The 58,527-nt window shown below is 52.2% G+C and overlaps 1 protein-coding gene across 2 annotated transcripts; it reads left to right on the top strand.

Moving 5' to 3' along the window:
• Positions 1-253: 253 nt before the first annotated feature.
• Positions 254-13,662, top strand: LRRC32 (leucine rich repeat containing 32). Of its 2 annotated transcripts, none has more exons than XM_046017420.1 (3): positions 254-695; positions 5,415-5,505; positions 9,656-13,662. In XM_046017420.1, the coding sequence occupies exons 2-3, from the start codon at positions 5,419-5,421 to the stop codon at positions 11,558-11,560; spliced, it is 1,992 nt and encodes a 663-aa protein (XP_045873376.1). In that variant the 5' UTR covers positions 254-695; positions 5,415-5,418; the 3' UTR covers positions 11,561-13,662. The 2 variants fall into 2 exon arrangements, with proteins under 2 accessions (XP_045873376.1, XP_045873377.1); XM_046017421.1 differs by lacking the exon at positions 254-695 and adding an exon at positions 758-1,178.
• Positions 13,663-58,527: the final 44,865 nt, after the last annotated feature.

Here is a 58,527-nt window from a genome sequence, read left to right as displayed (position 1 = left end):
CAGAGAGGGGAAGTGACCTGCCTGGACTCGTCATAGGGGATGGCCGTAGTGTGGGGAACCCCCTCTGTGGCCGCCCCAGGGCCAAAGAAGGGTCATTTCCTTCCGCGTTCAGCCCCTGCCGTCAGCTCTCCTGTTTGCTCACCCTAAGTGCGGCGGCGCCGGCCACGGGAAAACGGGTCCAGGCCGGATTTCCTCTGCGGACCTGCGGTTCCTAGAGTCCCCCGCCCCCCCACGACTCCCGCCCCTCCGGACCCCGCGGGGCCACGAGCTGCACGTGCGGCGGTCCGGGCGGCCTCGCCCGCCCAGTGCTTCCTTAGCGAACCCCCGCTCCCCGGCCCTTTCATCCCGCCCCCTGCCACCCCGCCCCTTCCCAGTCGGGGTTCCAGCGGAAAGATGCTTCACTCCCTCGCGCGTTCCGGAGAAACAGAGTCACGCGGGGGCGCGCCGGCCGGGCGCTAGGACCCCGCAGCTTGGCCGAGGGGGGGCGTGGTGGGGCGGGTCGGCGGGAGAGGTATTTAAATTGGAGCCCGAGCCGCCCCCTCGCGGGTCGGGTTCCCGTGGGGCAGTGGAGCAGCCGTGGGCCTCCGCGGGCCGTGACCCCGGGGTCTGGCGCGGGGTGGGGCTGTGGGGGGGTCAGGTTTGCGCAAGATGTGCCGGGGCTGCGCGGGAGAGGAGCGGCGGCCGCGCTGAGCCAGGTAGGAGCCGCCCCGCGGGTGAGGCTGCCAGCCCCTCGGGGAACAGGCTGTCCCGTGCCCCTGGAGAGCGCGGGGTGCGACTGGTCCATCCCGATGTCCCCCGCTCTGCACCCCAGTCGCACCCTTCCGCCACCGCCCCCACTCCACGCGCGGAGCCAAGACTGACCGTCCTTTGGCCCCGAGGCTCTTGTCTTCAGCTGATCTTTCCCGCGAAGGGAGAGGCCGGCGTTCTTATTTGACAGATGGGGAAAAAGCGGCCGAAAGGCCCGCACGCTTTAGCCGGGGAACTCACAGCTAGTCAAGGGCAGAGCAGGATTTGAATCCAAGTCTCCTACCGCCCTCGGACTCAAACGGATCCGCGCTTCCTATCCCACCGCACCCAAAACGCACCAAATAGCTTGCCCATCTCTGGTAGGGATTGGCGGGGAGGGGGGGCACCCACGTCTCCCTGAAGGGTTCTGAAGCTGGCCTTCTTCGTGAGTGGTAAGATGTGAGGGACCCCCACCCCCACCCGAGCTGCCTGAAATTCCGCCATCACAGCTACATTCCTTTGGGTTAAGGTCTAATTCCCCCGTGGGATGCACATGTCTCCAGAATGGGGCAGGCCCGTAGTGATTCACTGCTTGGTATGAACATCCACAGCAACTCTCCCAGGACCCTACTCTGCTGGAGATTGGGGCTGGGAGGAGGGAGAGGAGCACCCCAGACCCCTGCCCTGCGAGCTTGTCTGTGTGTGATAGGGTGTAGGTGGGCATCGCTGGAGGTGATTAGAGGGCGAGATCCTGGCCTGGTGTAGTGGAAACATTTGCTTTGGAGGCAGACAGACCAGATTCTGAATCCATCTGCTATTTACTGCCTGTGTGATTTTGTGTTAAATCACCTCTCTGAGCCTTGTAATGCCCTCTGGGGAAAGTAAGAGTAGTTCTACAGAGAGCAGGTAGCTCAGCATTTGGGTTATGTGGACCTGGGTTAACCCCACCCTCCCCAAATGCTTGTGAACTATGGGCTAAGTCACTTTCTGAGCCTCAGTTTTCTCATCTGTAAAATGGAAATTATGGTAACCACCTTATTGGGTTGTGACTTCAATGAGATTATACAGATCAAGTGCTTAGAACAATGTTTAATGCCCTGAAATAGTAGGGATAGGCTTATTATAATAATATAATAGGCATTGCCCTCCCTCAATCTATTTCTCTCTCTTTCTCTCTCTCTCTCTCTCACACACACACACACACTGTGTGTGTCTGGCATTTGTCCTCCCAGTCAGAGTCCTAAAATGTCTCTTGCTTTCTCTTGCCTAGGCTACTAGTCTGTAGGCCTGGGGCCTACCTCCTCAGCCTGGGCCGTTCGGTCCTCCGAGTCATTGCCCCAGCTGGGAAAGACAGTGTGCCTAGGACACCTTCACAGTCATCCTCAGCTCGATCATCACAGTGGTTGGGGGAAGCCAGTGGCAGAACAGCCACCAGGTGACTTGCTGTACAAATGGGACACTGAGGCACCAAAAGGTTAAGGGACTTGCCCAGGGAGCACGGAAGTGATGGTGTCTGAATGTAAGCCTGGGTCTATGTGACCACAGTCCTCCCTCTTGAGAGTGAGTGGCCCTCACGTGCTACACAGCGAGTCGGGGGCACAACCAAAGGGGGCCTGCTCACGAGGTGCCAGAGACTTCTGCTGGATGCACAGGTGCCACCTTGGGGGTAGAGTGAAATCTGGCAGGTGGAGGAAGAAGGGGGATAGTGAGGGCTCCTTTGAGTGGCCCTGACTTCAGGTTCAGAACCAATCCAGGTCCTTCCTTGTCCTGACCTCACAGCCCCCTCAAGTAGGGCTTCTATCCCTTGCTTTGCCATTTGTTCAATAGATGTTTGGTGAGCACCATTTAATAGACCCCTGTTCTCATAGAATCAGAAATAAATTAATAGGAGGGGTGCTTGGGTGGCTCAGTTGGTCAAGTCTCTGCCTGCAGCTCAGGTCATGATCCAGGGCTCCCAGGATCAAATCCCATATTGGGGGGGGGGGGCTGCTCAGTGGGGAGTCTGCCTGTTCTTCTCCCTCTGCCCGTTCCCCTGCTCTCTCTCTCTCTCTCTTTCAAATAAATAAATAAATAAATAAAATCTTAAAAAGAAAGAAAGAAAGTTAGAAAGATAGAAAGAAAGCAAGCTATCAGCAGGAAATGATCAATGCAAGGAAACCAAATGTGTGGGAATCTGGGGAATAGCATTCCAGGCCCTGAGGCAGGAATGCACTTGCTGTGTTTGAGGAATGGTGAGAAAAAAACGAGAATTTGGTAAGGGCAGGGCACATGGTAGATGTGATCAGACAGGAGAGTGGGTAAAGCCGGGATTTCAGGGGAGGTTCTCAAGCAGTGAGATTCATGCTCTGATATATGATTTAAAGACAGCACTCTGGCTCTGTGTGTGGGACCACCTGCAGGGGGTCAGGGTGGAAGCGGGGTGCTGCTGCTTTCAGGGCCAAGGGTCGGGGTCGTGCCTCAGTGTGGCATGGCGATGAAGGAGGGAGGTAGCAGACCCAGGGTCTGTTTTTCAGGCAGAACAGACAGAACTTGCCGAAGGGGGGAAGGAGTATGGCAGGGAGATGAAGGGAGAGTCAAGAAGGTCTCCCCCTGCTGCCCCCTGCCCCCTCCCCCCACCTTGTGTCAGTCTCAGTGCCTCCCTGGCACTGGGTGGGAGGGGAGTAGGGATCAGAGGAAGGAACGGAGTGCTCAGTGCTGTGTTCACTGGAAGCTCAAGGTCTGTGGGAAGCTGGAGGATGAGTTCTCCATCATCAGACTTGGGGAATCAGAGAAGGCCTCCTGGAGGAAGGGGTATCTAAGCGGAGACCCAGAGGATGAGGAGGCATTCAGCACAAGGCAGGGGAGGAAGTGAAGGTTTGGGGCAATGAAGAGGTGCTCACAGAACTGAAGGAAGTGGGAGGCTGCCAGAAGCCAGAGCGGGAGAGGCAACAGTGAACCGGCGATGAAGCTGGGGGGAGAGCTGGCCGGCCGACACACTCCCCAAGGGCCTCAAAGGTCCCACTGAGAGGTTTCCATTCAATTCTGAGTACACTAGCTTTCAAATGGGTGGTGATGTTCTGCTTTTTAAACAGCAGAACCAAATTTCCTGTGAACGCAGGTGAGAGGAGAGCAGCTGTGGGGGGCAGGGGACCCATGGCCTCCAGCTGAAGCCAGGGAATAAGGTTGAAAAAACACCACTGTGGCTCAAGCATGTTTGGGCAAAAAAGGGCCTCTGACTAACCATCTTAATTTAAAATTCATCGCAAGGACACTAGTGGATTCCGACAATCAAAGACTCAGTCCTTCAGAGTCACAACTCATTTTCACTTACTGAGCACCTGCGGGTGACCTTCTAGAGTAGAGGTTGAGGGCACAGGTTGCGTGGGCCTGCCACTAGTGAGCTGTATGACCTTGGTGTGTTACTTAATCTGAGCCTCAGTTTCCCCACCTGCAAAATGGGGGTGATAGTCATAGACCCCAGTCCTTGAATTACTGTGAGGATTAAGTGAGTTAATGATTAAAGTATCAAGAAGATTGTCTGGTGCATATTAAGGGCTCTGTGAGGGCATTTTCATGCAATGCAGCTCATTTGATCTTTACCAAAACTTAGCAAAGTTGACATTAACCTCAGAAGGGGAAACTGAGGCTCAGAGAGGTGAAGTGACTTGTACGAGGTCCCATAGAAAGTACGTGGAGGGAGAGAGAGTTATGGGAGACTGAGTCCAGTGCTCTTGGAGGGTTTTGTGTGTCCTTCCTCGTGAACACTCAGTATGCATTCTGATCCCTTCTGTGCATTTATTTGTGACCCTAGTTCCCAGCACAGAGCCAGACTTGAGGAGGCATTCAGTAAGGTGTGAAAGAGAGAAAGAGAGAAAAAAGGAAGAAAGAGAAAGAAACGACTTGATGTGGCCTCGTAGCCCTTAGCCCAGGTCCTCAGTAAGTGAGCCCCTAGCAGCACTGGGCTTTGACTCTGCTCAGGGCCTCTGTGGTCCCCCTCAACGCCACCTCAGCTGGGCTATACAGAGAGAGGACACCAGCAGGCCCGCCCCAGTGGCCCCTGCTCTGGTGGTAACTTCAGTGAAAGTAAAGGGCCTGGAACCTGCTCCTGGGGAAGTCCGCACCAACAGTGCTGGGGGCAGGGCAGGCCTCCTGGCGGGGCTTCCTGTCAGGGCTCCAGGCCCAGCCTTCAAACAATGGCAGGGACTCCAGAATCAGAAAATCAAAAGAAAAAGGGCAAAATAAAGGTCCAGGGGTGGGGGATTGAGGAATTCCGCTTGGGGCCTATGAAACTAGGATGGGGGACCTGCTTAGGGTCTAGGTAAAAATACAGCCAGAGGCCTAGCTCTCCTCCTTACCCCACCCCAGCTCTGAGCTTGGCCCCCAGAGTAGCCCATAAAGTCCCTCTGTCTCCTGCTCACAGCCTCCATGCAGTTTTCCATCATGGAGGGTCTTTTGAAACCCAGATCTGACCAAGTCACCCACTGCCTCAAAACTCTTGCTGCCTGGGGTGACAGCCCCAGCCCCTTGGCCTGGCACGAGAGGGCCCTTGCGGTGGGCGGCAGGCCCCAGCACCCACGTCTTTGGTGCAGCTCTGGCTGTGACCTGGGGTTCCCTAAAGTCAGCCCCGACAGGACAGGAGCGATGGGGGCTGGCAGTGGAAAGGAGCCAGGGGTCTTACAGTGTTTCCCTTTCCTCCCCACCCTCTGCAGAGCCATGAGCCACCAGATCCTGCTGCTCCTGGCCGTGCTGACCCGGGGCCTGGCCGCCTCCCAACAGCGAGACAAGATGCCCTGTGAGATGGTAAGAAGCCCTGCCCAGGCAGGGTAAACCCTTGAGGGGTCCTCCTGCCCCAGCCCCAAGAGCCAGAAGGCAGAAGAGTTAGAAGAGGAAAGGGAAGGCATTTAAACCTTGCATTTCATGAGTACCTACTAGGATGTTTAAAGACCTGAGGTACTCTTCATCCCGTTATGTAAGTACCATTGTTACCGTTTTATAGAGTTGGAAACTGCAGTTTAGAGAGGTAAAATGACTCGCCCAAGGTCATTCGACTAGGACCAGTGGGGCCGAGATTGGACTCTATTCCCTCCAGCTGCCCCTGCAGGGCAGTGGACCCTCAGCGTGATGCAGAAAATGTGTAGGGAACTTGGGGTGGGTGAGCTGGGTCCCTTCTGGGCCCAGTCCCCTTTGCTAATAGGTCCTTGACTTGTGCCCCTCTGCTGCTTCTCTGATGGGATTCCTCTCACTCATGGCTGCCTCCTCCAGGGAGCCCTCTTTCCCCAGCCCCTCCCAGGCTGATCTGGTTCTGGGTGCCCTTTTCTGGACTCTTAGACTGAGCACATGGGCGAGTTGGTGAATGGGTCCAAGCCTGTTTCACTTGCCAGACCAAGAACTTCTTCAGGGCAGGGACAAGGTTGGATTCACTTTTGTTCCTTTTTCTTGCCCTTGGCCAGGGAGACTAGCCCTGAAGTCACTGGGATACAGGGAAGAGGGACCACCGAGGTCCTCTTACAAGGCTGGGCAGTCACTGAGGTCAAGGCGGGAGTCAGGCTGGGGAAACGACAGGCCCTCCAGCAGCCCCACTTGGAGCCGGCTAGGACTAGACACTCCTGACACAGGCAGGCCAGCTACCTCTGGGAGTGTTGGCAGGCAGGAGCCCTCAGCCCTGCCCTGGGGTTGGCCAGGTGCTGCTTTTGCCACCTCCCTTCTTGCTCCTCAGAGCCCTTCTGAGATTCCCAGATCCGAGAATAACCGGCAGAGGAGGACTCAGACATCCCCAGAAGAGATGTGACCCGCCAGGCTCATGCAGACATTAAGTACCAGAGCTAGGGCTCAAACCCAGCTCTCCCGAGCTTATGCTGGCCTCTGCTGGCTACTTTTTTATACCCTGTTTCCCTTCTATGCAAAGATGGCCAAATGGAGTTGGGTGGCAAGTCCTCTTCCTTCCTTTAAAAAAAAAAAAAAAGGGGGCAGTGGCATCCTGGCATCCCAGAGGGAATGGGTCGCAGGTCGTCAAGGGGAGCTCTGAACTTGGCTATGTCTGTCATGCTGGAGACTCAGAGCTCAAGGAGTGGGGGGCGTCTTTAGAAACAGAGATCTGAGAGCAGCCCTGGGCTTTAAGCTTCCTTCTGGATCGGCAGCCTGGTGCCACCCTGCTGACCGGCGGCCACCCCTGGGCACCGTAGGCACCATGGTAGAAAGCTGGGAGTGGCCAGCTTTGTGTCCTGGCTTGGCTCTCAGGTGCTGGTGTCCCGGGAGCCTTTGATATCCAGGGGTGAAATGGGGTGTGGGGTCATGTGGATGCCAGTACAGTGCCCACCACACAGCAGAGGCTCAGTGAATGCTGGCTGGTACTACTTACCTTGCTGAAAGAGTCAGCCTGGGTCCCTGGCTGGCACCAGTAGAAAAAGGAACTTGTGCTGAGCCTCTAAGCTCACCCCAGGGCTCAGCAGGGTGACAAATGCACGCCAGGATTAAATGAGGAGGGTCTGTGCGCGCAGCCGTGGAGCCTGCCATGGAGCTCGTTCTCTGTGACAGTGGCAGTCGCGCTGTTCCTTTTGCCGTTTCTTCCTTTAGTCAGGATGGTCCAGGGAGCAGAGGAGAGGGTTGAGGAGGCCGTGCCCAGTGGCCTGAGCTGGCGGAGGGGTTGTGAGGAAGGAAATGGCAAGAGCCAGGCAGGGCCGGCAAGGTGGCTGGGCTAGGCTTGTGGAAAAAGGAACAAAAGTGCTCGGCGGCAGCGGTATCCATGCTGGAAAAGCTGCTTGGCTGGAGGTGGTAGGACCAACTCACGGGACTGCTAGAGCAGGAAGGGTCACACCTGGGCCTGATGAGGGCGGTTCTGCACACCCCCCCCCCCCCCCCCCCCCGCTCCAACACACACACACTCCCCTTGGAGCTCTGGAGAGGAAGCTGAGAGCTGGGCCAGGCAGGGAGCACCCTCAGGCTGGTGTTCCTGCCCCAGGGGGCTCTACCACTCACTGTGACCTTGCACAGGTCACTGCCATCTTCAGGTTCTGTCTGCCCATTGGGGAAGTAGGGGAGCTGGAGTCTTTTTACTCCAATGGTCTTTAACTCCAGTTAGAAGACATGGATCATCTGTTTTCTTTCCTTCCCGAAAGGTGATTGATTCAATCCCTCAGTCTTTACTAAGCCGGCGATGTCCATGACTCATTCATTAAAAAAAATGCATGGAGCACCTTTTGTGGGTCAGGTCCAAGGCATCCACACCAATCAAACCAATCCCTGTTAGCTCTGAGCTCCCCACCTGGCAGATCCCACACTGACTGTCAAAATCAGGGGCCAAATTATGAGAAAGGGAGCACTGGGTCAGTGAGAGCCCAGAGGAGGTCCCACCTGCCTAGCTCAGCACACCAAACACCAAGTTTCCCTGCAGACCTGGACAGGGAGGGGCGGGGATGACCAGCACAGGGAACAGCAGGGAGGAGGCCCAGAGGTAGGGGTGCGAGGGCACAAAGGGCAGCAGTCAGGTGTGCTCACTGTGTATGGGCTGGGTTTGAGTGGGTTGGGAGAAGAGAGGACAGGTCAGCAAGAGCTAAGGACAGCCTTGAACCCTGCTGAGTGTCCTGGATTTTGCCCAGGAGGGATGGAAGCAAAGAGTAGCCCGTAGTAGAGGTTTTCTTTTAGCAGTTGCCAGACGTTAGGCAGGTGGAGGGGTCAGAAGGGGTCAATGGGTACAGAGACCCCAGGACCGGAGTGGGCCTGAGCTGGGTGATTGTGGAAGTCAGACCCTTTCTTGGGAAAGGCTGGATTCCTGGGTTCTTCAAAAAGGAGAGAGGGAGACTATATTTGCATAGAAAAAAACAGATCAGGCTCCAGAAGGCACATGTGCTAGAAGGACAAAGTTGGCCTTTGGTTGTGAAGAGATATGGGTTCAAACCCCAGCTCTGCTCCTCCTCAACTGGGTGACCCTGGAGCCCCCCAATCCAATCTGAGCTTGGGTTTCTGAACAGAGGGGTGATCATATTTCATGGGCTTGCTCTTGTGAGGCTCCAGTGTGACCATGGGCCTGAACGTGCTAAATAAATGTAAAACACAGAGTGCATGCTGGGGGAGGGTGCTACTTTCTGCACAAAAAACCGAGTGGTAATGTGACTCGGTGAGGCTCACACAGCAAAACCATAGTCTTGTCACTGAAGAATGTGTGTGAGACCCTGGCCATCTTTCCCCTGCTCCCCACCCCTGCTCCCATCTCCAGGGGCCAATCTGGACAAGGCCATGGAGGGCCAGACCACTGATGGAGGTGGGGCAGGTGACAGCAGCAGAAAGGAGGGCTCGTCTGGGGGATATGCAGTGAGAAAGGCAGACACTGGGACCTAGAGCTCTGCCTCGTGGAATGAGGGCTGGAATGAGGTCTGAGGGTAGGAGGCCAAAATAAAAACTGGTAAGAGGAGTGTAAATTGCATTTTGGAAACCCTTCTCCCCAGATGGCTTCTGGTGTAACAGCCACTGGGCAAATTTAACTATCTGGGCCCATAAAAGGAACCCAGGTTGTGAACCAGGAGGCCCCGGGTTCCAGCTCGGCGCTGCTGTTCACTGGCTTGGGATCCCTCTGGGATATATATGGCTCAGTTTCCTGTGAAATGGGGTCAAGGCAGTATAGGGTGTTTTGTGAGTTCATTTGTCCTCATATCTGTCTGTCCTTTCTGTGCCTACGTATCCATCAAACTTCCTTAAGCCCCTCTCTGATGCCCAGCCCAGTGCCGAGTGCCAGAGATGGGGACAGGGAGCAAGACAGGGGTTGTCCAGACGTGGGAGGGTTGAGCTGGGACAGGGGGAGAATGCGCATCTTGGGAGCCACAGGAGAAGGCTTGCTAAGCCTGGCTGGAGTTGGGGAGGGGCTTGAGGCATCCTTCCTAGAAGGTGAGCCTGGTTCCACCCCCTGCTGTACCCACTCACACCCACTGCTCTCCCTGCCCTCCCCAACACACCCCAGGTGGACAAGGAGGTATCGTGCCAGGCTCTTGGCCTGCTCCAGGTCCCGTCGACGCTCCCGCGGGACATAGAGGCCCTCGACCTATCTGGAAACCACCTGTGGAGCATCCTGGCCACACCCCTGGGCTTCTATACGGCACTTCGCCAGCTGGACCTGAGCACCAATGAGATCAGCTTCATCCAGACGGGGGTCTTCCAGGCCCTGCCCCACCTGGAGCACCTCAACCTGGCCCATAACCGCTTGGCGGCGGGCACCGTGCTGAGCACCCCTGGCCTAGGTCCCCTGCCTCATGTGACCTCCCTGGACCTGTCCGGGAACAGCCTGTACAGTGGCCTGGTGGAGCAACTGCTGGGGGAGGCGCCTGCCCTGCGTGCCCTCTCGCTGGCGCAGAACAGCCTCACGCGCCTGGGCCGCCGCACCTTCGGGGGCACGCCCGCGCTGGAGCGGCTGGACCTCCACAGCAACGTGCTCTTGGACATCGAGGACGGAGCTTTTGAGGCCCTGCCCCACCTGGCCTACCTGAATCTCTCCAGGAACTCCCTCACCTGCATCTCCGACTTCAGCCTCCAGCAGCTGCGTGTGCTCGACCTGAGCTGCAACAGCATCGAGGCCTTTCAGACAGCCCCGGACCCGCAGGCCGAGTATCAGCTGGCCTGGCTCGACCTGCGGGAGAACAAACTGCTCCTCTTCCCAGACCTGGCCTCGCTCCCCAGACTCCTCTACCTGAACGTGTCCAACAACCTCATCCGGCTCCCGGCGGGGCTGGCCCAGGGCGGCGAGGGCATCCACGCACCTTCTGAGGGGTGGTCGGCCCTGCCCTTCTCCAACCCCAGCCGGAATGCCAGCAGCCATGCCCTCTCCCAGCTCCTGAATCTGGATTTGAGCTACAATGAGATTGAGCTGGTCCCCGAGGGCTTTCTTGAGCCCCTGACCTCCCTTCGCTTCCTGAATCTCAGCCGGAACTGCCTGCGAGCCTTTGTGGGGCTGCGCGCCGGCTTCCTGCCTTGCCTCGTGCACCTGGACGTAAGCCACAACGCGCTGGCGACGCTGGCACTGGGCACCAGAGCCCTGGGGTCCCTGCGGACGCTGCTTCTCCAGGACAACGCCCTGCAGGACCTGCCCCCGTACACTTTCGCCGGCCTGGCCAGTTTGCAGAGGCTGAACCTTCAGGGAAACCGGGTCAGGCCTTGTGGGGGGCCGGCGGGGTCTGGGCCCCTGGGCTGTGTGGCCTTCTCTGGCCTGTCCTCCCTCCGCATCCTGAACCTGGTGGGCAATGGGATGGAACGGCTGCGGGCGGGTGCCTTCCTCCACACGCCACTTACCGAGCTGGACCTGTCGGGGAATCCGGGGCTGGACGTGGTCTCAGGGGCCCTGGCAGGCCTGGAGGCCTCCTTGGAGGTCCTGGCCCTACAAGGCAATGGGCTGGCCGTCCTCCAAGTGGACCTGCCTTTCTTCAGCTGCCTTAAGCGTCTCAACCTGGCTGAGAATCGCCTGAGCCACCTGCCAGCCTGGACACAGGCCGTGTCCTTGGAGGTGCTGGACCTGAGGAACAACAGCTTCAGCCTCCTGCCGGGCAGTGCCATGGGAGGCCTGGAGTCCAGCCTGCGGCGCCTCTACCTGCAGGGCAACCCACTAAGCTGTTGTGGCAATGGCTGGCTGGCTGCCCAGCTGCACCGGGGCCGTGTGGACGTGGACGTGACCCAGGACCTGACCTGCCGCTTCGGCTCCCAGGAGGAGGTGAACCTGAGCCACGTGCGCCCCGAGGACTGTGAGAAGGGGGGACTCAAGAACGTCAACCTCATCATCATCCTCACCTTTGCGCTGGTCTCGGCCATCCTCCTCACCACCCTGGCCACCTGTTGCTGTGTCCGCCGGCAGAAGTTCAACCAACAGTACAAAGCCTAGAGAAGCCAGGGGGCTGCAGAGTGGCGCAGTGGAGAGACCTTCTGGATCAGCTGGGGAGCCAGAGCCCGAGACAGGGGTGGGGACTGACCCAAGGTCACATGGTGAGCCAGGGTCAGGGAATGGTGGTCTCTCCATCCCAGCCCAGGGCTCCTCCCCTCATGTCCCGCAGTCATGGTGGGCGACCCACATCCCAGGCCACACCTGGGGTCCGGCCATGGGGGCCAGAAGTTGGGCACTTTCAGGAGCGACAGAGAATAAGGCTGACCTGTCTGATCAGGAGAACTCTGACAGGCATCTGTTCCATGCCGCCTCCAGCTCCGGGTCCTGGGGACGACGGTGAAGGAGACACACCCCTGCCCTCGAGGGCTCCGAGTCCTGGCGGGGAGCTGGTTGCGAAGCCACGTGGTGACCACACAGGGTGGGAGGCCAGGGCTCCGGGGCGCTGCAGCCCCCCAGCTGGCTGGGGAGTGGAGGGTCTCACCCCTGCCAGGGCCAGAGCGCAGGAGGGGCGTGACCAGGAAGACTCATCTGAAATGCATCCGAGCAGACCATTGGTCACATCTTCCCATAATGACTTTCAGCTTCTCTGGAGCACGAAGAGCTCGTGCCTGGAAGGGAACCGGAGGCCCACGAGTAGGTCTTGGATCTGCCTCTGTGGCTGCAGCAGCTCCCATGAAGCCTGGAGTTCCCGCCCCAGTGCTGGACCATTGCATTTCCGGCTCCCACAGGCTCTTTCCCTGCCCGGCACTCCCAGGGTGCGGATACTCACCCGTCCTGCTCTAGCCCCCCACTTCCCTCCACAGGCACCCTGTTTGTCCCCAGCACCCCCACCCTGGCTGGTGAACCAGGAGTTAGAACCTTAGGTCTCCGGTTCTGTTTTACACCCGGCTTGCTGGAGGCGGGGACGTGTCTGTGTCTTTATGAGGTTGCTCTGAGGTTGCTATTTAACCCATTTTACGAAAACTCCCAAACTCTCCCTTCAGGGTCCCCCAGACAAGAAACGCCAGACCTGAGATTCAGGCTCAGCTCCTCCTGTCTCCCCTGCCTGACCTTTGCCACTGTGGGGGCAGTTGGCTGTGAGGTAGACAGGAAATGGCTCCATGTGGAGGGAGCAGGGCCTGGGAGCATCCTTTGGGGCACATGTCCACCCACTCCTCTCCCTCCTCTCTCCCCGGAAGGCAGACCCAGGCTGCCTCCTCTGCCTCAGTTTCCCTTCTTCCCTCCTTTGCAGGCTGGTGTGTGCTCACCTTTTTCTCTTGCTCTTGTGTTCCCTGTTCATTGAGCAACAGCCTGGAGTTTGAGACCATGGAGGCCAACCTCCCCCATTGCACAGACAGGGAAACTGAGGCTGAGGAAGAGACTGGAACTTAGAGATTCACAAGCCAGTGGCAAAGCCCATGACCAAAGTGGATTCAGAGCTCATTGCAGGTGTGAAGGGGACTTAGGGGCTGGACCTGAGTGATGTCCTTCTTGCTCAGCTAACCTATCACAAGATAATTCTGGCTCCAAACACTTTTGGGTCCTCATCACGCAGGGAATTTTTCCCCCCAGAAGAGTGGGTAGAAACACCCATCTAGGTATAACCCCTTTTTCCTCATGCCCTTGGAATCATGGCCTGTCCAGGAAGCCCGGGGTCAGCCCAAGTCCCTCTGTTGTTGTCTTCACTATCTTACCCATGCTTGGCCCATGGTCTGGCTCATGGTGGTGCTTGGTAAAGTGCGAGACAATGAAAACACCCTTCTCTCTGCCCCATTTTATAGATGAGAAAACTGAGGCCCAGAGAGGGTCAAGGACTCAGGGAGTCAGTGGCAGAGCCGAGGCTAGAAGCTGGAGCTGGTGTCCTGGCCTCAGCCTAGGGCCCTGGTGGCGTGTGGGGCAGCCAGGTGGACCCAGTCCTGGTTGGGATCACAACCACAGGTGCTCACTGCACAGAAACACTCTTCCTCAGGCCTGGAGGGCAAGGTGTGGGCCCCTTCAGGCCTGATCTCTGAAAACACTACACAATGCTGCTCTCACCTCCGGGAGCCAGGCCACAACGCTGGCCTGGGGACCAGCTCTTTGTATAACCCACATGAATGTATTAAAATATAATTTTGGAGAAACAGTGTGACCTGCCAGCCTCCTCCTTGCTGTGGACCATGGGCGTCACTGCACCCACTTGAACTCCCTCTGCTTCCATCATAGTCTTTGAGTCCTCATGGCAAACACCACTGAGGGGAGACTGAGGCTCTGGGTCCTCACCACCCTGGACCTTGGGGCCTCAGCCCTCATTCCCTGGTCACACTTCTGACCCTCACCTTCAACAAGCCCAAACCCCCCTCCCCCAGCCCTTCCTTCTTGCACAGCTCCTGCTCTTACTTCTCTCTCTGCTTAGCCCCTTGCCTCATGGCAGCGGCCGTGCTGTCTGTCCTGCCCATCCTCTGGGGCCTCCCTCTGCAGCCTCTCTTCTTTCTTCACGTCTCCCTTTCACACCGTGGCTGTGCTGAAGTCTTGCCTATCTGAAAAATAGTAAAAAGACTCTTAAACCACATTCCCTTTCCTTTTCCTTCATGGGCAAACTTCCTAATGAAGCAGCCCTCTCTTCCTCCCCTCCATTCTCAACTCACCCCGGGTGCCTTTGCCCTCCCCGCTCCCCCATCCCCACACTGCCCAGCCTGAGGTCACCAAGGATATTCTTCAGGGAACTGTATGCCTTCCAGACTGTACCTCCTTAACCTCTCAGCTGCAGGGTCCCTCACCCCATCCTCCCCATCCCCCATGCCCTCCCCTTGGCACACTCTCTTTGGCATTGAGGCCCCCCACACCGGTTCCCACCTTGCTCTCACACCACTCCTTTTCGGACTCTGCTATGCACTCATCTTCCTGGAGGCGTCTGAGTGGCGCTCACCAGGACTTGGTCCCAGGCCCTATTCCCTCAAGAATGTTATCACCATCATCGTCATAGCCACTCCATTGCTCTGATGATGCCCATAGCTCTGTCTCCAGCCCCAGCCAGCCCTGAGCGTCCAACTCTGATACCCTGAGACCCAGAGGCCTCCCCAGCTGGAGAGCTAAAGTCAGTGAGTGAGTGGTCAGGCTGCCATTCAAGACTGACCTTGAAGAAGAGCATTCCTGGTTCCTGGCAGGGAACTGGAGGGTGAGGGTGTGGGCTCTGAGTTCTGGGCGAAGGGACAAGAGCCACCTCACCCGTGGTGGGGGTGCGGAGAAGGTGAGGGACTCTGAAATGGGGTCAAGAGGGCAGGGAGTTCTCCCACCCTCCACTTTGCAGACTCCTGTGCCTGTCCTCATGTGGCCCTGTCTCCTCTTCCCAGCCGCCTGACTCCTAGTCCCTACTCCCTTTGTCGGTGCCAAACTTCTCTTCCCTACTTCCTCTCCCACAAATTCCAGCTCAGTGATGCTCCACCTCTTCTCTCTCCAAACATCCTGGCGATTTCTCCAAGGCAACTTCTCTGGGCTTTGACCTCTCACCTCCCAGTTCCTACTCCAAAGGAGTGAGAAGGCATGTGACTCAGTGGCCTGGCATACAGTAGGTGCTCAGTGAAGCCTCAGGGAGGACAACAGCATAGGCTGAGCTCAGCCCAGGGCTCTGCGGACCTCCAAACCAGGCGGAGCCTACCAGGCCCCTGGCCCCTTTTCCCGGCAAACGGGGAAGTTTGCTTACCTGGCCAAAACCCCCAGCAAAGCAGAAATTCCTGTTTTCAGCCAAACATGGACACAGCTGCCAAGTAGGTCACCAGAGCCTCCAGCAAGCTCCAGGGAGGGGGAAGCCCTCGTCTACCCACATCTCAGCCTGAAGTGCCAGGCCACCCAGCCCAGTCAACTCAGTAAGCTGCTATGGTGCTCCGGGAGGCTCCAGGGCCTGGAGGGCAGGAGGGTAGACGGACAGCATCCATGGCTCACTAACTGCCTCGACTTCTCAGTCCCCTGGAGTGTCACCACTCCCCAGACCCTGGAGCCACAGTCTGCTTTCTGTGCCCCTGTCCCTCCGGCAGCTCACAAGGACCCTGCGATCCATCTCTCTCTGGTCATATCCAACCCTATGCTCTGAGCTGACAATTGTTGACCACTTCCGGGTCAGCCCTGCACTGAGCCCTTGATATATATTATTATATGTAATTCTTAGCATCTTTGAAGAGATTTCTATTATTATCAACCTCATCTTAAACAGAGACTCAAGTTCCCACAGTGGTAAAGCACCAGAGCTGGGACTAGAACCCAGGTACGTCTGGCTCCAGAGCCAGCAAGCTTAACCTTGGGGCCCCCCACTTCCCACACCAGGCTCTCTCCCACCTCCTCCACCTGAAATGTCTCACCTGCTCCAACGCACCTGCCATACTCCTGTTTCAACCCCGGCCGATACCACCTCTTCTGGGGAGTCTGCCCTGATTTCCCTCCACAGCCCCACACTGCTGTGGGCCACAGCGGTGGGGATCCCTGCCTCACCTGCCAACAGACCAAGAGCTCCTGGAGGGGGTTCCACCCGAGTCCTTTCTGTGTCCCCAGGGCCCGTGAGTCAACACAGAAGGTGGGTTCAGAAAAGATTTCCCTCCGAATGCAGAAGTCCAGCCCTGCAGGACTTGAACCCTTGTGGGGATTAAGCTCAGCCCTCAGAAAGAGAAGGGGGCGATGGGTTCTCAGACAGATGCAGGGGACACAGAGTGGAATGCAGGACACAGGATGGGGGCTGCCTGGTGCACCAGGGTCCAGTGAAGAGGCGAAGGAAACACCTTCTCTCAACGTCCTCTACTTCCCTCCACTTTCTTCTTGCCTCTGGGACCCTGTCTTGTCTTCTCCTTCCTTTCCTCCTTCCCCCGCTCTTCACTTCTCCTTTCCCTCCCTTTGTCGTCTCTCCCCCACCCCCCACCACCCCAGAAGCAGTTGGGGCTGTGGTGGCTGAGAGTGAGGAGAGGCAGAGGGGAGGGAGGCGAGCTGTTTATAGGAACTGGAGCAGCTCCATCCATCAGCTCTGTTTGCAGCGGGAGACCAAGCATAATAAATACCTTGGCTCCTCCCCAGCTGTGCTTTTCCTGAACTTGGCCATTCGAACTCCAAATCTCTCTGGCCTGCTGGTTCTCAGGACCCAGCTCCCACCCTACACCGCCCTCCTCCCACCTCCCACCAAGCTACGCTGGAAAGAGCCCCCTGCCTCTGGGACCAGGAACGCAGGGCTAAGTCTAGGCTCTGCCTTGGGTGGAAAGGCAAACCCATCCACTTGTCTGTGCCTCCATTTCCCCATCCCTAAAATGGGGTCATAATCACAGCCCACCAAATGCACAGCGCTGCTCACGTTTTAGGCCCGAGTAGCTTGAGCACCGGCTCTGTGCAGGACCCTGCAGGGTTCCTGGGAACAGTCAGATAGGGCCTCTGCCTATGGGGCATCACAAGCAGGAAGTGGTCAGCGCCATGAGGGAGGTCCAGATTTTGTGCTCTGGAAGATTGTTTGCAGCAGGGAGCGGCCCTTCCAGCTGGACGAGTGAGAGGAGATTTCGAGGACATCTGGGCTGGCCAGACGGGAAGGGTAAGATTTCAACACCTGGAAGTGAGGAGAGGCTCTTCCAGGCAGAGTGAATGGGAGAAAGGAAACCCGCACTGGACGGGGCAGAGAGAAGTCTCCCAACTTTGTCCTCTCTGGTCCTTCAGCACCGTCCACCCCAACCTTCCAGCCTTCTGGAATCTTCTTTCCTTCCCTGGAGAGCTTCCGACTCATCCACGTCATGCATGTGTTCCTGGAATTCTGCAGTCATGACCCAAATGCACCCCCCCACGCACACACCAAAAGCCACGCTAGAAAGTGGATGAGCCAGATGAGGGGAAAAGTCACTGGCCAATAGCACATGTTTCTGGAATGAATAAGGGAATAAATGCATAAAGGAATGAATGGAATAGTGAGTCAATGAGGAGAGTAAGTGAGTAAGTGAATTACTTACTTGCAGCTGACATTTCTTAAGCCCCTGCTTCACACCACGCTAGGTGCTGTGCATACAAGACCCTGCCCCTCACCGTGCTTGTTGTCTGTTGGAGGAAATGGATGTTCACAGTGGGGCGTGCGTGCACCCACGCACCCACGCACCCACGGATGAACACAGAATGGCACCTGGGATGAGTCCTATCAGGGAAACAACAGGGAGGTGTAATTGAGATGGGCAACCTGAGATTTCCCCTCTGAGGACACCAGCCGTTAACTGAGCCTGAAGAAGGACTTAAGATGAGAGAGTGGATTAATAATAGTCCTTCTCTCTTGCCTTCACCCCCGTGGATTTGTCAAAATGCCCGGGAGAGTAAGAGTCACAAGCTAGACCCCGAGGCCAAATTTCATGTGCTGAAAGCAGCCCCCTGCGCTGGGACCCTCTCTGTCTTCTCTTCCTCTCAATGCTTTGACTGCCTTATTCTAGAATTATGGAGAAAAATATGGAAGGCCACATCTATAGATCGGTGGGAGGGATCGCCAAGGGAGTGGTCTCAGGAGTCAAGCATTGTAGAGGTAGAGGGGTAGGCTGCGGGGTGAGAGGGATGGGGGGATGGGGGGTAGGGGGGTGGGGCGGAGCTGGCTGAAGGCAGGTAGAATGGGCTTGGCTCCCTCCTCCATTCCTGTACCACGCATATTAGCTGGCACCAACCCTTCTCTTTCATCCTAGGTAACTTAAACATTCTCATATCTTTGTGTGTTTCATACACTTTCTATGTGTTTTCTCCTTAATTATCATTGATAGACACATTTAAATTATATGCAAACACACCCATACATATATCCTTGTTTTATAAAAATAGGATCATTGTAAACACATTTTCCTGCATCTTGCTTTTTTTAATTCAACAATACTTCAAGGAAATCCCTCCTTCCCAAACCAGCGGATATAGATAGCTCTCATTCATTTTTGACAGTACCTAATATTCCATAATGTGAATATTCCATAATTTATGCAGCTGTTTACCACTTGATAGACATTCACTTTTTTATCTTTTCTTGACACTATAAACATACTGCAAAAACATCGTCGTTCACATGCCCATATCTCTGGGAGTCGTACTTCTGTCAGATAAGCTCTTGCAAGTGAAGTTCTAGATCAAGGGATAGATATATATATGATACAGTTGATTTTTAATAAAGCTTATTTTTTAAAAAGATAGTAATGTTTCATCTTTCCATAAACAATTTATGAGAGTATCTTTTCTGCGTTTCCCAGCCAGAAATGCACGTACTGGCTGGAGAGTGGTCTAGAAAGCAGTCTCCCATAGTTACTTTAAACCTGATTTCCCTATTGCTGGAGCCGAGTGGCTTTTCCTTTGTTTGTTTGCCGTTTGGAAGGATTCTTCCATGAATCACCCATTTTTATCCTTTGCCTGTTTTTCTGTTCTCTTTTCCTTGTCAATGTGTAAACCTCATTGTACACTGTAGTTACCCAACTTTATCTAGCACTTTTCTAACAAATTTTTCCCAAATTTCTCCTCTGTCTATTGACTCTGCTTATGTATCTTTGCCCCTCAACGGTTTGGGGCCTCACTTTTCCTTTAGAGCTCTTGATTTAATTGTTTCACTCAGATGGCTTGTACAGTCTCCTAGTTTTTCCTCCTTCTTTTATTTTTCATATCTAAATTTTTAGGTCATCTGAAATGTATTTTTGATTATGGAGTGGGGTGGTTGGCCCAATTTTATTTGTTTCCAGATGAACAGCAATTGTGTCAGCATCAATTAATTATTTGATAATAATTAAAAGTTCACTCAATCAAATATCAAATTCTGATACTTGTTTGCTGTGTATTTCTGGATTTCCTCCTCTGTATATTTCACTGATCTATGTCTTATCCCAATACGCCAGTGGTTGATTTTAGAGTTTGTTCTACCATGTATAAGGTAAGTCCTCTTGCATTGCTACTATTTTCCATAAATTTGGGGCTATTTTCAGACATTTCTTCCAGATAGACATTTCATACTGTTTGGAATTGATCTGGGGAGTCCGGACATTTCTGTGCTATCCAAGCCTTCCATCCAACACTATGAAATGTCTTTCCTTTTGTCCAGAACTTGTTTTCAATCCTTCGATAAGATGATGTAGCTTTCTCATGTCGGCCTGTGTCTTTCTTGTTAAACCGATTCCTAACTATTTTCTACTTCTTGTCAATATTGTAAGTGGGGTATTTTTTCTATTTCCATTTTTATATGCTTATTTTCAAAACAGAGAAAATCGACTGGTTTTGTATATTTATCTTGCACCCAATAACCTTATCAATTTTTCTTCATTCAAATAAAGGCTTTTGTTTGTTTCTTTTGGTTTTGCATGTATTTTTGCTTTCTGTTTCTCTGCTACAGACTCTTGGGCTTTCTTGGTATACAATCACTTAGTGACCTCATTGCTCCCACAGCTCCCTTGACACCCTCCCCGCAGCAGCATCTGCCTCAGCCAGGCCTCTCCTGCCTGGTCTGCAGCCAGGTTGGAGGGACCTCCCCCCCACCCCACTGCCCACCATAGAGCTCCTTCTTCCACATCCTCTCTTCCTAAGACTCAGGGTTCTCATCCTCTGTCTCCCTGATTTGCAGGAGCAGAGTGGAGGTGAGGGGAGCTCAGAATCCCCTGTGCTTTGTTCCACCCAAAATGGCATTCTATCCTCCTCCAAGAGCAAACGTTGAAAACTGGTGACCTACTGACCAGATTTAGCCTTTTGGCATGCTTTATTTGGCCCACACAGTGGTTTATTAGAATCTGGTTTAATTGCCAACATTTAAAAATTGGAAGAATTGTTTTATATGAGAACATTAAATCTGGCTTTCTGATTTTTCTTAAAATCCTGGGAAATCTGAGAACCCAGACTCCAGCCAACAAGGCAATGAGTGGCCCAAGCTGTGGGATGGTATCTCCTGCCTAGACTATGAACTTCTCAAATGCAGGGTGTCGTCTTGTCCTCGTTGTACTCCGGCACCGGACACAACACCTGGCTCCAGGCAGGGGCCGTGAACGTTCGATTTCTTTCATTCTCTTTCACACACACATTTCAAGAACAGTGAAGGTAGAGTCTCTTACAGTAAGAGTTCCAACGTTTACGGTGCCGTGGACCTCTTGGCAGCCTGTTGAAGCCTACGGACCCCTTCTCAGAATAAGGTTTTTTAATTTGTAAAACAAAAAATACACATGATCACAAAGGAAATAAATTCTGTTGGATGCAGTCATCAAAATGTTAAGAAAATACTCGTGACCGAGTAATAGATGCTTTTATTAACATTTTTAATAATGAAATCTAGTGCTAGATCTGATAACTACTAAAATTTCAAAGCACTGGTGAGCATGAACAATATTCTGAGAGATTTGCAACAACTGGAACAAGGCATGAAAACCTCTGTGATTTTTGCTGACGAAGGGCCTGCTAACACAACAGGTACTGCTAAGATCACAAGAGTTTGTACAAGGTCTATACTTATGATGGGAAGAGCTATTATGTTCGATTCAGGGCTAATGATGAAAATAAAAATGTATTTTTTTTTCTCATCCAAGTTCACAGACCTCAAGAATTCTACCCGTGGGTCCCCTGGATCTCAGTTCAAGGACCCTGCTTTGGGGAGAAGGTGTTAATGGCTGTTCCAATGGAGCCACAATAACAAAGAAACACAATCCCATAGAAACCACCCTGATCTTGGGTGTTCTTGTTCAGGGCGGGGTTGGGGTGTCAATTAGATCACTCTTTCTGGAGGGCTCTTAGGCAATATGTTCCAAGAATCTTAAAAATGCGCATCTGCTTTAACCTAGCGATTCTGTTTCTAGGAGTTTATCCTAAGGAAATAAAGATGGAGCCAAAGGAAAATTGAGTGTGAGGAAGTTTATCAGAGCCAAGTACACATCTAGCTTTTGTGGGGCCTGAGTTTTCTACAGTTGGGAGGGACCCTGCAGCTGAAGTTTCATCAACTTCACATAAATTGACCCACTAAATTGACTACTAAAACATGAGTAGTAATAATCTAAAATTAGAAATAACTGAACACAGCCAACAATTGGAGTTTGATATAGTAAGTTACAGTATATCTATACAAGCGAATACTGATCAGTCATTTAAAATAATATGAGGGGGTGCCTGGGTGGCTCAGTCTGGTAGGCGTCCGACTCTTGATTTTGGCTCAGGTAGTGGTCTCAGGGTTGTGAGACTGAGCCCCTCATTGGGCTCTGTGCTCACTGGGGAGTCTGCTTGAGATTCTCTGTCTCTCCCACTCCCTCTGCCTTTCCCTCCATCCTACTCTCTCTCTCAAATAAATAAATGAATCTTTTTTTTTAAAAAAGCCTCTAAAATGATATGAATGTAGAGGTGTATTTACTGACATGGAAGGATGCTCAAAACATAGTATGAAGTAAAAAAAAAAGGCTATAAAATATGTGTAAGATCCCACTTTGTTAAAATAACATAAGAGTTATTCATAATCGGATGTTAAATGGGACTTGTCCCATCTCAGAATCGCTGCTGTCCCCTAGAGCCTCAAACATAGCCCCAGACACAAGCTACCAGGACAAGAGCAGAGATGGTGATGTCCTCGCCCCCCTCGCGCGGCAGCAGGCACCGACCTGGGAGAGGAAGATGGTTGCTGAGGCTTTGCATGGCAACCGCGGCTCCCCGGGGGCTTAGAGGACACAGAGGCTGAGCCCATATCTTGCATGGAATAGTTTGAAGATGAGATGAGGGTGGCAGCTGCCCTGGTGGTAGTCTGAGGTGGGGATGGGGGTTGTTGTGCGAGCAGCTTGTGCTTCCAGAGCCTGCCAGCAAAAGAGAGGACTATTTCCTGTGGAATCTACTGGACACAGCGCTCGATGGTGGAGCGTGAGCCATCCTAAGAGATCTCTGCCTGAGATGTCTGTCCTGCTTCTGCAGAAGGACTCATCAGCAGGCATGGAGAGAACAGGCTCTGGGGGTCAGCCAGATGCACGTCCCTTGAAAACAGGGACTAGGGGGAAGAGACTACAAAGGAGGTTCCGCACAGCCTGAAGAAGCGTTGGTCTCATGAGAGCAAGGGCCAGAATGGGGGCATCTGCACCCAGAGGGGTCTAACGTCACTTTACAAAACCCCATTCTGAGTGGATGGAGTACTTTCCTTTACCCTCCCCCGGTCCCCACTCCACTCTGAGCCTTGGTTCAAAGATGCAGAGCAGAAAGAGAGGCAAAAGATCCTTGCATTCCTTACCGCAGCTTTCTGAGCTCTGGCTGAGAGCAGTAGGAGAGGAGAGGAGCTCTGAGAAACTCAGGCTGGTTCCTTTGCTTGCTTGTGTCATTGAGGTATAATTTACAGATGGAAAACCCATCCTTTGTGTAGAGTTCTCGGAGTTTAGATGAACACGTACAGTCGTGTAAACACCACCACAGCCAAGATATCAAACACGGCCATTGCCCTTGTGATCCTCTCTAGGCAACCTCCTTCTTCATCTCCAGCCACTAGTGATCACTGATTTGTTTTCTGCTATAGTTTTGCCTTTCCCAGAAAGTCATATACATGAAATCGCACCGCATGTAGCCTTTCGTGTCTGGGCTCTTTCACTTTGTACAATGCACTTGAGGTTCGTCCATCTTGTTGAAAAGATCCGAGTTCCCTCTTAGTACTGGACAGGCTCCATTAAATGGAGGTACTGTGGGGTGTGTAAGCAACCATTGACCTCTTGAAGGACATCTGACTTGTTTCCAGTTTGGGGCTGGAATTATGAAGAAACCTGCTCCAAACATTCACGTATAGGTTTTGGTTCAGACATACATTTTTATTTCTGTTGGGTAAAACCTGGGAGTGAGACAGCTGGGTCCTAAGACAGGTGTATGTTTCACTTTCAAAGCCAATGCCAAACTGTTTTCCAAAGTGATTGTTTAATGTTTGATTCCCATCAGCATCGTGTAAGACCTCTAGGGGCTCTCCATCCTCACCAACACTTGGTACTGTCGTTTGTTAATCTACTCAATAAGAGGTGCTGGGAGAATGAAGTTTCTTCTGTGTGTGCGTGTGTGTTTAAGGCAGACAATTTTTTAGAGCCGTCCTTTATCAGATAGGTCTTATGCAAATGCTTTCTCCCAGAGACTGAAGTTTCAGTTAAATTGGAATGGAGGTTTTTTTTTTTTTAACTTTCAGTTTTGAAATAATTGAAACTTACAAAAGAATTGCAAGAATAGCACAAAGAATGCCCATAGAGCTTTCACCCCGATTCCCCAGCTGTTTGCAATTGTTGACACTTTGCTTTGTCATGTTCTTTACATATCCTCATTTTTCCTGAACCATCTGAGAGTACATTGCATACATCACTACTCGAAATCTTTCAACATGGCTTTTTCCTAAGGAAGACACTCTCTTACGTAACTACAGGACATTGATGGATTCAGGAAATGTAACCTGGCTATGACACTATCATCTAATCCTTGGGCCAGATCTAAATTCCACGAATTGCCCCAGTCATGTCCTTCTAACCATTTCCCCTCTGACCTCGGACCTAACCCAGGATCCTGCCTTCATTTGATGGTTGTGTCTCTTTTGTCTCTTTGTCTCATTTAGTCCTCATTTTCCACTGTCTTTTACGACATTGGCTCTTTTGATAAGTCTGGGCTGATTAGTTTGTAGCCTGGTTTTCAATTCGGTTCTCCCTGGTGTTTCCTCTGTCAGGTCCTGCCTTCTTGGCAGCAAAGCCACAAGAGCGATGTTGATCTTTCTCGGGTCACCACATCAGGGGAGCCCTCATGCTCCACCAAGTGAGGCTTTTAATATGCATTAGGGAAGAAAAGACTGCAAGGAAGATATTCGCCAAAAAATAAGAGAGGATTTCTATTTTCTTTTCTGACTTCCACGTTTATTGGACTCACACCCAGCAAACTGAATCTAGCCCCGCCGCCCCAAACCATGCCCTCTCACCCTTTACACCTTGGCCTTTGGAGCTCTAAGGAAAAGGAGGTCACAGTCAAGGGATAAAGAAAATTACACAGTGTCATCTTTGCCTTTTGAATTCCTAATATCCCAGGTCCTTCCACTGAAGGGATTACCCAGGGTCATTTTTACTGAATGTAATTTTCAACCTCATACTCCTAAGATCCAATGTCACTGTATTTTCAGATTTGTGGATTTTTTTTTTTTTTTTTAATATACTGAACTTCCCTTACTCAGGAGCAATGAGAAAAAAATGATATTTCAAAGAAGGTGAAAAATGACTTGCTTCCATGAATTGACATTTTCAGTGGGGGCCAGAAACCTCAGCAGCCTGGGCCGGGGGTGGCTCATTCCTTTGCTCCCTCACCAAGACTGCCAGCTGTCAGAGAGGGGACCGGGGGTGGGGTGACTTATATGTCACTGCCGACATCATGGAAATTCTCAGTGTGGCATATTCAGAAGAAGGAGGAGCTTGGAGCAGGCACCTCAAAGCGGAAATATCTCCAAATCAGTCATTAGGCCCCCATTACATCCTTCTTAGTGTCTCTCATCTTCTCTCCACCTGAAGGTTCAGGCCCTGGGCCACTGCATTGTGTCCCCCTGACCCCTGGCTCCAGGCTTCAGTCTGCTTGCTCTGTCCCATTGGCCCTTTTCCACTGCTCTCCCCTCTGGAATGTCTTCCCCTGACAGCTCTGTCTGTCCAAGGGGACCGTGCTTCAAGGGCAAGCATCAAAGCTACCTCTTTCAAGCAGTCTCCAGAAAAACTTCACTGGAGGGTTTCTGCGGGCTAGGGTCTGTCCTGGGCCCCGAGCATACAGCAATGAGAGTGACAGAGGCCCTGCCTCCCACGGGTTCATGGTGCACCAGGGAGTTGAAGAAAGAAAACCCAGAAACACAGACACAAAAGTGTTCGAAGGGAAAAGTTGGAATATAGTATTTGTAGCAGAAAAATAAGTTGCCCTTTGAGGGGGCATATGAGTTTCTCCCCAGACTCATCTACCCGAACGTGTCCAACAACCTCCTCTAGCTCTTGGCAGGGCCAGGCCAGCGCGGCGAGGGCATCCACGCACCTTCCACGGGCTGGTCGGCCTGGCCCTTCTCGAACCCCAGCCAGAATGCCAGCGGCCACCCCCTCTTCCAGCTCCTGAGTCTGGATTGGAGGGAACAAGATGGGGGCCAGGGAAAAGCAAGGGGGCCATTGTCGTACCCAGTGTAGATGATGGGACCCAGATGAGGGAAAGAGGAGAATAGGGTCGAGAGTAGTTGAAAAGGTCAAACTTCTGCACTTGGCTAGAACTTGGAGGGAACATAGGACAGGAGTCAGGAGGAAGGGGACGTGTTGTGTGTGGGTTCTTGTGGGTTATGACAGTCTCTGGGGCATATGTGTGTGTGTGGCTCCCAGGACAAGGGTTGGGCTTGAAGTAGGTGTGGCGGTGTCTACCTAGGGACATCAGTGGTACCTGTCACTCCTGGGCCTTTTCCTGCTGTTGAACCAAGAGGGGATGCCTCGATGACTCTTAATGGTCTTGCTACTCCCCTGTCTCTGGTACCTTCCTCATCACCAACCTGAGGATGGACCAACTGGGTCCAGACCTCTACTCTCCCAAAATCTTCCCGCCAGGACACTGTTCTTTCTCGGCCTAGAGCCAGGGATATCCAGCCTGTCCTAGGAGGTGGGGGACACAGAGGGACTCAGTCCCAGCCCTTGGGAGCCTCCCTCTCATTGTTTCCCCAGCAGCACCACCCCAGAAACAATTCAGGAGCCCCAGGGGAAAGCTGACTTTGCCAAATCATGCCCTGTCTCAGGCGAGTGTGGTTGGGGTGGTGGGGGGCACCCTAATGGAAACAAGGGGCAAGGCGGGAAGGCAGGAAAAGGGTCCAGCTCTGTCCTGGCTAGGATTCCAGCAGGTGGCATCCCAGCAGGAAGTGGGGTCCTCTAAGGGAGGGGCCAAGGAGGTATGAATGCACGATGGGCAGGGTGAAGGGAACCATGGTGCGGGGGGGGGGGGGGGGGGGGGTGGGGAGCGGAGAGCAGCAGCAGGAAGCCATTCCCCTCCACAGCCTATGGGGTCAAGAGGTGGCAACGGTGTGTGGAGCCCTAGTGCTTGGCACTGGGGGTGGGAGGAGCTGCCACAGCTGTGGCTAGGCAGAGAGGAACAGGGATCTGGCAGGCTCCGACCTCCCTTTCCTCTCTAGTTGCTCTCCTCCCACAGCCTCCTGGTGGCCGAACCTAAAGGAAAGGCAGAGCAGCTGCAGAAGTCAGCCCCCTAGACACAGAGCAGGGCAGGGGACGGACGGGACACGTGGAGAATGACCCGCACCTTATGGGACCTGGGTGAAAGTGCCCGCTGCTTGGCTTTCCAGATGCTTGGCTTTCCAGATACCTTGTTACTTTCTGCATCAGCAGAGCGGGTATGACTGCAGGTGGCTGGGTGCTGGTCACATACAAGCCCTCCGTATGTCCCTCTGTCATCTGGTCCCCCCACATTGTATTCAGCAGCAAGCCTCCTGCCAGGGGCGCCCCCACAGCATCTCCAGTCCTGTGAATCCTCAAATTAGATTGGAAGCTCTCCGAAGCATCTGGGCGTGCAAGGCTTGGAGTCTAAAGACCGGGGTCAAGGTCCTGTCTCCATCCCCTGCCTTAGTCGTTCCCTTTACATATCTGCTTCTTGCTTTTCTCATCCATTAACACAAGTCATTCTAAACACTTCATCTTTATTATTTTTACCCACGCCCCTTATGACCCCTTCCCCATGTGCCCTGAGAGATTATTCCAGGAAAGAGCTGCATTTGCTAATTCACACAAGCAGGTAAATGACAGACAACCAGCTCTGAGCTCTTGCACAGGACAGGGAGGACAAGCAGATGAGTCAGTCCGCGAGTTTAAAGCCCATGCTCTTCATGACCCCGGGAGCTGTCTCCGGTGCCAGAGCCACGCATTCTGGCTCACTGGTGCCTAGTCCGACGTCCTACTCCTCATGGGTAGAGGATAAATATTTGTAGATCGTTCAACTCTTGCCCTCACGTATCTGTGTCCGGGGTAACCAGCTGAAGCCTGGCAAACAGAAGGTGTTCATGTGTGTGCGATCGGTACCTGAAGGGATTACTGAATTCAAGTGAGGCCCCTTCCAAGTGCAGAGTTCCTGGCCGGGGAGGCCAGCCCCAGGCCCCAGGGGCCAGGATCTCCTCTCTCTGTAGGCAAGAAGTCAAGGCGTTGGCAACAGCTGCAGCCAGCTGGCACCAGGTCCCGGCAAAAGTCATTGTTTGGCCCAAACAGGAAGCCGCCCAAGGGGAAGTGTGGCCTCGCCTCAGTGAACCCCTGAAGAATGGCTCCTTAGAAACTTGGGGACGTGCTGGCGAGCATGGACCAATGTCACAGCTGCAGCACCCCACCTCGGGCTGGTGAGTGGACCTCACCCGATCCTGGGGCCCTGGTGCAGGCCTGGGAGCCGCGGGGGTTGGGGTTCTCATCCTGTGTGCTCTTGCGTGGGTTACTGCCCCTCTCTGGGCATGTTTCCCGTCCATCAAATGGCAGATTCGAACTGTGCATTTGTGGTTGAATGGATCTACATCTGGCTGTCTCATGGGTCTTTCCGGCTGCCTGTTTTTTGGTGTCTTCCAGTGTCGATGACGCCCACGGAAGGAAATTTCCCACCAGGAGATGGGCCTCATGGCATCATAGTGCTTTACAATTAGTTAAGCATCAGCTCCTCATTTCATCTGATCCCCCAACACTTATGCCAGGAGGTATATATAGGGTTCATAGTCCCATTGCATGGAGGAGGTCCCAGATGTTCAAAGTCAGGATTCAAACCCACAGCCTTGGCCTTGGATCCCAAAGCTCTAGGGAAGCCTCATGCCATGAGTGAGAGTGTGCACGCTTGGGCTAAAGAGGGAGGCAGCCACCTGGCCCTGCAGGGGGAGCCCTGAGTCAGAGGGCTGCTGGTGGGCAGGCACTGTGGGGGCTCAGAGGAGGCCGAGGGACCCGTGCTTGAGGGAATGGGGTCAGGAACTTGACTCAAGGACTGGCAGTTTGAGGCCTGTGTGGTTTGTCTGCCATGCATTTCTTTTTCTCAATTCAGGCTCTGCCACTCACCCAGTGTGACCCAGCAAGCTTTCCCAGTTTTCTGTGTCTCACTGATCTCAGCGCTCATCTGGAGACGAGGCCGGTACTGCCAAGCCCTAGGCCGGGTCCGGATAGGATGGGCTGATGAGGAGTGGAAGCTCATCACCATGTGGATGTGTTGGTTGCCCACCCAGCACCAATTTCTCTCCTTCTTCCTCATAGGACACCAATACTGCTCATTCCCCCCTACCCCCGGGGTTCAACACCAGAGCCCAATAAACGTAAGCTAATCCTCACACGGCACTTCCCCAGAGACGATTATTGATGGCAAACATGACCCAGCTGTCCCATCCAAACCCAGGAACAGGACTTCTAGTCCGGGATCAGGAGGGAAGGCTCTCACCATCTCCTGCCAGACACGTACACGGAAGCCTATAGCCCCTCTGCTGCTGGCAGCCATCTTTCCACCCCAATGAGAGTGAGAGCTATTGTGGGACCACAGGGGAGTCACCTAAGGACAAGAGAGAAATAAAAAAGTCCATGCTCTTCATGATCCCAGGAGCTGTCTCTGGAGCCACCCACTCTGGGCTTGTGATGGAGGGAGAGGATATCCCGTGGCTTACTGAGATGTTGGAGGCAGACTGTCTCTTACTTGCAGCCAGAGGCATCTCCAGCTCCCCTCATCACCTTACAATTTCTGATGCACAGAGGGGAGACAATCCGCACTCCCTACATTGGTTCACTCTGGATTTTTAAGCCGGGAGGACAGTTGTGAAACCTCTGGGCTCCCAGCCAGGGCTGACGACTTGTTCGAGGCTTTTTAGAAGCTCTGCATTCTTTCCTCTCTGTTCCTTGAGCCAGAGACAATTCCTCCCTCTCCACAGCTGGCCTCTGGCCTCAGCCGAGGCCAGCCCACTGACTTTAATGCAGCAAGATTGATGGGGTGGGGAGGCAGAGAGCCTGGACCCCGAGACCCCCGCCCCAGCTTCTCCCTCTGCTCAGCCTCTGTTTTTTTCCCTCCTCTCATCTCCAGGGAACGTGGCCACTTTGAAGCCTTCAGATGATAGAGTTTTCAGAACACGAGAGCCCTTAGACATGATCCAGTGCAAATTCCTTGGTGTATAAAAGCGGAAACTGAGGCCCAGATAGAAGCAAGAAGCTTTACCTGGTCACAGCCCAGGTACCTTGACTCTCAGTCCAGGATTCCTTCCTGTAGGCTACAGGAAGTTTTGAAATTGACATAGCTCTCTCTGTTTTGAGTTTCGACTACATACTCAGTACCTCCTGTCTTATCCTCTTTTTCCATCTCTGTGGCCACTGCTCTGGTTGCAGCTTCATGTTCTCTTGCCTGAGTGTTGGCCTCATTCTAACGGTCTGTCCCATTTCCCACCTGCAATCCTGCTGTGCCCTCCCCGACAGCCAGAGGGATCATCCTTAACACAGACATGACTCCATCATCCCCCTGCTTCCCTGCCTATAGGACAAGATCCAGGATCTATAACCCAGTTTACAAGCCCCTCGGGATTGGCCGTTACCCAGCCTCATCTGTCAGATAAGACCTATACTCCTTACTACTAAACTCATTCGATGCCTCCTCCAGGCAGCTTTCCCAGATCCCTCCATCTCTGAATGGTACTGTGCTAGAGCCCTTCTCAGGGTGGGAGGGTCTAATCTAGCCGCCTGCTCCTCTGGATGGTGAGAGCTTCCAAAACAGAGACTCGTCCACTCAGCATCACTGGCTGTGCCATCCTCCTGCAGGTTCAGCCCATCTGCTGATCTGATTTGGGTGCGAGTGTGTCTGTACTCAAGATCACAGACGCTGAGAACCAAGCCAGGCCCAGGACTCTGGGAAATTACAAGGGCAAATCTTAACAAACAGTCCTCTGAGTGCAGCCAAGAAAAGCTCTGAACTTGGAACTCAGTGCTGAGATTCTAGGAGCTCCACTTCCAGGAATTAATCCTAAGGGGAAAAATCTAGAATGTGAACAAAGATGAACACGGCAAAATTTATTTGTAATAGCAAAAATCTGGAAATAATCTAGAAGTCTAACAGCAACAGAAAGGTTAAATGCATTAATATATATTCAGATAGTGAAATATTGTACAGCCATTAAGATTGTCTTTGCAAGTTGTTCTTAACACGGAAAAGCACTACATGAAAAAGAACAAAATACAAGACCATATATGTAGTATTTTCATAACTGAAAAAAAAACAGACTTGGAGGAAATAGACTAAAATGCTAAAAATGGTAGACCTGGGGTGGAAAGATTAAAATTTTTCTTAGGTTTTTACTTCCCTGCACTTTCTAAAATTTCTACTATAAACTTGTCTTCATTCTATTGTCTGAAAACCTCTGCTGTAAATGTTTACTCATCTTATAACTGGAAAAATTAATTAGAAGAAGGGGAAAAAAGAGATCAATTCTAGTCTGAACTCTGGTGATAATTGGACACATGACCTTGAACAAGTTGACCTCTTCATGACTTGATTTCCTCATTGGTTTGTTCATTTGCTCCTTCCTCCCTTCATTCTAGAAATCTCTCCTAAGAGCCTCACCTGAGTCAGTCCAGCACTAGGGACCCAAAAGTGAATCAGAATCTAAACATAGTAAAAAGATACTAAACTTGTTCATAATTAGAGAAATGCCAATTAAAACCAAGTTACCAAATCTTATCTCTCAGATTGGCAAAACCCAAAATTGGACAATGCCCTCCGTTGGCAGGACTGTGGGGAAACAGACATTCTCATAGATTACCTGGTGGAAATACAAAATAGTGCAAGTCCTATATAAAGGGAGATTTGTTAACTTCTAGTAAAGTTACATACGTGTTTACCCTTTGACCCAGAAATCCACTTCTAGGAATCTACCCCAAAGGTACACCGGAAAAATTAGACAAGAGTATGAATAAAGCTCCCAAAAGCACCATATTTCTAATAGTAAAACTCCAGGAACCACTCAAATGCCCATCAGTAGGGATTAGCTAACCACACAATGGGTAACTCTGCAACTAGAAAAGGGCCAGGGCAGATCTCTAAGAGTCCGTGATGGTATCATTTCTAGGGTACAATGTTAAGTGAAAAAGCAAAGTGGAATAAAATGTGTATAGCACATAGTCATTTATCAAAAAAAGAGAAGGGAATACACAAAAATGCGTGTTTTCTTTCATTAAAACAAGAGGCTAAAACGTAAAAAATGAAGTGTCAAAATTGTTCTTTGGTGGATGGGAAAGGAAATATGGTAAAAGGAATTGGGGCAGAAGCTGGACCTTTCTGAATGTGTCTCATTTTGTAGATTCACTTTAGAACCGGTATATACTTTACATAAAAATAGGACAGGATTAAATCAAAATTCAAGTCAAAAGCAATCCCTAAATCTAAAGCAAATGGAATGAATGATTCTGATCATTTATCAGAATAAATGATGGCTCAGTGGGTTAAGCGTCTGCCTTCTGCTCAGGTCATGACCCCAGGGTCCTGGGATCAAGTCCTGCATCAGGCTTCCCACTTAACAGGGAAAGTTCCCTCTGCCTGCTTCTCCCCCTGCTTGTGCTCTCTCTTTCTCTCAAATAAATAAATAAAATATTTTTTAAAAAGTAAGAAATGAGTCTGTCTATTGAGTTGATGGCTTCACCATGCAGAGTTGAATTATTTCAAGTGATTTGGAAATCTCATGCTCTGATTACAGATCATGAGTAGTGTATACATTCTGAAGACAAAAGAACTCCAGGCAATCATAGAGTGTATTCAATCATCATATAGTTAGTAATGCTACTGGTATTGTTGCTCTGGAGTTTTTGCAAGAGGTAGAGAAAGTAGAAGAAAACAAATTAGTAATCATTTTAATATTGTTAGAAGTGAAGCTTTTCAGCACTAGAGAAAAGGACATGCAAATACAAAATCAGAAAACAAAACTATAAAACCTATAGTCTTGGGTTTTATTTAAAATATCAGTATGAATGTTTGATGTATGTTTTCTTAAGAAAAATATACTTCCCAACCCTCCCTACTGAAATGGCCAGATATAGTGACCGACCCAATGGCACGGAGCGCTCCTAGCATCCAGATTCTGGTCTGCAAATACCATTTCTCACGAAAGAACCACAGCCTCTTGGAGAAATAGGGGATTCTGTGTCTGGGAAGAACATGCACAAGGCAAACCTGGACATCTCATTACACTGGAAAGTCAGGAAGCTAATAAACACTATGAGGTTTGGAAGGACTCAGAAGACAATTAAAGAGATCCCCACTGGCCAGACATGGGACACTGAGTGATAAGGACACTAACTGGAATGGATTGAAATATCAAATGTGTTACAAACTATGAGACAAAAACCAACAAAAAATTCCTTTTTGGACATCTTCGAGGAAGATGTGAGAGTCAGTTCGTTAAAAATTGAAAAATAAGAAAATTGAAAATTGATAAATAAGACGCAAACATCCATTTATCCCGCTTTTCCTAAATAAATTGTACCTCAGAGAAACCTGAGCTGATGAAAGGAGTTTCTTTCTATAGAAGTATTCCAGCTAGTAAATGAGGAAGCAGGGTTATCTCTAGCCAAATAGCGGATTTAGACAATGAGCCCCAAAGTCTTCTGCAAGCACAATAAGACAGACCACCAAACGTTATGGGCCTTGGAGGAAAGTCCAAACACTTCCTAGGAAGTATCCGTGCCAAAACCTTGAATCTGAATCTAATCAAGTATTTAGATCTAATTGCTAATTTGTAGGAAAGGGAGGGGTTGAAGAACATGGTAAACAACACCGTGGATAACGCAGCGGCTGTGGAAAACAGAAAACCACAGGGGACAGACGACCTGGTTTATTCAACAGATAAATGTGAGAAGAAATAAGAGAGGGAGGAGAGAACTATACATTGAAAGAGATTTAAGAGACCCAGCCCCCAAGTGAAATATACGGACCTCATTTGGATCCTGATTTTGAACAAACCAATTTTAAAAGACCATTTATGAGACAGACTGGGGGAAATCATTTGATGTTTTGGATTTGCTCTAAATCACCCAGTGGGGCAGGAGTTGGGGGACATCAGCAAAACAAGAGACCATGAGTTGGTGAGGGTTGAAGCTGACTGAGGAATATGTATTTTAGGTATGTGTTTTTGTGTGTGCTTAGAGTTTTCCATGATAAAATGTCTCTGCTGCTCTCCGGGAAGTGGAGAGGAAGACTTGGGTCAGTTCCCTCCAAGGTGGGGATGGGGGCAGAGCCCGAGTGAATTTAGGCAAGAATGTGCATGCAGGGGGAGGAGTTCGCTTTAGAGGGAATAGCGGGAGCGAATCCAGGAAGGTTCCAGAATCTGGGGATGGCAAGTAATCTCTGCACTGAAGGAGCAAAGGGACAGATCAGGAGAAGACGGGGGCGGGAGGTGCACGTCACTGAGACTGTCTACACCAGACAGATTTGCACCCAGCCTGTGCGTGCCTCCTTCTTGCCTATGAGGGGGTCATGAGTTCTCATTTGGCTGCACTGAAAATCCAGTCGTGTGATGTCAATGGCATTTCCTTTCAGAAAAAGGAAATGAGGTTAAGAGTGTGTTACCAGGAAAGGAAAGTTAGTTGGGCCCCACCCTTTGCAGCCCCATGCTCCTCCCACACCACCCCAGCATACTAGGCCCTTCTGCCTGGAGCAGGGGACAGGACGGAGAAATGTCACCATTCAGACGGTATGGGTGAGTGCTGACTGTTATGGTGTTGACTTCTGAACAGGGCCAGGCCATGCCCGACAGAATCAGCACCCTCTCCAGCTTCTGGGCCCTGACCCAGGCCCCACTGGGAAATGGATGTCACAGGGAGCTCCGGGGTTTCGTTAAATGTCAGCAAGGCCCTAAAGATGAGCTCTTTGAATGTGAGGCAGCTGAGAATCAGAGAGGAGAAGGGACATGGCCAGGATCACAGGGAAGTCAAATGAGAACCCAGGTACAGGTCCCATGCATCCGGGGGTCAGGGGTCCGTGAGGCCTGCCATGCCACCCGGCTCCCAGAATGCCCTGCTCCGGCTGTAACTACTAAGTGCCTTTATTAAACCAAACCACTCCCTGACTCTTAGCTTTTGAACATCTGAACGTTCCTTAAAATGCTGTTACAAGACAAAATGAAAACAGATTTCAATGCATTGAATGAAATTGCTGTATACTTGTATACTTTAGAACAAAAAGAAAAAAATTAATAGTAAATGGATCATTTAGTGTGTTCAGCAAACCAGTCTTTTGAAAGATGATCACTTGGCAAACTGGCCATCAAGGGGATACAGTAAAATGGACTTGACCTAGAGCTCCCTCACCCCTCCTGACTGTGAGGAAGACCCAGGCCCAGCTCTTCCCCAGATGCTTGGCCCAGGGCCTGGCACATGGTGGGGTCAAGCATGGGTGAGTTAACTGCTAAGTAAACTAGAGATACGGAATTCTGATGTTGGACCTAAACGTCTTTGAAGGCTGAGGGGACGATGGGAGGCAGGTGAGCCGTGGTGGCCCTGGTCACCCCTGACACAGTGAGGTAACAGGGTGGAAAAACCCCTCACCTTTGCTCTTGTTGCAAAAGTCAACTTGGGTCATACTTTCCATCATGCCCCCTGCAGGGAGGGCGTCTGGCTCACCCTCCCACACACCCAGGGGCTGGGGGTTTTCAGATGAAGTGGAACTAGGTGTTTGTGTCTCTGCATCTTCACAGGATCGTTCAGCAACCATGGAGCTGGAGAAGGTCGTGTGCGCCCTTGGCATGGGGCGTTGGGAACTTCTGCCTGGGCATGCAAGTGTGTGCCTGCGTGCGTGTGTGAGTGTGGAGGTGTGTGCAGCAGTGTTTGCGCATGCTGCTATGTGTGGTTACATAAGTACAGAGGCTTATGGACCCGTGTTGATTGTTACTGTGCATGCGTATAAATGAAGAGCGTAGGCATACTGCCATTTGCACGGGCCTGGGTGTGCTTGTGTGAGCATCTGCTTGTACACTAGTTCTCCCAGTGCAAGTGTGTGGAATATGTGTACCTGTTTATCCATGGAAGCGTACGGTGATCAGGTATGTGTGGGTATGTGTGTGTGTGTGTGTGTGTGTGCATATTTGTGCTTTTTGGATAAATATACACTGTGCACTGACATTGATCCATACGCGTTGTGTGGGGTGAGCGTGTATGCTTGTGTGGGGTGCATATTACTCCTGAGGTACACCTTAATATAGGAGGATGGATAGATGTGACGTGGCTGTACGGGTGCCTTTGGGAACACGTGCACGTGTGGAGATCCACAGGTGTGTGTGCACAGGTGGATTTGTGTGTGATGTGCGCACGTGCCCACAGGATGAGTGTGTGTGACCGCAGGTGTGAGCTCGGGCAGATATTCCCACATCGCCCTCTGCTTTGCTTTCCTCTTGGCGGATGACAGAGCTTCTGAGTCCTAACCATGGCTGGTGGCTCTTCCAGGAACATGGTTTCCTGGACCCGAGAAGTGCGATCCTCAGAGGTGCCCTGTGAGGGAGGAAGCAGGTGGGTCTGAGGGCGGAGGTCCTGTGGCGGGGTGGGAGGGGGGGTGCCGCTGCTGAGGACCAGGCTGCTGAGGGTGTCCCAACATGTGGGGCCTCAGTGTCCACTGTGTGCCCTGGGGAGTATTGGTGTCACCCTGGTGTCTCTGCCCACCCCTCGGTGGTTTGCAGAGCCCCTTCCTCCCTCGCTCCCTCCCTCCCTTCCTTCCTCCTTCCATCCTTCCTTCCTGAGCCAACATAACATCTTAGCAGGCCCCCCTCAGTGGAGAGCAGCTGGGCAAATGGGAGGCAGGTGGCTGAGGGCTGGGGTAGGAGAGGCCGGGAGAGGCTCCAGGAACACGTTTCTAGCTCCAAGTCTAGGTTGTCCCTGGGCCTGCTCCATTTACATTCTGGTTTACAGTTCCAAAACCATCCCCCACCCATCGTCTCCATGAGTCCTTGTACACTTCTTTGAGCCTGTTTGGGGAGGCCGGGAGTGGAGTGGTGTAAAGGACTGCCTGGTCCACTCCTGCAGCCTCTTCTATCCAGGCTACTCCTGCCCGCCAACCTCCCTCACAGCGAGAGTCATGGGAGGTCACCAGAGCCAATGCCAGGAGGTGTCCCATCGGCATCGGGCCCGTGGGAAGCAATCCCCAAAGGCAGGCTCTTGTGCCTACAGTCATCCACATTTTACAGATGAGGAAACAGAGCCCTGGAGGGCTCTCCCACTTTGCTGGAATCGACCTGGAGATGCTAGAAAGGGCCAGGCCCCCTCATGACTTCAGAGGCCCACCCTCTGTCATCAGAGGTGTTTTCTTTTTCTTCCGGGCTCGGCCAGGCCATGGTAAACCCCACATGTGGTTCTGTGGTTGCCTGCCCAGGGCCACCCGGGTGAGCCGGGGGCTCCCCCTCAGTGAGTGGCAAAGTGCCCATCCCCCAGGCAGCCACAGCCCGCTCTGGCCCGCAGATGCGCGGGTCCTGTCTGAGGAGGTCTGGGGGTTCTGGGCACATGTACAACGAGCCAGAGGCTGTGCCAAGCTGGAGGCAGGGATTACGTCATCTCACTGGTTTGTTTTTAAAGTCTGTGATATGGTAGTTATGACCCCATTGGACAAATATGGAAATTGAGGCTCAGAGACATGACCTGCCTAAGGTCAAAGGTCTTCAGTGAAAACCCAAGTTGTTCTGATGCCAAAGCCCATGCTCTTAGTTCCTCCCCCTTTCACCCCTTCCTTATCTTGAGCCTGGGGACAGCTGGTACAGGGGCAAGAACAGGACATTTGGAGCCACAACGGGGAGGAGGGCCCTGTGACAGAGCATAGTTTCCAAAACATGGCCTTGGGAGCATTCGCCAGGTCCACATACTGGAGCCTTGTCATTCTCTAGCAAGACATGGAGGTTATTATCCACTCCGTGAGCAGAATGTAGTTGAAAATGACATTACCTAACTTCCCAGGGTAAATCTTTTTTTTTCTTTTTTTAAAGATTTTATTTATTTATTTGACAGAAATCACAAGTAGGCAGAGAGGCAGACAGAGAGAGATGGGGGCAGGGGAAGCAGGCTCCCTGCTGAGCAGAGAGCCCGATGCGGGGCTCGATCCCAGGATGCTGGGATCATGACCTGAACTGAAGGCAGAGGCTTTAACCCACTGAGCCACCCAGGCGCCCCTTCCCAGGGTAAATCTTAAAAGGGGATTCAGCCTCTACATATCTGTCTCTCTGTCTGTCTGTCTGTCTCTGTCTCTCTCTGGAATCCAGCAGCCATATTGTGAGGAAGCCCAGGCCACAGGGAGAGGTCACCCGAGGCTCTCTGGCCGACAGCCTCAGCGAGGCTATCGGCATGGCAGACTCTCTAAATGATTCCTTTCCCCGACTGCAACCATCTCAGGTAATGTCAGGTGTGTCAGAAATGAACCCTCCCCTCTGTGCCCTGCCCACATGCAGAGCTGAGAACAAAATCAATGCCATTGGTTCAAGCACTTAAGTTTTGGATACACAGCCCTGATTAAGGGGAACAGCCTTCCCCTTCCCTTGCAGCCCTCTGAGTCACCACAGCCTGGTGCAGGCAAGTTCCTCCCCGTGTCCCCCTCCCACCCTTGCAGGCAAAACCTGGGGTCAGTCCTCTGCCAACTGCCAAGCCCCATTCTGTCACTTGCACCAACCTCTGCGATGCTCAGTTTCCTCTGTGTCAGGTGGGAATTATCCTAGGACATCCCAGAAGTCTGGGGGATTAATGAAAGGGCTCCTTAGGTGGGAGGCTGGGGAGGAAGGATGAGATGTGCCTCCGGTCTCTGACTTGGTCAAGGAAGAGAGGGAGGAATGTGGTTCAGGGAGGCTGAAAGCAGTCAGTTCTGGTTGTGTTTTAAGTGTGGGAAGCCCCGCTCCTTGCTCCCTGAGGAATGGGTCCCCAGGAGGTGCTGCCCTTCGGTTGCTCACAGATTTATGGAGATCTGGGAGGAGGAGGAGTGGGACTGGGCGGGTTTGGCAGGATCTGGTCAAGCATGATTGAGAGAGGGAGTGGAAGGCACAGCGGGCAGGATCCAGAAGGATGGACAAGGAAACCCGGCCAGAGCCAGGTGGGCTCAGCCACACCCATGCGTGGGCTTGGAGGCTGCTCAGATTATCAGGCGCCCTCCCTCCCCCAACCCCGACAGTTCTATCTAGGGAGATAAAGTCACTGCGGAGGCTCCCAGACCAGAGACATCCTTATCAGCGGCTGCTGTCGTCTAGGGTACTTGGGAATGTAAACACGCCTGCGATGAGCCAGCCCTGGGAAGACACGAAGCAGATGCGAAGGGGGCAGCCGTTGTCCCCCACCACATTCCCTGCCTGCAACCCCACTCTGGGGGAAGAAGGGAATCCTAGCCTCCCAAAGGGCCTGGAGGTCCTTTACTCTATTGCTAAGTGATTGGCTTCCATCAACTCATTGAAATCACACAGGGCTCTTAAAGTAAACTTGTTACTTTTCAAGAAGAGGAAACCCCGGGCACTGGAATGTGACAGCAACTTTTGCCCAAGTTCTCAGAGCTGGGATTCAAGCCCCAGAGGCCTGGCTCTGGAGACAGTGTGAGGAGCGCTGTGACCAGGGGCTCCGAGCATAACTAGCCCTAGATGGCTGAGCTGGAGTGAGATGGAAAGGGGTCAGCCCGGGGAGAGTGGAGTGCCCCACAAGGCTCTGGCCCCTTCCCCATCACCCACTCCCAGGCCCCTATTGGCCCTGTTGGGCTCCCAAGTCAATGAGGCCACTTCACAGAGTGCTCCCAGGACCCAGAGAGGCCAACATCAGGCAGTGGGAGCAGAGAAAGTCTGTGAGGTTTGGGGTCAGAGAGATGGGAGTTTAAATTCTGGCTCTGCTCCAATCTGGCAGAATGACACTCAGTGGGGTCTGCTCATGCCTGTGCTGCAATTTCCCCATCTGTAGAATGCTCCAGGGCCTTAGGCTCTGACCTCCAGACCATGTGAACCTGAGTGTCTGTGACTGCACCAGCAGAAATGCAAGCAAGGGGCCATCCAGTGGCCTTCCTGGGGGAGGAAGCATTGAGCAGGAACCTGAAATAAATTCTTTCCTCTCCCCTCCCTCCCTGCCTACCTCCCTCGCTTCCCTCTCCTCCCAGCCCAACAAGACCTAGTTCCTGGGGTGAGGGGCTCCCTGGCCCCGTGGGAGGCTGTCAGCCTTGTGTCCCAGGGGCTCAGATCAAGGTCTACACAGAGTACAGTGACAGAGGGAGCACAGAATGAGGGAGGAGCCAAGATTCTTTGTGGGGAAATCTCTGGGGACATAATCCTTGAAGAAAGGGTGGGTGTTTACCACGAAGACAGGGGGGAGAAGGAGGGGATAAAGCCTGGGGTGGAGGGAGCTGGGGGCCAAATCCTGGAGGTGGGAGTTGGGATGGGAGTCTGTCTCCAGCCAGGACGGATGGCTGGAACACAGGGCCTCGCTAGGTCAGCAGCCAGCAGAACACAAGGAAGGGCCTTGAACACCAGGCTAGGGAGCTTGGGCTTTCCCCTGAGGGTGCTGGGGAGCCATGGAATGCTTTTGAGGAGAGGAGGAGTGTGAAATGTGTCTCTGGCTGCAATGAGGAGGTTGGACCCGAGTGGAGAGATGGGTAGGAGGCTGGGAGTGCACTGGGGATGCAGGCAAGAGAGACCAGGTCACAGCCAAGGGTAGTAAGCAAGGAGGAGCTATTTCAGAGATGAAGGGAAGGCCTTGGGACTCAGGTAGCTGTCAGGGGAAGGTGGCCCCCTGTGTCTGGCTGGCTTGGGCACCGGGCAGGTGACAGTGTCTGTCACTGACAGTGACTAGAGGGTGCAAGTCATACTGGGGCCCAGAAACAGGTTCTATCTGGGACACACACAGTGTTGTTACATGGTGGCCAGATCCCAGGCTCGGGGCCTGACCCCAGGAATGCACACTCTACACCAGGCATGGAAATGCGACGTGGGCCTGGGGAGGGGATGGGAAAGGCCATTGCAGGGGAATGTAGGGTGGGATGACCAGGACAAAGAATGGGACATTGGGAACATGCCCAACGTATCTTCCTCTCCAGAGTCTGGAGAGGAGGTCCAGGGTTGGGACAACAGGAACCGGAGGGCAGCACGGCTCCCTTGGCCCATCCTTCCATCCCCAGGCTGATGTCGTCTTATTATCGTCAATGAGCTGAGCTTTACGGGCTTCTGTTCTGTGTGTGAGAGGGTTAGACGAGAAGACCTCCAAGCCCCTTCCCTTTCTGACTTTCTCCAGCTTCTTTGTTTCCCTCTGGCCCTTATTGACCTCGCAGCCTTATGCAAGGCTTCCCCGGGTCTGGGCCCCAGCTGCCTCTAATCCAGAGCCTGTATTAGACAGGAATGATCTCTAAGGTTGCACAGAGGGCCTCAGTGTTTGTTCAAAGAGCAAGCCAGCAGATTCCAGCTGCCAAAGCCCCAGACTTTGCTCCTCTCCGGGAGTCTGCCTTGCAGGACAGTTGGCCTGCCCCCTGCCCTCAATTAGTCAGCTCCTAGGACATGGATGCCGCCCGTCTGCTCCCAGCTCTCCCACTCCCTGACCCCCCCCCCCCCCCCACCAGTGGCCTGGAGCTGGAGAGGAGAGAGCCTGCAGGCCTGAGGCTTCCCCTCCAATCTCAGGATTAGAGCCAGCTGCTCAGAGAAGCCCCCTCGTCCCCAGAGCAGGGGTGTGGCGGCCCTGCCGACTCTCAGCAGACCCCAGAACTCAGAAAGGAGGCAGCTGGCGGCAGATAGACAATGACCTTTGTCTGAGTTTTTAAACTCTCTCTGCAGAACGCTGGACACCATCAAATGGACTCCCCTGGCCCCCCGAGGAAGGTAGAACAGGAGGAGCCGTTACCGTACAGATGCAGAAACTGGGGCTCTCAGAAAGGGAAATAGCTTGCCCGAAGTCCCACAGTGCTCGGAGAGCTGGGACTCTGACCTTGGCTCTGCCACAAAGCCCGTCATCCGCAGAGACTTCTGACTCTGACGATTCCCACAGTTTGTCCGGAACTCACATCGGATCTTAGGGTCCCCCAGGCCAATGGGAGAGGTCAGGAAGAGGGAAGTGCAGGACAGCCTGAACCTGGTGATCTGCGTGCCATAATGCCATGGCCTGGACCCCTGCAGGAGCCTCGTCCTACTCACTCTGCCTCCATGTGGACCTGCGGCCATGCCATAGCCCTCAAGGCCCTGGGCAGCCTAGCCCAGCTGGCCCTCTGGCTTCTTCTCTCCTCTCTTACCCTTTGCCCCGTGAGCTCCTGCCACATGGTCTTCTTTGCTTTCTTTCTTTCCTTGTTTTTTTTTTTTTTTTCAGATTTTATGTATTTATTTGACAGAGAGAGAGCATGAGAGGGGAGAAGGTCAGAGGGAGACGCAGACTCCCCACCCAGCTGGGAGCCTGATGTGGGACTTGATCCCAGGACTCCGGGATCATGACCCATGCTGAAGGTAGTCACTTAACCAACTGAGACACCCAGGCACCCTCTTCTTTGCTTTCTTAAACATTCTAGGCCTCCAGCCACAGGGCCTTTGCACATGCAGTTCCCATAGTTAGAAGGCATGCCCCAAGCCCCCAGCCCCTGCCATGTCCACAATTAATGCCTCTTCATCCCTCCATCTTTTTAAAATAATAGCTTTTTTGACATATAATTCATATATTATACAACTGACCTATTTAAAACATATAATTCAATGGTTTTTAATATATCCACAGATCTGGGTAACTGTCACCACAATCAGTCCTAGGGCATTTGTTTCACCCTCTAAAATGTGGTACTCATTAGGAGTCCCTGCCTCCCTCCCCTCCCCCACACATACCATTTGGCAACTTCTAATCTATTTTCTATCTCTATAGATTTGTCTATTCTAGACATTTCATATAAATGAAAGCTTACAATATATGGTCTTCAGTAACTGGCTTCTCTCACTTGACATTATGTTTTCAAGATTTATCCATATTGTAGTAGGGTATCAGCACCCTGTCCCTTTTCATGGCTGAATAATATTCCATCTCATGGATGATAACACATTTTATTTATACATTGACAAATTGAGGGACATTTTGGGTTGTTTCTGCATTTTTGCCATTGTGAATAATGCCGTTATGAACATTCATGCACAAATTCGTGTGTAGACTGTGTTCTCATTTCTCTCGTGGGTATCCCAGGAGTAGCATTGCTGGACCATATGACAACTCTGTGTTTAAACTTTTGAGGAACAGCCAGAATGTTTTCCACAGAGGCTGCATCATTTTCCATTAGAGCTAGTGGGATAATAGGGTTCCAAATTCTACGCAAGCTCATCAGTGTTTTTTATTATCGATATGTCTATTTGCAAGCCATTGTAGTGAGTGTGAACTTGTATCTCACTGTGCCTTTGAGTTACATTCCCTGATGGCTAATGATGCTGGAGCATCTTCTCATGTGCTTACTGGCCATGTGGACACCTTCTTTGGGGAAATGTCTATCCAGATCCTTGGCCAATTTTTAAATTTGTCCTCCTATTATTGAGTTCTAAGAATTCCATTTATATTTCAGATACAAGTCCCTTATCAAGTATACACAATTTGAAAAAATGTTTTCCCATTCTTGATGTGTTCTCTGAAGCCTAAAAGTATTTAATCATTTTTAAAATATTTATTTATTTATTTTGAGAGAGAAAGAGAAAGCGCGCAAACCGGAGGGGCAAAGAGAGAGAGGATCTCAAGCAGACTCCAAAGTCAGCACGGAGCCCAACGCAGGGCTCCACCTCACACCCCAGAGATCATGACCTGAGCAGATACCAAGAGTCAGACGTGCCACCCCGGAGCCCCAAAAGTATTTCACCTTGATGATATCCAAGGTTTCTAACTGTCTTTCTGTTGCTTATGTTTTCGATGTCATATTCCAGAAATGATTGCCTAACCTAAGGTCACAAAGATTTACAACTATATTTTCCTCTAAGAGCTTTACAACTTTCGTCTTTACATTGAAGTCATTGATCCATTTTGAGGTAATTTTTGTGCATGGTGTGAGATAGGGGATCGACCTCGTTCTTTTGCACATGGATGGCCGCTTGTCCTGGCACTATTTGTTGAAAAGACCATCCTTTCTTTCATGGAACGGTCTTGACATCATTGTCAAAAATCAGATGCTTCTCAATGTCATCCTTCCACCTTAACTCAAGCATCACTTTCTCATGGACGCTTTTGTTGCTGATGCTCATCCTCAGCTTCACCGGTTCTCCTGTGTATATAAAATGCATAGGTAGCACGGTAGCTTATAAATGACGTTTATGTACCTGTATAATGTAGTAACCTGTATAATGTAGTAATCATGAGCACAGACTCTGGAGACAGACAGCCAAGGTTCAAATCCCAGCTCTGCCACTTCCTAGCTGCCTGCTCTGTCATTTTGCCTCCTGTGCCTCAATTTCCTCATCTGCAAATAGAAGATTTACTTACCTCGTAAGGTTGTCGTGAGAGTTGATGTATTTAAGGTACCTGGTAGGGGGTAATAAGGTTGAATTCATGACCTCTTACCAATCACTGTCATCTCCTTAGATCTCAAACTCCTTGAGGGCAGGAATCCTGTCTGCTGTGGCTTCTACTGAATCCTCGTGGTCGGCACCATGCCTGGCACAGAGAGGACATTCTGGCTGTGTGACTTCTCTGGAACTCTAAACCAGACTACGGGACACACAGGTGGTTCATTTCCTTCCTCTGCGGAGAGGCAGAACTTTCTCTTCACTTGAAATAAGAGGAAGCTCACATATAACATAGATAAAGAGAACTGCAGACCCGAGATCCCCTGGAGCCCACAGGACACACTGTAAAAATCACCGTCCAGGATATGCTCCTACGTGCTTCCCAGGCTCGGCTGAGAGCAGCTGTGATTCAGAGGCAGCTGATGTCTGAGGCTCTTAATTCAGCCCAAATGCTAGAGGTCTGGGTCTTGCAGCACGGGGGAGGTGGAGGGACACATTCCAAGAGAGAAAGCTCTTTCTTCCTTTTCCCCAATGCTCCCTGAGGTTGCCTGGGTACCACCCATAAGCATATCTTTGCTCTCCTGCTTTTCTTCTGTCCTTCCTCAGCTTCCTGACCCAGACCTGGAATGGCCTGGCCTCCTGGGCTGAGCCTTCTCTAGCCTGTCTCTCCACCCTGATATCAGACCCACCTCCCTTCCGGGAAGGTCTGCTATGCTCCTGCCCAAATCACCTACATACCCTCATTTCACCTGGGAGACGATCCCTGGGAGGCCTAGGGAGGAGAGTTACTCATCCAAGGTCAGGGAACTGCAAACAGGTGACAGAGCCAAGACCTGAACCCTAAGCTCCTGACTTTGAGTTCAACTCTGCCTTTGATAGCTGCCTCTAAAGCACTAATGGGGAGTCGCCATCCCTGTGACCACGGGGACGGGACCAGACTGGAAGGTGCTGGGGGATAGCTAAGCTCTGTGGCCTTTGGGAGAAAGGAGAGCCCAATGAGAAGCCCCTCCAAGCCAGGTCCCTTACCAAGAGGACTATGGTTTCCCCTAGGTGGAGGTGTCCGGCCACTGCAGGAGGGAACGTCCGCACTTGGTAGGCTAGGAACACAAGCTGTGAGCTAGGAAGAGCTGCTGGGGTTATCACCAACCTCTCTGACCCACAGTCTTCCCTCACCCCACAATATGAGGGTAAAGGTGCCCACGTAGCTGGGTTGCCGCAAGGGTGAAATGAGCAAGGACCTCAGCCCTCTGAGCCCTTCAGGGATGCAGCTGTCACACTGTCCTTAGCACAGGGCAGGTTTTTAGCTGGGCCTGCAGGACTTGCCTAGTCCCGGTGAGGAGCAGATCTAGGCCCATAAGGAGGGGATGGCTGGCTTCCAGATTTCTCTCAGGTCCAGGGCAAGTTAGCCAGGCCTTCTGAGCCACAGTTTCCTCATCTGCAAAGTAGAAGATGAGATGTGTTCCCGCTCTCACGTGTGGGGTCAGAGCTCTGATCTGGAGCCTATTAGGTGCTAAGGAAATGTTCCCCTCCTCGTGGAGGAGCCTGGAGCACTTCCTGGAGGTGGTGGCTGGGCCAGGAAGGACCGAGAAGATGGAGGCAACAGCCTGAGCAACACCATGGCAGTAGCACAAGGAACAAAAGCAGAAAAAGTTTGGGACTATAAGCAACTAAAAAGCTTCCATGCAGCAAAGGCAACCGCACACAAAACAGAAGGGAAACCTACTAAATGGAAGAAAATATTTGCAAATCAGATATCTGATGAAGGGTGAGCATCCAAAATATCCGAAGAACTCCTACCACTCCACAGTAAAAAAACTAAACAATTCGATTGAGAAATGGGCAGATCTGAAGAAACGTCTTCCAAAGAAGACACGCAGATGGCCATCAGGTAGGTGAAAAGCTGTTCCACACCACTAATCATCAGGGAAATGCAAATCAAAACCGCGATGAGCTACCACCTCGCACCTGTCAGAATGCCCAGAATCAAAAAGACAAAAAATAACAAGTGTTGGCGAGGACGTAGAGAAAAGGGAACTCGTGCCCTGTTGGCGGGAGGGTAAACAGGGGCAGCCCCCGTGGAAAACAGTACGGAGATCCCACAAAAAATTTAAAATGAACATTAAAGATTGAAGTACCCCATGATCCAACAATTCCATTTCTGGGTATTTACCCAAAGAAAATGAAAACACTAACTCCAAAAGAGATTTGCATCCTCAAGGTCCCTGCAGCATTAATCACAATAGCCAAGATATGGAAACAACCAAAGTGTGTATCAGTGGATGAATGGATAAGGAAAGTGTGATCTGTGTGGATACATACTGATGTATCTCTTTTTATACACAACGTAGTGTTACTCAACAATTAAAAAAAAAGAATGAAATCTTGCTATAACGACAACACGGATGGACCTAGAGGGCATTAGGCTAGGTGAAATGAGACAGAGAAGGACAAAGACTGTATGATCCCTTTCACAAGTGGAATCTTAAAAAAAATAATAGTCCAAGCTCATAGATACAGAAAACAGATCGCTGGCAGCCAGAGGCAGGAGGTGAAGGGTGGTAAAAATGGATGAACTCTTTTGGTTTATTTATTTATTTATTTAAAAGATTTTATTTTTTTATTTGAGAGAGAGCACGCACGGATGTGTGTGAGAGAGACAGCGGGGTGTGGGTGGGGGCACAGAGGGAGAGGGACAAGCAGACTCAGCACTGAGCGAGGGGCCCGGCCCGGGGCTCCATCCCAGGACCCTGAGATCATGACCTGAGCCGAAACCAAGAGTCAGATGCTTAACCGCTTAACCAACAGAGCCGCCCAGGGGCCCCTGAACTCTTTTGTCTAAAAAAATTGAATTGAAAAAGAAAAAGGGTACGGCAGCAGGAAACCACAGGGCTCGCAGTGATGGAAGCCTTTGAGGTGGGGAGATTCATGGAGGGGAGTCCAGGAAGAAGGTAGGGATGAGGATGCTGCTGGGGGTTGGGGGGAGCTCAGGTGACCTGCTCTGAGTCCTTGGCAGAGGCAGGATTCTAACTGGGGCCTGCGTGCCTTGCCAGTGCTCTGGGCTGCTTCTGGGAAGGGCTCCTGGATCTATTCTCAGAGTTCCCAAGGGATGGGGAGGGCCTCGTGATTCAGGTCTACACTGCTGTTGACACAGCTTCCTGACATGGTGTTGAGGGTCAGGTTCCTGGAGGGCGTGGCCTCTTACCACCACCCCCGCAGCTCCTCAGCCCCCAGGAGGACCAAGGGAAGTGGGGTTTGACCCATGCCCAAGTTATTCATCAAACAACCCTAAAAGGCCAACAAGAGACGCCCACGTTAATAATAAAAATAATTCCTTAAATGTGATCAGAACCATGGGAGCTAAGTCTGCCGTGTCACTCCTTCCTGTGAGGTCACTCTCACTACCCTCCTTCCACAGAGGAGGAAACTGAGTGAGACTCAGGGAGGGAAGTGCCTCCACTGAGGCCAGTCATTTGGAGACTGTGCCCCTAGGAGCGTCTGTATGTGTTTTGCAGGGGCCGGGTTGGGGGTGGGGGGAGTTGCCTGGGGGTGGGGGGAGGTGGCAGGAACTACAGCCTGGGGACAGGAATCCAGTCTTGGGAGGGGTGGCCGGGCGGAGGGTCTCCCATTGCCTTCATCCCAGTCCCTGCAGGAGAAACTGCAGACTGGAACCGTGTGCAGGTGGCGCAGGTGAAGCTCGGTATGGAGTGGGGGCTTGTAGGGGTCCAATGACAGAGGCTGGCTCTGAGGGTGTGCTGGAGGCAGGCCTCCTGTGGGCACGCTGTGGGGAGACAGAGGAGATTGTCTGTTCCAGGTTAGACTAGCAAACAGCAGCGGGCATCTGAAGTGAGCGGCCCTCCCCCAGCTGCATTCCCGGAGTAAACGCAGCACCCTCCCACGGGGACAGTGTATTTGGAAGGGCACATCCTAGCTGCTCTGGGGCCACCCTACAGAGCATCCCACGTAGTACACACGGATGCCCCTCTCCCATTGAGGTAAGGCCTGATTTGCTTGCTGGCTGAGCACCATTTGTGCACCCCAATCTCTGCTGGCCCCAGCTCTCCCCTCGGACCAGCTGCCCTTCTCCTGGCCCTGCAAAAAGGCCTGACAATGGTCAGTCATTGGACCTCTCCCAGGGGTGTCCAGATGGGGCCTCTGGCCTGCCAGGGCTAGAGGCGACCTCCCTGTGTGGCGCTGACTAACGAGTCCCTGGCTCTGGGAAGCATCACAACAGAGCCTGTTGCCAGGGCGACCTCCAGACCCCATGGCCTGGGACCTGGGGCTTTGGCCACCCTTACTGGCTGCGGGCCTGAGCGCTTACAGTACAACCCTCTTTGGCTTGGCCGGGCTGTGCGGGAGAATAAGGCAGGGGGAGGAGGTGTCTGGGCCTTTGGGGCCGGCTCAGCCTACAGGGGCCCCCCATGGCCACCTCTTCACATGGACCGGGGTGCTGGGCAGCGGCATGGGTACCTCCCAGGCTCTCTCACACCCTCCCATCCTTCACCACAGCCCATACTTCTGCTCTGGTACAGAACTTCTGGCCTTCTCTCCTCCCCACTCCTCGCTGCTCTCGGCCCAGGAGCCCAGCTCAGGCCCGCTCCTGAGTCAGTATCGATCAAAGCTCAGCCTTCCCTCTAGACTCCAGGCCTCTAGATCCCAAAGTGGTCTGGGATGGATCCAGTCTCTTCTCTCTGGAATCCCTCCCAAGTGCCCCCATCCACCACCACTACCCCCACCAGGCAAAACAAAGCTCATGCAATCTAACCAACATAGCATTTACTTATTTATAAATTATATACATATGCCATCATACAAATATAATGGACAAATTATAAAATACATACCAAAAAAATAGAAACTGGAAAAAAAATTTATTTTATGTTTTGTTTTCATTGTATTTAATGGTATTAACCAAAGCTTCTTGCTCTGTTTTTACCAAAAGTTGTGATTGTATTATTTATTTATTTTAAAATTTTATTTTTTTAAAGCAAACTCTACACCCAACATGGGCCTTGAACTCACAACCCCAAGATCGAATCGTATGCTTCTCCAACCGAGCCAGCCAGGCAGGTCCCAGTGTGTTTCATTTCTAAATACGATCTTGGTTTCATGATGTGCTACGCTTGTTTGAGAGTTTGGTATGGAAATCCACATTTTCCACTTGGCTGAATGCCTGTCGTAGGTGAAAAACTACATGTCGCGAGAGCAGAAGCAGCCGGGGAAGAAGTGTGTCCCTGGCCGCGCTAAGTGTGATTTTCAATTCTGCAGAGAGGTTTTTGTTGAAATTTGGTTTAACTGATACTGGTCGGTTATTGGAAACGAATCTAAAAATATTATTTTTTTCAATCCTTTTTTGACAAATAAATTCAAAACTCCCTGAAACTCTTTACTTAGAAGATTTTTAAACAGGTTATAAAATTCTATGTCCCTATTTTTTAAATGTATGATAGACGGGCAGTACTCTGATAGCCACGCTAGCAACAAGATCATTCGAGAATACCCGTCTGCAAGGTGCTGCTTCTTTCCAAAAGGGAAGCCACGTCTCTACGTGGGGTACTGGGTATTCATTTTAGTAACTCTGGACAACGTATCCTTGTTGTCACAGAAAGACCCAACACATTTGTATCACTTGTCTTTTCCTAAAGGAGCAAGGCACAACTCATCTTTAAGGGGGTATGAAGTGTTTTGTTATGAAACAGCCAGCAAATTTCTGTATGGTATAAAAGATTCTCGTGGCCCTTGCCTTTGTCAATAGCAACTCAGGCAAAGAATCTACAATTTAAGGACTTTGTTTTTTATAAAATTAAGTGCCTGGATGACTCCTGTGGCAGGTCAACTAGAAGCATCTCTGTGGGCCTTGGGGTGGGGAGGGGGAATGCTGTTTTCAGGCAAGCCCACACAGTAGACCCCACACTGCTCTCCTCAGGACACCTGGGATATGGAACATGTGACCTTCCACAGTGTGGACAACATGAGGGCACCGATGTCAGGCTATTTATTAAATATTTGTAGAGCTTAAATTTTACTCCTTTTTAAAAAAGGTAAAAGTTTACATAAAAGCTCTAGAATACTCTTTCTACTTGAATGGATCACCTTGTGCATCCCATTTTGGACCCCTCTGGCTGCACAGTTGGGTCCTTGGCCATGTTCAGAGCTACTCAGGATCGGTGTCAGTCTTCCTCATATCCTGGCTCCCATGCAAAACTAGATCCAATGTTCCTGAGAACATCACACATTTTTGTCCTTCCAGGACAAGGTGTTTTGCCTGATACGCCCATTCCCAGTGGACTGGCTCAAAAGTCTGTCCTTTCTTTGAGAGCCAGCCCCAGGCTACCCATCCATAAAGTCCAATTCTCCAGCCAAGTTGTTTATTCAACTAGACAACAAATGTTTATTGAGCAACTACTATATGCCAAGTACTGCTCTAGGGGCTGCTGGGACTATAGCACTGAACCAAACAGACAAGAATCCCTCTGTCTGGTAGCTGGCATCCTAGTGGGGTAGAGGCTGATGTTCTAGGGTCAGTTCTCATTCCATTTACCTGCAGGTGGTTGGTTATTTACAGGTTTGTCTCCCCAGGAAAACGTTTGTTCCTGAGTAGAGACAACTGAGCCTGAAATCCAAACGCAGTTGTAGTGCAGATTAGGGGGCCAATTAAGGTTGGAATTAACAAATAACACAGGGGTAACCCCACGCCATGACCCCAGCCATACAGGAAGATCGGACACCAAATCCAGACTGAGATCCCGCCCCAGGCGCCTGAGCCCGCCACTGGGCCCAGCTCTCAGAGCTTCAACCCACAAACACTGCTCCCAAGAGCCTCACCCCTGCCCCTCTGATGAAGGGACTGGACACCCCCCTGCAGCCGGCAGGAACCACTTCCACCTCCTAGTCCCTATATTTAGCACTATGCTGTGACCTTGGAGCCCTCTGCTGCCCGTGGCCGGAGGGAATTGCCCAGGCAGCTTTGATGGCCTGTTTTCCCAGGCCCTGCTCCCACTTCCCAGACCCTCAGAATCCCTGCAGGAGGTGGGGCCCCAAGCCCAGGCCCTCCTCCACTGGCAGGTTCCGCATCCCAAAATAGCACCAGCGCTTGGCAAGGAGGGATGGCCACCTGTAGAGACGGAGTTGCCTGGGGCTGCGATGGTTGGGGGGGGGGGGAGTTGGGGAGTGGTGGGGCGGGACTGGGGGAGGTTGGATGCCTGGAAAGAAACCTCCCAGCTAGCACACTCCTGTGTTCCCTGATCCTTTCTGAGCATGAAGTCTCGGCTCCTAATTCTTCCACTGTGTATAAGGCTGACTACGGACCACCAGAATAAGGCTGTGCCCCTCATATCCCACCATGGGCGCCCCATACCAACCTGACACTAGCCACACTGTTCTGCTGGACCAGCTGCCTCCCCACCCCTCAGGAATGTCTTTGTTCTCTGTTGAAATCCAGCTAGTCTGCAAAACATCAGTTCAAATGCTACCTGACCCTCGGAGATCCTCCTACAGCAGGCTCAGGGAAATGGGCTATGCTTCGGGGTTCTCTGTCCCTGGTCCCCCAGACCCGCCCTCCCTAGAGCCTCTGCTCAGTTCAAAAAGCCCAGACTGATGGTTGGAGGATGAAGGTTCCAGCCTCAACTTACCCTGCAGCTTTGGGGGTGCTGTCCCTGTGTCTGACCCTCGGTTTCCCTGCCTGTGAAATGGAGAAGTTGTATTTCATGACCTCGATGGGCCCTCCCGGCTGTCTAAACCAGGGAGTCACCGTTTGGGGGAATTAGGTCATTCTGGAAGATAGAACTCGCTCTGACCCTCCAGCACCTGGAGGTGTGGTTCCCTCCTCCTTTCCCCCTCCCACCCCCACAAAGCCAGTCGGTCCTGAGGCAGGTGTGGGCTCCTGAGGGGGTTCTCTGGCTGCTGCCCCTGGGATGGGGCGCTGTGGCGGGGCTGGCTTCCAAACCGGTGAGGCAGCCTCCGTGTGGGCAGGCCTCCCCCTCACCAGCCATCTGGTTCAGGTTTCTCTGCTCTCTCTCAGCCACGGCGCTCAGCCGACAAGTCTTGTCAGCTGGAATGAGACATCCCAACCACAGCATTTCCATGCTGTTTACTTCAACAGAGCACTGCAGGGACCTCGGCAGGAGGATAAGAAATCCCAGCAGAGGTATTCTGGAACGCGGAGAGGGAGTCAGTTCTGGCTGGACTCCAGTGAGGCAACAAAGCTTCCAGAAGATGGTCACGTCTCTCCTGGCGGGTGAAACCCACAAATTTTCGGGTGTGCCCCGCTCTACTTTCCGTAGAGGTTGGAGGCAGTTTCCAGAAGCTTTACCGTCTCCACCAGACTGCATGCTCCCTCAGGGCAAGGACGGTAACCGTTCACCGGTAACCGTGATGTCCACCGTATGCCAAGCTCTGTTTTAGGCTCTGGGATACAGCAGTGAGTAAGGCTGGCCTAGGCCTTGCCCTCCTGGCACTGACGTTCTAGTGGAGGGAAGTGGACAAATAAATATGTAATATCCCAGGGAGCCATAAGTGCGCTGAAGGAAAATGAAGCGAGGCAAGGGGGACTATAAGGAGGCTGGGAGGGGCGCCTCTTTTAAACAGATCAGGCTGGGGGCGCCTGGGTGGCTCAGTGGGTTAAGCCGCTGCCTTCGGCTCAGGTCATGATCCCAGGGTCCTGGGATCGAGTCCCGCATCGGGCTCTCTGCTCAGCAGGGAGCCTGCTTCCTCCTCTCTCTCTGCCTGCCTCTCTGTCTACTTGTGATCTCTCTCTCTGTCAAATAAATAAATAAAATCTTAAAAAAAAAAAAACAGATCAGGCTGGAAGGTTGACACCCTCCCTCTGGGAGTTGCCATTTGGGTCAAGACCTGGAAGAGGTGAGAGAGGGAGCCGTGGGGATATCTAGAGGAGGAGTGTTGCAGACCAAACAGCCAGTGTAAAGGCCCTGAGGCAGGAGTGTACCAAGAGTGAGGCAGGACCAGAAAGTGAGGCTGCAGCAGAATGGGCGATGGTGGGAAGGAAGACAAGTATGGGGATAATGGAGGCTGGGGAGCAGAGCACGTGGAACATCATCTTTTTTTTTTTTTAATTTTTATTTATTTGACAGAGAGAGAGAGAGATCACAAGGAGGCAGAACAGCAGGCAGAGAGAGAGGAGGAAGCAGGCTCCCCGCTGAGCGGAGAGCCCGATGTGGGGCTCGATCCCAGGACCCTGAGACCATGACCCGAGCCGAAGGCAGAGGCTTAACCCACTGAGCCACCCAGGCACCCCGGAACATCATCTTTTAATTTTTTTTTAATTTTTAAAAAAGACTTATTTTGTAGAAAGAGAGAGAGAAAGAAAACATGCAAGCAAGGGGGAGGGGCAGAGGGAGCCAGGCACGGAGCCTGACATGGCCCCACAAGGGCCTCAGTCTCACGACCTTGAGGTTGTGACCTGAGCCGAAGTCAAGAGTCCAACGCTCAACAGACTGAGCCACCCAGGCGCCCCCAGTGTCTTTTAATTTTTGTTGATTACATCCCATAGTAAGACATAAATTTTATATTACAATCCAGTTTGGACATGCACATACAAAAATAACACAAAAGTAGGAGCACCCGGGTGGCTTAGTCAGTTAAGCATCTGCCTTCAGCTCAGGTCATAATCCTGGGAGTCTCACCTGCTCAGCGGGGAGCCTGCTTCTCCCTCTCTCCCTCCTCCTGCTTGTGTGCTGTCTCTCTCCTTCTCTCTCAAATACATAAAATCTTTTAAAAAACTCCACCAAAGTAAACATTTCATAAAACATACCTTTACTTTATGTATGACCTGGTATGTATTTTATTTCATATTATATATTTTATTTTATGTTATGTTATATATTTTATTTTTTCTTATCTAATCTAAAAAATAATGCTGGTTATGATCCTTCAATCGATTTTCTGACCCACTAAAGTGTCATGGCCCCAGTTTGAGAAACATTGGCATAGAGTCTTATAGACCATTATACAGTGAACTAGAAGCCATTGGACAGGTTCGTGCAGAATGATGTGGTCTGTTTTGCTTTTTGTTCCATTTTTAAAGTTAACGTGTAATTTACATACAGTAAAATATACCCTAGCTTACACTTCTGTGGGTTTTGACAAATGTGTACAGCCATGCAAACCTCATGTTTTGCTTTTGAAAGGGGTCACACAAGCTGCTGAGTCGAGAGAGGCCTGGGGGGGGAGTGGCTGCAGAGGGACTGGCTAGAGGCTGCTGGAATGGCCCAGGTGAGAGGTGGTGCTGGTCCGGGGTGGTGTGATGGCTTGGGTGGCCTCGGAGTGTATTTCTGAAGGCTGAGCTGAGGGATTTGTTGATGCGTGGGATGCAGGGTGTGAGAGGGACTCAAGAATGACCGTGACATCCTGGGAAGGTGGAGGGACAGAGGAAGAAAAGGTCAGTGGAGAAAATCACAAGTTTTGGTTTAGACAAGTCCAGTGTGAAAGTCAATGAGCCACTAACCTGAAGGACTGAGGAGCTAGGGGAGAGGCCCAGCCTGCCGATGACCCCGAGAGCCGCTGCTTACCTGAGATGGCCGAGGGAGAGCGTGTGGGAAAAGAGCCCCGGTCCTGGCCGCGCTGAAGGGGTAAATGGTGATGGTCGGGGGTCCTTGGCAGGAGAGGGACCACAAGCCGCCAGTGGGGTGGGCAGAAACCCCGGGCCAGGGAACGAAATGCCTCTGGTTCCAAGCATCAGCCTGCTAAGTTGAGCAAGAGGAGGGCAGAGGACTGATCGCTGTGGTTTCCTTGGACTTTCTTCCGTGGACACTGGGGGGGTCTGGCAGGTTCCTGAGCAAAGCAGCGGCTTGAGTTGAGCTGTGTTTTAGGAAGATTAATCATAATCATGATTTCTAATTATATCGTATTCTTTACCATTTGATCGAACTCTCGATCTGACCAAGCCCTGTGCTAGTACTTCACACACCCTAACTCATCAAGCTGCCCGTGGGCCCCGCTGCTGCTCTTTCTCACTTTCAGGAGGAGACGCTGAGGGCTCAGGAAGAGGCGGAGCTGGGCCTGGACCCCGAGGAGTCTGGCTCCAGGGTAAGACTCGAAGAGGAAACAATTCAGTCCTGGGAGCAGAGCCCCCGTCCTAACTCAAGAGGTGTTGGCCTGCTGCCCAGGTGCGGTGACCTTTAGGAGGTCACCGAAGGGGTCTGGACTCTGACTTTCAGTCCACGCAGTTAGGGGCAGGACTGATTCCCAGCGTCCTTGCTCCCTTGCCTTCGGCTCCTCTGCTTTCTGGTGCCCTGCCCTGGGAGTCTGGCACTGTCCCCTGTGCCTGGGGGCCGGGGGCCAGAGCAGCCCAAGAGGCTGCCGGGTGGGGTTTGGCAGCCACAGGACTTGGGTCTTTGCTCTTTGGCTGGCTAGGCCCTCCCTGGGGCCCCCGCTCCCCTGCCCCAAGTGGTTAGTTTCTTGAGGAGTCTGTCACCATCTGGTTCCCATGTGCTGCCTGTGGGTCTGTCTGGGGCACTGGAGGTTTCCATTCCAGCCCAGAATAATTGTTACCAGAGGTGGGCAAGACGGGGGCTCAGGGAGAAGGGCAGGGGTGGGCCACCGTCCAGAGCAGCCAGCAGGGCCTTTGGTGGCTGGAAGGAGGGAGGGTGAGACAGAGGCAGGGAGAAAATCAGAGGCAGAAGGTGACACAGAGAGAGAGAGACAGAAGCACGGCACGGCAAGATGGGGACTGAGGCTGAAATGACCATGGGGAGCCGTCCGATGGAGCGACGGACACAGCACAACAGGGAGTGAAAGGCATGGAGAGATGGAACCTCAGAGAGGAGGGAGAGGCAGGACAGAGAGATGAAAGAGGAGGTGAAGGAGGGCTTGGAACCCTCCCAGAGGAGGACAGACAGCCGAGCAGGTTTCAGAGCAGCTGTGAGCCCGGAGGTGCTGCCATGGTGGCCTAGTCCCCGGGGCAGGGGCAGTGACGGTCCTGCTGCTGGCCTCTCAGAACCCTGCCTGCCGAGGACACCTTCCCTCCTGCCTCCCTCCCAGGCCAAGGGGTCTGGGAGCCCCTCCGTCTCCCCCTCACCCCCCGGGACCTGGATCCCAGTTCCTCTAGGCTCGGCTTGTCTCTAGGAAACCGTTTGTCCGAGGGCGAGGACAGTGTCAGGAGGTGGGATGAGCACTGGATGGTGAGCCTTTGTCCTGTCCCTGCCACTGTTCTGTGCAACCTCATGTATTGCTCCTCTTCTCCCTGAACCTCAATCTCTTCCTCTATAGAAGGGGCTGGCCTTGCCCTCCAGCTCTGCCTTCTGAGCCAGTGGCACCCAGGGCTGTGCGGGCAACGGAGTGGCTGGTCAGGGCACGCCTCAGTCCCACAGGCCATCAGGAGTCCTCTCCTGTCGTCCATCTCCACTCCCTCTGACCTTTCCTCCCTCCTTCCCTCCCTTTCTCTCTCTCTCTTCCCTACTCACTGAGTGCCTCTTTGTGGTTGTCCTACGGGGTCCCTGGGTCTGGTGAGCTGAGTAGGAGAGATCAGTCTCCAGGCATAGATGCCCTCGCCCCTGGCCAGCTGGTCCCAGCTGATGCCACTCAGCCCAACCCCCACATCCACACAGTACTGCTTTGGGTGGTTCGATGCTGGACACCAACCCCAACACGCACAGAAGCTAACACGGTCACATCAAACACTTTCCATGGGAGAGTGTAGAGTGACCAGAGAGGGGCTCGCCCAAAGTAACACAGCCCATCAAACCTGACTCATTTTCAGCTTTGCCTTTGTCCATCCTGGGGGTGCTGGAGTGCACAAACCCCACACTCAGGGTGAGGGCAACCTCAAACTTGACCTCTCCTAAGCCAGGGAAAGTCTGGTGATGGCCACTCAGAGTGAGGTCACCGATGGGATCCGTGTGTTAAGTCTTGTTGGCCACCACAGACCTCTTGGCCCAGCCCAAAGAGGCCCAGAAGATAAGGGGGATGGGGGAGGGGTCTGTGCTGGTTCAGTCCAGACACAGCGCCCAGAGGCGATGTTCACTGAGGCCAAGGCTGAGAAACAAGAGAAAGTGATCCTACCCTGCCACCTCACATGGGTAGGGGGCGGGGAGAGAAGGTCCTAGAAGGGTCTAGAGCCGTGTCAACTTGATGCAGCTGGATATCTGCAGGATTCTTGGTCCCCAGGGGAGTCCTGCAGACTTGCCAAGCCAGTCCTCCTGCCTCCTACTGGCTCTGCTTCCCTGATGGAGACCCAATGATGCACAATTCGCGGGACACTGTGTGCATGTGCCATTGTTTATCTAACATCCCTCCCCAGATATTTCTCATGTTGCAACAGAGTCTTCACGTGGGGCTACGGGATGCTCAAGTTTGCTGACGGCACCATTCTTTTACTAGGCCAATCCCCTCTTGCTGAATATTTAGGTTACTTTAAGTATCCACCATCTCATATATATATATATATTTATTTATTTTAAATTGTCACAAGCCTCTCACTGTGCAGTTTGAAAGTTTTTCTCAAGAGGAAGGTGCAGGCATGGGGCACTCTAGCCAACAGCCCTGAACACCACCCCCCCCCCTTACCAGTCTGACTGCCTGTTTCTGCTCCTCTCTCTTTACCCAAGGACAGCTTCCTCCAGCACCAAAGGATCTTGTTCCGCGTGTGCAGGGAAGTGCTAGAAATCCCGCACCCCCAGGGGCAACCCTTGATCATGAGAGATGGAAGCAGGACAAACACCCCGGGCTTCAGATCCTTGGTTTGGAAATTCCAACATGGGCTGTGTACACCAGCTCGTAGGGGGCCCCACTCATCGAACACACTTTCTGAGGTTCTCTCTCTCCCTGTCTCACTTCTCCTTCCCTTCCTGTGTTTCCTGGGGTTATCTCCTGAATGAGTGACCCCTGCCCGAGTCCTTGCCCCCCAGGGCCTGCTTTGGGGGAACCCGATTTAGGAGCGGGGTTCTCTTTCTTTCAAAGACTCAGTGTCACCAGTGGGAAAGGGGCCATCTTAGTTCAAGTTTCTTCTCAAACTATCTTGAGTCCACTTACCCCCAGACCAGGCTCAGACTTGTGCCGTGGAGTGGAAAGAACACAGGTTTCGCAGACAGGCAGCCCTCATAAGCAGCCCTCGTGGCCCCTTTGGGCAAGTCACTTCGTCTCAATGAACCTCAATTCCCTCACTTGAAAATGGGCCAGCCGGGCTATGGGCTACGGGTCGGGCTACATCTAGCCCAAAGCGTAAAGGGAACTGCAGTCCTCTGCCTCTTTCCCACCCCTGGCCCGGCCCCCCTGGAACCTTCCTCCTGTGGCTGGATGAGGGAGGCTGTGGCCAAAAGCCACATCCCTAAATCTTTCCTGTCCCTCTCCCAACTAGAGTGTGCCCGAGGCTGTGCAGCCGGCAGGTACAATGACAATGCCTACTGCAGAAATATGAAAGCTGAGGTGTACAGAAGAGGGGACCTGTCCCAGCCACACAGCTGGTGCACGGCTCTCTCTCAGCTCCCACGCTCTCCGGCATCACACAGTCTGTCTCTCCCCCTCATTATTCTCTTGAGAGGAGAGATTTCTTGGAGCCTACTCAGGCCCCGGGGCAAGGAAGCCACATCCTTGGGGTCTGTGGGGGGAGAAAGTGACACCGGGAAATTCCCACACAGCTCCGAGCTTCTGACCAGCTCCACAGCCAGGCTTT

This window comes from Meles meles, chromosome 8 (genome assembly GCF_922984935.1).
Source record: "Meles meles chromosome 8, mMelMel3.1 paternal haplotype, whole genome shotgun sequence".
NCBI classification, from domain to species: Eukaryota; Metazoa; Chordata; class Mammalia; order Carnivora; family Mustelidae; genus Meles; species Meles meles.
This window is presented reverse-complemented; position numbering and strand designations above follow the sequence as displayed.

What these genes read in the sequence shown, in the direction of transcription:
- LRRC32 (XM_046017420.1), top strand. Translation starts at nt 5,419, where the DNA reads ATGAGCCACCAGATCCTGCTGCTCCTGGCCGTGCTGACCCGGGGCCTG. An exon ending in ACAAGATGCCCTGTGAGATG is followed by an intron (nt 5,506 to 9,655) that starts GTAAGAAGCCCT and finishes AACACACCCCAG; the next exon opens with GTGGACAAGGAGGTATCGTG.